Below are 71,158 nucleotides of genomic sequence, written 5' to 3' on the forward strand. Positions count from 1 at the left end.
CACTGAAACGTGAAGTTTGTGAACTTTTTGCTTTAACAAAATTGAGTTTTTACCCTCTATCTGTGCTTGCTCTTTGTTTGAGCCCCTTCTATCGCTCTGATCATAAATTACATCCTGAAATGATAATAATATTGCTTAATATTACTTCACGAGAAAAGTGAAGACACGCGCTTTAGTGGCTCAGAGCGTCGTTAACAGCGCGTTTCTCTCTGTGCCCCGCCCGGGTATCCCTCCACCACCTCCTCCTCCTCCTTTTCCACCTTCCTCCCTCCCACCAGAGAGCCTCCCCGGTTGACCACCGCTTCCCGTGACGCCGCGACCCAAAACATACGCGCACCGGTCACATGCGCTCGCACATCGCGCAAACACCCGCTGGAGTACAGCAGCTGCAGTGGAGTTATTTTACGCACAAGTGTCCCCGCAGATGGGAGCTTCGGCGTCTCTTTATTCCAGTAAAGTGAACGGCTCGAGCTGAACGGGCGCCCCGGTATCAGGAGGCTGGAAACGCGCCTCCGGACGCACCGGGAGAACACCATGAAGTTGTCCGTCCTCCCCTTCCTCCTGTCGGTGTCCTACCCGCTGCTGCTGCCCAGCATCGCCGGTGAGAAAACTACACGTTTTTCCCCAATTTCTCTCGTATCAAGACCGTATTGTGTCTTTTTGTGAACCAAATCTACCAGATTAAGAGAGAACATCCGATGATTTATATTAACTTATGTTACAACCTCTGTTGGCCTCGTCAAACAAAAAGTACCATCTGCTTGATGTGGTCGCTCCCCATCGTTGATTTCTTTTGTTGTCATTTCTCTGTTTCATTAATCTAAATCAAAGTAAGAATATCTTAGACTATGGTGGCACTTTTCTAGGATGTAACGCTCCACTGCATTATCCAGATGAGTTTTTAAGCTCCAATCCCACAGTAATGTGATGGCCCCAGCTCATTTTTCTGTGAAAGTTGATTGGTCATCAAACAAACAGGAACACAGGAGTCAGGTATCAGAGTCCAGCTCTATTCATCTGTCCTTGAAAATACAGTCGCAGCTCACAGGACTAAAAAAGGCTCTGCAATGTGGGTTTGTATGTTTGCTCAGGGGAAGCTTTGCATTTATTTACTCAGATGATGCGAGACAGATGTGAAGCCAGAAGAGAAACCTGCTGCAAGTGACATGTGGTCACTCTTGCTCCTTTCCCATCATCAAGCACATGTGGTCTACCACCTGGTGTCCCCTGTGTCTGCTATCATGGCTGACTCTTATTAATACAGCAGTTTCTGTCACCTTCGGAGAATACATACAACTTCAGGCAAACCGATATGCCGGCTGCCCAACCACTGAACACAGCTGTATTCTCCAAAATCCTCACTCCATTTGATGCCCAAAACATTGCTGTATTGCTCACTTCTCATTCTGTCCTTGAGGGTGATGTACCATCACCATCTGTCTCTGTGTATAGTTACTGCTGTGGTTCATCATAGGAAAGATATATTACATCCCTTAATATAGACTGCACATAATCTATATGCTGCATGTAACTTTTATGTGACTATAAAATGTCACAGTTTGTGATGAAATGTAGTGATGATATCCAAAATAAGTGAGGCATTATTGAGAGCAAATTGGGAAAATCCCCTCTTCATTATTACCCTCATGATTAGAATAGCATGGATATGTATTTTGAGATTGTGAGCAACAATCACAGCAGAATGACAGTTGTTAATCTACTTCATGCTTCTTTTTCTTTTACCAGCTCCAAATCAGTTTGTGTCTTTGGCCGAAATGGAGGACGCCTTGCTCAAGAACCTCTTTCAAGGTTACCAGCGCTGGGTCAGGCCCATCCAGCGCGCCAACGACACTGTTAGAGTACGCTTTGGACTGAAGATCTCCCAGCTGGTTGATGTGGTTAGTTTACACCTCCACAGTAAAACATATTGATAACATTTGACCACAACAGCTTAGCTTTTACTTTTTGTTTAACTTTAGAATATTCTTTAGCAAGTGTTACAAAAAAAAGGTTTCAGACATATCAAAACTATTATTTATGGCAGATGTGTACATAAATGTGGGACAGAGATGCAAATATTATTGCTTCCATCTCATATACACACACATTTCATTGTTTAGCAGAATCCTTCAACATGATGTCAAAGCTCATTATGGGGTTTTGTTTTATTCTAAAGCCAATTACTACTCACTTTTGCCTCTGATTCTTTTTTAAATTATGTTTTCTTTGCTAAGGGTTACCTACTGTATAGCACATAAAAGAAGAACAGCAATTAAAAAAAAAAGGTGCATTATATTCTATACAAAGTCTGGGATCCAATCATCTGTCGTACTATATCACTTTATTCAACTGAGCTGATTTTAAAGTCATCAATCACCTCAAATGCATGTTTTGGACTGTGGGCAGAAACCCGAGTACCTGGAGAAAACCTACACATGCACAGGTACAACATGAAAACTCAATACAGAAATTGCCATAAACCCAGACTTGAACCTAGAAGATTATTATTGTGAGGCCAAAATGCAAATTTCTAAACCACCTTGATGTTTTTGTAACTTTCCCTGAAGAGAGTAGAGGACATGGGGCAGAAAGTCACAGACAAACACATAAACATCGATTATAAGTTCCTTTGCTGTTGTTCACATATTTACTGCTACTCATTAATTGGGTCAACGAGCCCACATAGACCCAGAGTATTTGCGAGATGAAGCCATACAACTACTCAAAGGAAAACTGAAGAAGTGCTGAAAAACAACAAGAGCAAGGGCCCTTTTTTATAATCAAAACCGAAGTTACATGTTTATGCCTTTGTTTCAGCAGTGTCGCTGTCCGTGGTGCTGAAACTAAACAGGCCACAGTCAGGCAGCGGCACTGCGAGGAGTTTTCCATTGTCCTGAAATAGATCTGGAACACTCTCTTCATATCTACAACTACACGGACTCTCTCTGGAGTGTCCCTTTCAATATTTCAGAGGTTGGCTGTGATAGGTTGAGATGGTTTGGGTGTTCAAGATGGGAAAACTGAGAATGCTAATGGAGGTGAACCACTTCTCTTGGCTTGAAATATTCATTTCATCCAGTTTAGATTTACCTTTTCATCCTTCCTCCTTCCACCAAACACAACCAAGAATGAATTAAACAACACTCCTTTAGGTTGGCGCCCAGCAGGGAGGTTGAGCTGTTGGATTGTGGAAAAGAAGAAGGGGGTGAGAGATGTAACCATAACACGGCAGCTTGGCTTTGCTGTGCACATCCCCTGAGTCTCTCTGGGCTGCTGCATGGCTCTGTATTAGATTATGGTTCACCTCTGGTCTATGTGATCATCAAAACATCCAACTGGCTCTGACAGCTGAGGCCTGGGCTGGATACATTGAACAGCTTTGAATATGTCTCTTTCACTTTTTCCAGCATTTACATCTGTGTAAAATATTTTCTTCTTCAGTGTTTCTTCTCCATCTTAAACATGCCTCCAGCGATGTGGAAATAAGTTAACTGCTCTCCATCTCTCTATTCCTGTCTTCTTCTATTTACCTCCTGATGTATTTATATTGCTTCAGCTTGGTACACTTCACCCACCATCCTATGTTTCTTTTTTTATGCAAAGGAAATGGCAGAGACAGTCACAAACAAATGTGTCTGACACCACTGGATTATTAGGTTTACCTTCAGCCAGCCTCCTCATGATAGACTGCACAAACAGCACCATGTAAGAGGAGAATCATCTGCGTAAAAGAACTGATAGTGATGACTGGCTTAACTTAATTGTCTTCACATATGGGCATGTTGCATACATGCTTTATTATTCAATAGCTGTTAATGCATATCTGTGAGGCTAAGAGTAAACAGCAACTGAAAGCAAACAAACACTCTCATATGTCTGTTTTTGACTGTGCTTTTGATTTGCACAGATTAAACTTGTCAGCAAACATGCACAACGTTTTTACACACAAGCAAACAACAAGAGAACATGTTTTTTTTAAGGTTTGTGTGATTAATGTACATAAAAAAGTAGCATTTTGGGATAATTCGATGAACTCCTAATAAACACTATTGTGACATAATGGTTTAGTTTCTGTCTTCTTAAATATTAATGGTCCCTTTTTTTTTGTAGGATGAGAAGAACCAGCTCATGACCACTAATGTCTGGCTCTGTCAGGTAAGACATAAACATGAGCTGAAACTGCACACTGACATCTAATTTACAAATAATGCATTTTTTTAAATATATTTATTTAGCATTTGTTTCTGAGACAGGCTATTTCTGATTTAATTATGAATTTTGATTCTGATTTTATCATTATATATTTTGAAGCAGGGAAAAGATAGGTAGTAGAATGTAGAATACATTTCATTATTTACGGCAACTATACTTTTTGTGGTTCGTTTCCTGAAACGCAAATGCAAAGCCAATGATTTTGTATCACGTGATATTTTGTGTTTATTTTGCTCAGGAGTGGATTGATTATAAACTGCGATGGAACCCAGATAAATACGGTGGTATCACATCCATCAGGGTTCCCTCAGAAAATATCTGGCTTCCTGATATCGTCCTGTATGAAAAGTGGGTAATTTTCACCAGTCAGCGATTTCATGTGAAATGCAAGACACTCTCAGTATGAAAAGAGAACCAACACAAAGAAAATATAGTTCATAAATTATGAATCATTATGTGTCTACTTTAATGTCAAAGGTATGCCTGAAGTGTATTGGTCTTATATAACACACTATTATAAAGATTACGAAACAGTGGGGTAATTAAATAGTGTACCATCACATAGTTTAACAGCCTTTACTTATTCAACTGATATTAAAGTACAGTAATGTTCCCATGACTGTATGTTAGTTGTATTAAATGTTTCACATTAAAAAAAAATTGCAGCAAAACGCTGAAGCTGCATTGAAAATAAACTTTAGGACAGAAGTAGTCACGATAAATCGGAAAGGTTTGTTACTGCAAATGTGATATACATTTTGTTTTGACTGTTGCTTCAAATCTCCTCAGCGCTGATGGGAGATTTGAGGGTTCCCTGATGACCAAAGCCATCGTGAAGTACAATGGTGCCATCACCTGGACACCGCCTGCCAGTTACAAATCGGCCTGCACCATGGACGTCACCTTTTTTCCATTCGACCGCCAAAACTGCACCATGAAGTTCGGCTCCTGGACCTACGACGGTCACATGGTGGATCTAGTCCTGATGGACCACCAGGTTGATCGGAAAGACTTCTTTGACAATGGGGAGTGGGAGATTCTCAGTGCCACTGGTGCCAGAGGGAACAGGAAGGATGGCTTGTATTCCTACCCCTTCATCACATATTCCTTCATCCTGAAGAGGCTGCCATTGTTCTACACGCTCTTCCTCATCATCCCGTGTTTGGGTTTGTCCTTTCTGACTGTCCTGGTGTTCTACCTCCCATCCGATGAAGGAGAAAAGTTGTCACTCTCTACCTCCGTCCTCGTGTCGCTCACTGTGTTCCTCCTGGTCATAGAAGAAATCATCCCGTCCTCCTCCAAGGTCATCCCCCTCATTGGCGAGTACCTTCTCTTCATCATGATCTTCGTCACCCTCTCCATCATTGTCACAGTTTTTGTCATCAACGTGCACCACCGCTCCTCGGCCACCTACCACCCCATGTCGCCATGGGTTCGAAATCTCTTCCTGCAAAAGCTTCCCAGATTGCTCTGCATGCGAGGACACACCGACCGCTACCACTACCCGGAGCTGGCTCCTGAAAGCCCCGAGTTGAAGTCTCGCTCTGCTGGTCGGAGAGGTGGCCAGAGGACGAGCGGTGGAGCCCACGGACAGACGGCACCCGATGGGAAGGAAGACGAGGTCTGGGCCACCATGTTGGAGAAAGCGATCTATTCAGTGCGCTACATCAGCAGACATATTCGCAAGGAGCATTTCATCCGGGAGGTGCGTATAGCATTAACTCAGAAAGAACTCCAGGTAAATAACCATCATGGATTAACGATTGGATTTGTGTGGGATTTCTGCTTTTTTCACAGGTGGTTCAAGACTGGAAGTTTGTTGCGCAGGTGTTAGACCGAATCTTTCTGTGGGCCTTCCTCACGGTTTCAATTCTGGGAACCATCTTGATCTTCACACCAGCTCTGCAGATGTTCATGAAAGTCCCTCCTCCAACTCCAACTGAGGATCCACCTTCACACTAATAATGACCCAGCTGTTTTGCAGACAACAGATGAGCTGCTTGTAGCAACCTCTGAAACCTGTTACCAGTACGAGGAAACCACAAAGAGTTCAACACAGGGGAACTCGGATTTCCTTTGTATAGAATCTTTGTGTCATTAAAACAGCCAGCCGGTTGGTACGTGTATATTTTTGTATAGATCAGGTTTCAAACCATAATGACGGCATTTTTTTTTACATAGTTAAGACAATCACACATAGTTGGTGCCACCTGTGTTGCTTTTTAGTCGCCAAAGGGAGAAAGTCCAACAATCTGCAGTCACTGTATAATTAGACTATAAATTAAATCTTGATTTTATTTTTTTTAGTTATGCAAGTAGTTGACCTCTCCATTTTTGCTTTAAATGTTCATGCTCATCCCCTTTAATCTAATGCACAATCACCCTGATACAGTACAGTACAGTGCAGTACTGTTGTCACTTAACTGAAGCACAGAATACAACTCGCTGGAGCTACTTTTAACAAGCATATTGTATTAAAGCCAATAACCGACCACCAACAACCTTTAAACTACCTTCTACACTCAACAGAGCTGCCACCAAATGTTAACTCACGTTTGCAGAATCATTGCAGATGTTATGTACATGAGGGGAATAAAGGTTTGAGAGGATGGATGAATACTCAGATTACAGATATTTAATCTGAACAATTTTGTTTTGTGATGAATAATCATTCCTTGGCTGCTTTATTGTCCTGAAATCAGAACTGTGGTTCATGTTTTGTTGCTTCAGAGCAAATAATTCAACTAATATAAAATAGTGAGTCAATAAAAAGTTTTTACTTCACACAGTCTTCAAAGGTAATGCATTTATACCGTTCAGATTTACTGTACTTTATTAAAACTGGCTTTACTCATTGAGGCTTTATTCCTTTTCGAGTCGGTAAAAAAAGTTTTGGGATTAAAAATTTTGAGGAGTTAATATCCATCCATCCATCCATCCATCCATCCATTCTAGTGCTAAGATAAATAATCTTTATCCAAGGACGCCACCAAGTGGCAAGACTGTTTAAAATAAATAACTTAAAATAAGACCTGTTATTTTACTATTATTTTTTTTTTCTTTAATTCCGCCTTCTGATCCAATAAAATGTAATTAGCTCCCTGAGATTCATTCCATCAAAAGCTTTCATAAAAAAGTCGTGTAAACTAAGTTTAAGCTTGTTTTGTTTTTATAATTTATTCACACCAATGGCCAAATATAGAGTCTCTCAAACCCATCTTTCTTGACTGTGGGAGGAAACTGGAGTACCGGGAGAAAACCCCTTTACTCTCAAAGCCTCGTTAGATTTGTTAACACAAATAATTTTTTATTAAAATGTATATTTTCAATGTGTGCCACATTCAACAAAGGCATCACTGGGAGAATGAAGCACTCCAAAGTCGAAGCTCAGGATATTATTTCATGTAATATATAATATTTAGTGTATTCCAGGTTATTCTATAACCCACATCACATTTTTGTCCACGTTTTGATGTCACTGCAGCCTCTTGTCAATTGTCTATCCGTGGCGCCCGGTCTGGCTGTCCAGGTGAGCTCGTGCATTGCGTAACATCTCCATATAGAGCCGGTTGTTTTCACTGCAACAACACGAGTGACATTAAAAACACAAAAAACTAATTACAGCTTCTATTTTAAAAGTGTGGTATTTATTATACTGCAAGAAAGGCATTCATACAAGTCAGTGCATTTTTTCCAAGTGGGACAATAGTTGCAATAATAATTATGAAAATATCAGATGTACTAAGTTATGAATGTTACGCATGTCGTCATATTTCGTTGTAGTACTGGGATACGTCTAAAAAAGTACAATACTGAAACTTGATTAGTGAAGCATCATGTAAAACAAAGTTTAATAGTACTCACTTGGCCACAGACTGGTCGAACATCATGTTGCCCATGTCCATGTAATACTGAGCATCGGTTCGAATTGCAGTCCAGTACTCATTAGCCTGAGGAAGAAAAAAACACAGATTTTGTGAGTATGCTCATCTTTAGATATCTTGTGCATTCACACAGCACGGCGAGGTGTTACCTGCTCCTGAATGGTGTAACCCCACTGGTTCTGAGAGTGGTTTGGGTCCCAGTAGCCCACCTGCCTCTTCAGTCGGATGAATCGTTTTGCCTGATCCTCCTTCACGAAAGGAGCAGCAAAAACTCCTGAGCACAACGTTAATGACAGAAAAATGCAGTTTAAAAAAAGAGGAAAAGAAATGACAGATTGCAATGAAAACATTTGTATATCGTGTGAATGAATACTGTATATAACTGTGAACTGACAGTATTGATGGAGGAAAAGCAAAATTAGTTGAGAAGATGATGAAATAAATTCAGGTTTCATCGATATAGATTTGATTGTACCTCAGTTAAAACAACGACTTACCACTCAAAACAGCCAAGACGATCACACACTTCATGTCTGTGGGACCAGAAAGCATCACACCAGTTCAGGAGATACTGAAACACAATCCATGTGCTTTTCACTCAAAATTAAAGTTTCTCATAAAATAAATACATTACAAAGATATTTAAGAAATCGTGAAAAATCAGACTTGCCTGCAGTGTGAGCTGTGAGCCGAGTGTGTGAGAGTCCTCGGAGCTAAGAATCTCTCTTCCACATGTAAAAACTGAACAAGAGTTTCTTTCACACAGTTTCCACCAGGAGCCAGCGAGGAATGAAAGGACTCAAGCATCAGGCAGGGCAGGTTGCTCAAAGTAAACCACCTATCCCACTGCCAAGACTTCAGCAGACCGTCTGAACACACAGACATTCACAGTGTGGAGCAACAAGCCTGGTTGTGAGTTTCAGCATCGAGATGGTGCCGTGTGGACTAACAGTCAGTCAACAAACTCAGTGCAAACATCCTGGCTGGAGCAAAATCTACGTTTTTTCTTTCTTTTCTTTTTTACCTAACTTCCACAACTTTCATATTGTGTATCATTTTACTTTATGATGGATGTTAATGTTCCAGTTTTATCACCTTTGTTAGTCAAAAAGTGTTCTTGAATATGGTAGAGCAGCAAATTATAAATGTTCATCCTGTTTTAATCCTGAGTGCAGGTGTGTGTGTGTGTGTGTGTGTGTGTGTGTGTGTGTGTGTGTGTGTGTGTGTGTGTGTGTGTGTACACGTCAATCCGTGTAACGTTATGATCTACTTTGCATCAATCAACGGTATTAATGTACCTCTGCATGTCCTCCACACGGTGGCGCTGTGTACACAGTGACTGAAGTAAAACTGGCGGATAGTCACTGTTTCTTCAACAGGCTTTTTGGTTTTCAGAATACAACACAAATTTTTTTTAAGATCTTATAGGAACAGTTCCCCCTGTTTTGTGAACCACCAGTTATAACATGTTCAAAAATAAAATTACAACAAACAAGATCAACTCGAACTCATTAAGAACCAGTAGATTATGAACAAAACCAGGAAGAGATTTGAGAAAATGATATATTGATCTAATGAAAGCTGAAGTAAACACACACACACACTCTCTCTAATGAGTGTGATTCAAAGCTCACCAAGACTTCAGATATTTCAAAGTGTGTCCCAGGGGTTTTCATTCTGAGGTCTACTTGTTGAGGTGCTGCATTAACCCTCTCATCTTCGAGATTAAAAGGAGGAATATTTCTGGCATTCTCTCCGTGTGATGTAATATTTACGCCCCTGCTGATGAAGCCACATGGAAATGATCACATGAAGGTGAAGATGAGGGTGAGAGTTAACTGACATAAGGAACATAAGAACTAAAAGAACATCAATAATTTAAAACGCTCATAAATATTTCTAAGCATGTGAATATTGTGTTGGACAGTGTTTGTGAAAATGTCTCAGGAGAGTTTTAACTTTTGTTCTTACATCACCTCAAACGACGCATATCTCACTTCACTTTCCAGATTTTTTTGACTCTGTGTCTCCATTTCCTCCATGCTGACCTTTTCCCCAGGAAACTCCTATGTGTGTGTGAGAGCTCTGCCCTTTTTTGTGGCATCCTATAATAAACCTGTACAGACACAAAAATGCAAGCTGGCTGCAAGACAATGCAGGAGGAATAGGTTCAAGAATAAGCAGCTGCATTTTAGAACCTGGACTTAATAATCACACATATGTGCAAACATTATACATCATCAAATTGTAATAATAAAAAAAAAAAAAAAAAAAGATAATACCATCATTTATAAATTAAAAACCTGTGGAAACGTGCACAAATTTGCATGGAAGTATACAGGTGCAACTGCAAAAATGGAGTAAATTCATATACTCAGACACACACGTACACACACCCCTGTCTCTCAGACATCAAAGGCAGCAGATCAGGAAAAAAAAAAACCCCAAACTAAAACTCTTCTGACCCCATTCTATCACAGACATGCACACAGGCAACCTACTGGGACAGAAGAGTATTTCAAATATTTAATTTAGAAACAGGAAAAAGAGGTGAGATAAATGTTGAGCAAAAAAACCCCCAAAAAACAACGTGAGGTTTGACAGTTTCATACACGCTGTGTCACGTTTGAAAAGGTGTCAGCTGAGATAAGAACACGTCCTCCATTAATATTACCAACCTCATCGTGTTTTTGTTTCTACTCTGGCGCTCACATGCATCCTCATAGTAGCGGAATAACACAGCTCTGATTCTGTTGTCGGCAATTACGTGTGCTCCGCTTGGTTCAAGTAGTAGGAAAATACATCCAGGGTGTGGAGATTAAAAAATAAAAAAAGACATTGAGAAGAAGGACATAGGCAGAGGTAACGCCACAACATTAAGCCCATTACCGGGACACTTCTCATGTATAAATGATGGAGAATTAACCGCTCTCGCTGGTCTTTTCTCTTCTTCTTAACCTTTTCTTCTTTACCAGTATCTTTCAGTGGATTGGATCCATTTACAAAGTCAGACAATAAGGGAGCTTTAGTGGCAGAAGCTTCAGAACGTGCTGAAATGGCTGAAAATCTACAAGTACTGACCTTTGATTGAGATTTAACATCTCAATAGTTTCAGGACAATGTGTTTCCTTTCTTTGGACGGCGGCGGTTGTCGGGAGTGTTTTAAAGAGAATCGATTGCTTGGGGTTTGAGTCAGTCATGCAAATAATAATAAAAAATCCAAGCACTTATCTTTTTAATGTTGGAATCTCGAATCAAGCAATAGTGATACTAAAGGCAGAAAGTTCAAAAATTTGATGAACTTTAATGGTTAAAAATGCAGGGGGGAAAGTGCATTTCTGTCATTTGTATGTGTAAACGGCTGCACAGTGTGACAACATGTGTTTGTAAATCATTTTCCCCAAGGGGAAAAATTATGTACAGGACAGAGAAACACATCTATAGTCCAAATGCACACAAAGCTGTTTGGACACTGTAGGCATGCTCATTTTAACACACCAGGGAAATTATAATCTAATGGAGCAACACTGTAATCCACCTTGAGACAATGCCAGGAAGCCGTAAAACATCACGCTGTCACATTGTAGTTCAAAGTCTTTTTGTTCCCCACTTCTGAAGTAGATTTGACGTGATTTATCTTGTCATGCATCTCATTTTGTCATACACGCCAAACAAATCTGATCACGGTTAACAAAGAACAAGCTGTGTGTCGTTCATCCATGTGAGTGGAAAGAAACCAGATCAAAGCCTGACAAGTGACTGAATCGTGTGTGAAAGAGAAAAGGCTTCCAATGTCTGAAAAACAACTGCGAACAAAATGATCTTAAAGCATTCCCAATCAAGATAATATAATTGAGTTACACACATTGGAGGTATGTGGAGGCATGACAGCAAAGGTAAGCCACTATAATTTATTATGTTTACTCTAAGTTAAATGGTTAACAGCAAAAAAAGATTAAAACACTGTTGTGTGGAGCGACTGTGGCAGGGAGAGAGGTAGCAATTTATTCAAGTTCAGACTGCACTATATTCATGGTTATATTAATCCGTGTTGTGTCTTTTTCCTTTATCTTGAGCAAATAAAGTTTAGGCTTCAAAATCAATGATAGAAACATGAGAGCAAAGGTTTACTATGAGTTTGAAAGTTGAAACCATTTCATATGTGTTGTCGTATTATTTTATTTTCCTTCTTTTGAGGAGGTGGCAGTCAGCCTATGCATTAATCTACAAAAGAATGTAAACGATGATCCTACTGCCCGATTCTGAAAGTATGTTTATCTTAATCTTTGGTTCTGAGCCACAAAAGTATTCATTTTTCCCCTTTGCATATTCATTCCCAATCCCCAGTTCAATTGCTGGCTTGACGGCCTTTCTGTGCGAGGTTTGCATGTTCTTCCCCACATGTACAGCTTGTATTTGAGCGTATGCCAGGGAGTGTAATTTGGATAACAACACTCATATGGTTATGTGTTTTCTTGAATGTTGACTTCATTACTCAGTCATGTGGCACGTCTTTGACAGATCAGTAATATCAATACCATAGATAGTCTGTTTTCATTTGAGATTTTATTTAAGATCTGCTGGTAAAAGGAATGCGAGTTGTTCAACATGAAGGGCTGGTCTCTCCCTCCGTATAGTTCATGATGGTTATTATAAAAAACCTTTAACATTTGGCAGCAGAATTTAAGTTTGCTATGCGAGAGCATGAGGGAGACTGAAAGATGCGATCAGAGGTTTCATGAAGCTCACTGTGGCTGTCAGTCCAGCTTAAAGCCAGAACCGATGCGTCGTGTTGTCCCAAATCAGATCTAACAACATGAATCCAGTCTGATGTTGATCAATAAGACACACATGGGGTGTGAAAAATAACAAAAAAGTGGTCTGTTACTACTGGCACAAAACTGGTTCTCGGATAATGCAGCTTTGCTCCATTGAGAGGAGAGAACATTTGGAAAGTATGCAGTGTTCCCCCTCATTGCCTGTCGAGTCCTATTCCCAACTGAAATTATTTATGGAATGGAAGAAATAGGTCATTTGATTAGGAGCCAGTCTGGCATAAAAACGAGACAAATGCTACAAAACTTCAGTTGATGAACCTCTTTGTAACACCAGGGTTTAGAAAATTGCTGTGCGACACAGCACAGGCCCGTGAATGGTCATTTACAGCAGTGGGGCAAAGAAAGGTTGACTAAGCTGACTGTACCTACCTTATGAAATGCAATCTTCAATCCTGTCCAGCAGAGAAAACCCATTCTGCCACCAGCTCCATACCCTCAATACCTCATTGTGGATTTTCCATTTTCAACTTATTTTACCTGTGATTTGTCTCTGCTCTGTCTGTGAATGTCTGTCCCAGAACACACTGAGCTGTTCAGTTCCACCTCCATTCCTATTGTCTGGTCTATCGTTCCATCACCGCTGACATTAAAACTTGCAACATAATTAATTGAATTGATACGACTGCAGTTTTTCTATATCCTATGATTTTTTTGTGGGATCATTAATGCAGACCAAGTCCGGAAAATTACTCAAACAAGTTGTGTATTCAGGTAGCTCAGCTGAATGAGCAGACGCTTCAAGAGACAATACAGTCCAACAGGATGTGGGCATCTTTGTCTTCACTTTCTCCAATTTTGACCGTCATACATGTCTTTTATATATATATATATATATATATATATATATATATATATATATATATATATATATATATATATATATATATATATATATATATATATATGCAATGGCTACAACAAAAAGTAATTCAGACCACAGGCATTACAGAAGGTGTCTGTTTTAACTTGTGGTTCAATTCCCATTCAACTCGTGACTTTCTTTATTTGTCAGGTCCCCTGTAAAACACATAAGAAAAAAAAATGTTCCCAACATGCTTTCAGAGCAGCTCTTAAAGCATATGAAGGTTGAATTCCTCTTTATTCTGCAGGTCCTTTACACGAAGTAAACAAATCACATAGCTCTCACATTCCTCTATGGTTGCTCTGTGTGATGCAATAGTTGAAATGACTCACTGTCAGTTGTGAGGAACGCTGGAGGAATCCTCATTTAAGGTTTCTTACCTGTATGACCAAGGTCCGCAGAGACAATATAACTGATAGAAAATGCTCAAAATAACTCAATCCTGATTTTGTTTTATTAAGATGATCTGGCCTCAGGGGTTAAAAAGTGGCTTTTATTCAAGACCACAATATCTGCAACATCTGTAATAAACCTCTAATTAATCCCGAGCAACGGCATGATGTTTCAGTCATGACTCACTGAGGTTTTATTAAAAACAAGCCTGAAGTTTGTATTTTTGTATCGTAGTGTTCTTTGTTTCCTCACTACTTCCCACAAGTCAAACAGGAATATTGCTGTGTGCAAATCGATCATAAGTCTATTTGCCCTGTGACGGACCGTCAAGCTGTTCGGGGTGTCCCTCACCTTTTGCCCAATGTCACCTGAGATTGGCTGCAGCCAATCACAAGCTAAAGTTAAATAAAGCAGTTATCGCGGAGCCCGGAGTCGAACCCAGGATTTCTGAATGCGCAAAAATAAGACGTATGACGATAGCATATGATGAGTTCATTTTGGGACGATGTCATGAATAATGTGAAAGACAAGCACGCAGTGGCCCATTTAGTCGCATTAACTTTTTTTTTTGTCGTTAAGCGTCGCAGCGCAGCATAGAGTGTGTGCGCAACGCGCCAATCTGAACTCCGCACTCTACGCACTGACTCTGACATCTTTTTTTTTTTTTTTTTTTAAATACCCCACACACCGTTCCCCCTCCTCCTCCTCCTCCTCCTCTCAGTCTGCATCCTGCCTCCTGCTCCTTCCACCGCCACACCGGAGCAGAGCCCCCCCCCCCCCCCCGTGCAGCCGACACAGAGCGCACTGCCGGGCACCGGCAGAGTTCACTGAGCGGTGCCAGGATGCGGTGCCACAAGTTCTGGGGACCATGTTCGGTTGGATTTTACGTGTGGACAGCAATCCTTTTCAAAGGTAAGCTCGGAGAAACATTAGTTGACACTTTGCTTGTTTTTTCCCCAGAGTGTAGATGAATTTGCAGGAGTGATGGAGCTGATATTCTTTACAGTAAAATAAGGTTAATGAGCTGAACTGTGGAATTTGCAGAAGGCGAATGGAACTATTCACATTAATGAGAATCTTTATAGATCTATACGGCTTTGTTTTATTTAAATCATAATAAACAACGCAGAGTTGCCATCCTGTAAAAATTCTTATTTTTACATAGTAAATGTCAAACAGAAGTACTGACTCAAAGTAATTGTAATGCCATTGAACAAAATTGGCTACTGAATCCATACAATTCTATCGTGAATCAGTTAAAATGTTCTGTGTACACCTGTGTACTTTTGTCAGTTTGTCCCCTAAATAGTTTGTTTTTAAAAACTGTGTACATGTGTTTATGCCTCTTAGTGCATGTCGAGTGTGTGTGCCTGAACGTCTGCTCATTCGTGTGCACTGAGATGCATGCATGACTCTATAATTATCTCCTATAAGCCGCATCCCATCATCAACATCAGCAGCATCTGTAACATCTGGGGTGCATACTCAACAGTTACTGACATGGCGACTTTGCTCCAGCTATTTGCTTTCAGACCGTGTGTGTGTGTGTGTGTGTGTGTGTGTGTGTGTGTGTGTGTGTGTGTGTGTGTGTGTGTGTGTGTGTGTGCGTGTGTGTACGTGCACGCACTTTTCAGTTGGTCACCTTCCACTCTCCTCACTTCATCTGCTGATCCAGTCACTTGTCACCTTGTGGGGAGGAGAGAAGCCATTAGTGACTGAAGCAGAGACTAAAACGAGTGAACAGGATGTACAACATAACAAGCCATGATTGAATCTCAGTTTTTATTTTTTTCATGAGCTTTATTACTGTTTAATGACAAGAGAATGTTAATATGCAGCAGTTACCTTGTGAACTCTCTGGAGACTGTCCAAAAGACAGATACGGTTTTTCAGTTTGCAGATAAGGACGAAATGGCAAAGTGTACAAAGGGTGAAGACTTACCCACCGCCACTTTAACAATTAAGTTTTTCCACTTTAATCTAGATCTTAAAATGTAATCATGTTGAAAATGAAGTAGCTTTCCCATCGTGAGATGGGATTGGCTCCAGCGCCCTCAGTTGAATGAAGCAATATAAAAGATGGATGGATATAAATCAAAGTAGTGAAAATCATGGTACTGTGCACATCAACGCTTGGATTTTTTTACCCACCGACTCCAAATGAAAGAATTATCACAGATATCTTCACAATAAAGAACAGTGATATCTCAGCATCTCCTCATATTGGAATGTCAGGATGTGACCGTCAGTGGCTGGAGAGCAGCTCGCTTGGCTTTGAGTTTGGAGATTAAAGAGTCTGCTAGCCGCTTGTAAGCCCAAGAGTCGGCACATTCACTGTGGTTTGATAAGCAGCTTTAGTCTGTCAAGGGAAACACTAGACAGTATCCCAAACAGAAGACGGAGGACACGTCCTTTTCTTTGCAGCTGAAGGATGAGTTTTCAGCAACCTGTGTTGGTTCCGTGCACAGAATGGACACACAGTCGAGGGATCGACTCTGATAAGGATGTTCAACATCTACTTGTGGAGGTGATTAATTCTCAAAACAGTGAAGACAGAAATGAGGAAAACAGTTACAGCGATTCAACAAGTCATTCAACCTCTCTCTAACTCTCACTCTCTATAAGAACGTCAATCTCATGGGAGTGAGACTGACCGGCAAAGACTCAGTAATAATATGATGGTTGACTTCAGTGCAGCATCTCACTCAGTGTTTAAGCATCGTTTTCTCATGCTGTCTTGCGCAGAGTGTCCTCCTCCTGGTTTCTCCATAATCAGCAATAAAATGGCAAGAGCTGAAGTATATGCCGGTAAACCTCTGAACACACGTTGTCTGTGACAGTTCTTGATTTAGCTCCAGAAAACAGTAGGTCTGTGGTCATCAGGAGTGAGATGTATTAGCCATGCACTCAGTGTTGCACCACAGCACAGGTCTTAGCCCCCCGGATTAGGATTAAACATCCACGGGTCTTAGGACACTGAGCCCTTAACCATAGATTATAAACCTCTCCTATATGAATTCATCCGTCCAAAACTCCATCAACTCACAACAGCATATATTCTGATCCCCGCTTACCACTGCGGCCAGTCAGATGATGCTGGGAGTGATGTGTTAATGGATGAATCTGTGACTCCTCTCTTGGGTTCAACGTCCCACTTGTTCCAAATGATCAATGGCAATTTTGGAAAACCATTTTAGTTTCGAAGTAAATGTAGTGAGATAAATTCTTTAGTCGACTAATCTTTTCTTTTATTCCCAAAATCTCATTTACTTCTCTTCTACTCCTTGTTCATGTGCCTCCGTTTCTACACTCTCCAATCCTTTTACTTTGAGTGACAGACGTGCTTTCGGATCCACTTCAGTGTGTGAACTTTAATTCTAGTGATACACTCGTACAAGTACAACCTTTTTTCATCGCAGAGCTTTGACTTTGTTGAAGACACCGCTACATGACACTTAAGCATAAAATGAAAGCTTTCAGAGCATAGCCAAGCATTAAATATGAAATCGCACAGGATAATTATATGTCAAGTCGCTTTTTGTAATATGAGGAACACGTGACTCTCATGTTTGATTTTTCTTTTTTTTTAGTTGTATTACAATTTCTCTTCTGTTCATGACTTAAACACACTATGTTCCTCCACCTCAACTCAAATGGACCTATTTCTTTGGCCCGTGTCTTATCTCCACCTCACATTACTCCTCTGACATCTGCAGTTCCAGACAGACTGGGTAATAGGCGAGCCGCCGGGGTCAAGATGTAGGTTTGAAGCCTGTGAACATCTGGATGTTTCACTCCTGACCTCCCTCGGCTGGTTCATTCCCCCGGCCAAATGATTGATGATGAAATAATGAGGTGCCAGACCTCTGCCTGTTTAGATGTGACCTTAATTAAGTCAGTGCACACGTAGAGAGACGGTGTGTATTCAGAGCTACTTAATAAATGCTGTCAGACCTGAAAGGGCTGTCTGCGGTCGTGTATCGTCACTTTTTTGTTGCCGTTTGTTGTTTTCATAAAGTTGTTCTACCTTAAGTTCTGCATGGCAGCTATAAATTGCCTGATCAATTTCACCCTCCAATGACTGATAAACTCAAACAGACTAACTGAATTTATACAGGAGTACACGTGGAAAGTACACTAAAATAACATCACAAAATACAAGAAAGTGTACATTTTGATGGCCACTCGAAGGCGTCATCATGTTCTATGCGTCAGTTTATTGACTTTATTGATAATAACTCAGAGAGCTGATGAGGGTCGAGGGTTTTCCTCAGGGACCCACAGCTGGGGGTTCGTACCTCGGAACTTCCAATCGTCCGATCCCAAGTCCACTTTTCAAACTTCTAGACTGACACTGAAGCACGTGATCACGATCCAGTTACTGTTTTACTGTTTGCCATTTCCCCATTTCTCTTTTAAGAATCCATCTTTTAAACCAGATTTACAGTGGTTACTTACTTCAATTATTCTGACAAACAAACTACATCAAATGTAAGACTGTTTTATATTTATGACCTTGATGGATGTGTAAATTATGTTCAACAATTGTAATATAATTTAGACATAGTTTACTGGGTTTGGCGTCAGTCACAAGGTCTCCATCTGGATCACCATTTAATCGTGCAGATATGTAGCATTTATGATGGTTTCAAGTCTCCAAGCCCTCAGGGAGTTACAGTCTGTCAACACTTCCTTTGTGCAGCACTGTCCCCCTCCTCCTTCCCAGGTTCACAACTCGGGTCCCTCTTTCTCAATGCATTCTGGGATCACGGCCCTTTTATGCCTCTCTTTTATAACCGAATAATAAATGTGTTCTTTTGTGTCAAGTTCTTGAGCGAGTATGATGTATGTGAAACATTTCGTCCTAAGCACTGATAAATCTTCCTTTCTGCGGTGTTGCGTGATTTTATGTTTGTGCTTTATGTCCTTTTTTTTTTTAAGAGACAAGTCTCCATTAAAAGAACTTGCTGGCTGCGTTTAAATCACTATTCAACTAAATTGATGTGAAAATAAGTGAATTTTTTATCTATTTCTTTTTAAAGCTTTCCAAATCTGTTCTCGTCCCCTTCGTCGGTCACCAGAACGTTGCAGTGTCCTTACTGTTTATTCATCAGGACTCATGTTACATCACTTCGAAGCTCAGGGGCCCCGGCTGCGCTGGAGGCCCTGTGTTAACCCCAGTCTGCCTCGCAGCAAGATCACTGGTGTGAACTACAGTCGGTTACACTTCAGCTGCAGACAAACATGGCTGCAGCAGTGGTCAGGTCACTCAGACTTTGGAACATTTCAAGAACATGTTTAAAAGTAACCACCATCCTGACCAGGGTGGAACCCGCCTTCCAGCTGGGACAGGGCCGATCCTCCTGTAAGCCACCACAGGGTAAAACAGTTGTGACGTGCGGTGGATTTCTCTTGTCTGGGCAGCAGTAGAGACGATTCCTCCCTTAAGAGTCTTTAGAGATAACCATTTGAATATGTCAGGCAGCTTAAACCTTGTGGGTCATAAATCGAGAAAACTGCTTTTTGTCAAAAAAAATATATGAAACCACTTTATTTCTTATATGGATATCTTTTGGTAGTGAACATTAAAAACTGCTATATTTTATATTTTTTATCATCTTAGTAAGGTCAGTGTCATCTTTAGAAATCTGATGTCATCGCTTTTGCCCCCCCCCCCAAAAAAAGCCTTAGAGTACTAAAATCCTGTTTAATATTATAGTAGATTACCTAATGTACATCAGTATAGGAGATTACCTTGGCAGAAAAAGACTGAAGAACAAAAACCACAATTGTGCTCAATTTGTATGCGCTTTGCGGCGCTGCTCAGCCAGGATGGGTTTAGTTGGGCGATTCAGAAGCATTAAAACACCCTGATGTAATTGTGGTCATTTCGTGCTCTGCCTAAAATAACCTTATCTGAGAGAGAGAGAGAGAGAGCGAGAGCGAGAGCGAGAGCGAGAGCGAGAGAGACTGTCTGATGAGTATGCTTGGAAGCCTCATCTGAATGCATTGAACCAGTAAAAATATTAAATGGGGCAATATTGCGCAGCTCAATTTCTCAGTATATGATCATGTGTGACAAAAAGAGGGAGTGACACTGTGCTGCTTTGATGCCATCCCAAACAAACATATTTGTTAATTCACAGTTGGAACAGATCAGTTTACACTGGTCACCTTCTACCTGTCTGTTCAGCCCCATTTGCCCTCTGCCTGAAATGACCCTGTCGTACAGGACGGTGGCTCGCCTCTGAAGGTGACATTATCGATTATCATGCTGCTTTTTTGTCGTCAGTTTAGTTTCTTTTGAACCTGATCGGCTCTATTATGCACTCATTCAGCTGAAACAAGCAAAGGAGTAATTAAAGAAAGACTGGACTGATACAAATAGTTTGGAGATGGATGAGGGAGAGAGGTGCCGTTAACACGGAGAAGAATGAAGAAATTACAGGAAAATAGCAAATGTGGGTGGGATGAAGGAGGTGGGAAAAACTGAGAAGAGAAGGGTATCATATGTATTTCTGGTTTCACCTTAGATTTGTTCATGTCATCCAAAACCGCTTCTAATCACAGTAATCTGTGCACCACTTCTTATAACAAGAATTCTACTGAGGGTCATGGGTTGAGAAATCACTCCGGACACATCATCATCAGCTCGTCTCCTGCTGTGCTTGTTCATATTCTGAGAAACCTAAATAAACCTTGCTACTTTTTGTTTTTGTTTTTTTTAAATACCTCACTCAACACGGTGAATGTTGAGTTAATTCACCAAATCTCACATTTCTGACTGTCACTGATTTAAAGTTTGATCGTTTTCGTCCCTTTCGCATACGTTTGATCTGAATACATTCTAAACAAAATGATCCTGTGAATATTTTCCTTTAGTTTTATCACTCACTTTCTGACCGTTCCCATTCTAGAAGAGGTTTGCCTTTTGTTGTCAGTATCAATTTCGAAGCCTGTCCTCACTGTTTGTTCTGATGGTTGGATTCATTCCAAAGCGAATCCCATCTCACAACTCCCAGGTCAATGTTTCTATATCAAACTGTCATATTCTGACAACCGAAGCTGGATTTCTTTCCCAGTACAGGCAGATTTAAGGTCATTGCGACAAATTTGTGGACAGTCCGTCTCATCACCTCAGAGTAAAAGGCATGAAATATATATATACATATATATACGTGGACCAAAATTATAATTTTTCTTCATTTTCCATTCACAACAATCAGTGCGATAGCAGTCACAGCCAATTTTCTTCAAATAAATGTTGACGTCAAGGTATTGCGCATTTAAATTGGTTTGGTCTCAAAGGACACATCGTGAAATGTATTTATTTTCATCCTCCAGTGTGGGCATGACTTCAGAGACGCTGTGGTGCCAAGAGATCAGCCTCTTTTTGCATTTTCCGTAAAGTCAGACTGATATTATTCTGTCTGCCAGTAACTCAAGATTGACAGCAGAGGAGGTTCAATCTGAAACATTTAACAGGCAAGTATTGTTGTTGTGGTAAAATTGGGAATGGTCTGTGGAGGAGAAAGTTGGGATGACTGTGGCAGCTGTCAGCAGGCCAACATTTAAATGCAAAGATGAGAATTTTTGTGACATATTAGAATAGTTAATAATTCTGAGAGGCATTTTAGCCTCTGGAATAGTTTGATTAAGATTTCTGTTGAGGGCTTTTTGATATCTTTTTTAAATGAATGCAACATTTACTTCAGCATCAATTAACATCATCAAACACAATTTCTGTGTAAAACTGATTTAATATTTTACAATTGATTGTTTAAAAAAAATCTCTTAAAGGGATACAAATGTCTCTAAATTATTATTTATTTTTTTATATTTGAAGATAAGTGCCCGAAAATGTGTTATTGTCTAGAAAGTGATGTGTTCTATTATTCATCAACTTATAATAGTTTTGAAGGAACAATATCAATGGGTGTGTCTGTGGGAAACAGAACTAAACTTCCTTTTGCTGCTTCTTCTTCTTACCTCCAGTCAATGTTTCTTGATGGAGGCAAAAGTAAAGCTCCATCCCTTAGCGGGCGAGTACATATCCTCACTGAAGGCGTTTGTAGTGGACACAGTGGATCCTGAATCCACTCTGCAGCTCCGTTCCTCTTTTATGTTGTTGTGCAGAGCTGCACAGATGCACATCTATCAGAGGCTGTTGTATTTTTTAGGGTTCTCTCTCTTCTAGTTGTCTTGGAAGGTGAATCAGCAGTCATCAGTGCCTCAGCGTTGTGACGTTGATAAAGACTCTAACACACACTTCAGGGGAAACAGGTGGTCAGACCCAGAGGAAGAACCTAATAGAAGTTATCTGGAAAGAGATAAAACACACATCCTCAGTGGGTTGCTGTCTGCTTGACAGTCGGAGATCCTACAACCCAACTAGCCATCCTGTTTGCTGTGTATATTGTTGAATAAGTTATAGGCTTGTCAGGGGCAAAAAATATTTTTTCTTGAATATATCCACTAGACTGCTGCTCTCTCATTAAATACACCTATATAATTTAATATGACCCGGTACAGCTGCTCTCCTGTATAACTTCTATTTCTATGACTATTGCAGTTGCTTGCTCACTTCTTGTTGTTATGGTCAGAAAGGTGAGAAACATTTGATTTTCAATATTGAGATTCCATTTGTTTGTGGTGTTAAAGACAAGTGGATAGGAAATATCTTATATTCCACTCCTGTAATTGGTTAACAGTGGCCCTAACCCTACCGCTTTTTTTGTTTGTTTGTTTTTTCACCAATGCTGCAACATGAAATGAGCCTTTAGGTCAGGAGGGGAAAGGATTATTTTTCCAGTAACGGTGTTATTTGTTGCTGTGCAGCTACACAGCACTATGTAGCATATTGAAACTGTCCCAACAAGATGCAGGAGAAACTTTTGTGACAGAAGCAGAAAGTACCAAAGACACGACCAAGCTGCAGAAAGTTCCCCAGACTAGAGCGATTATTTCTTGACCTTCTCTGTGTCCAGTGATAATGCAGTGCCTTTAATAGTTTTGACCTTAACATAACTCCGTGATTGATTTACACGGTTTCTGTTGTACTCCGTCTCGATAATCACTAATTTGGACAAATCTTCAAACATTTAACCTTTTCATAGACTTGATATGGACAAATGTTGACATTTTTAGTCATGAACTCAGGGAGGATTGTGTTTGCTGTTGTTGTTTAGAAACGTTTTGATATTAGCGTGTAATCAGACAACTTGTATGTCTGAGGGCTCGAGGAGCACAGTAAAGTATGGAGAAGGTTTCGGGTTTGGCTCAAGAGAGGACTCAAGACGCAAACACCACCGAATAAAAAAAATTTTAATAAAAAAAAAGGCAATAAAAATATCACAAGAGCAAACAAAGATTCACTGGAGACAAAGACAGCCACAGGAGTGTTATTCACAAGGAGCACAGACGGACTGGCAACCAGAACACACAGCTAACACCCCACATATACTGAAGCCACCAGGTGAAGACAATCACACACTCAGGCACAGGTGAAACTCATCAGGACAGCAATCAGAAGCCAGAAACGAGAGACAGAGTTAGAATCTCACAAAAGCACGTGGACCATGACAGAAAGATTTTTTTAAAAGTCTAAATTGAAAAAAGAAAAAAAAATAGATATTGGTATGACCAAGAACAGCTACAATAACTTCAGTCACACAACCGGACACACTTGAATGAGTCATTTTTGATTGAACGTTAGATTTTTAAATTTTTTTTATCCAGGCATCATAAGCAACCAAAGGTAATTATCTGGATAGCCTTTATGAACTGTAAGTAGTCTGCAACTGACATTATTGTTACACTAGTGGTTCTATTTTAAACATTATACCGTTTTTATATATTGACTACACCTTCAATGAATTCAGTTTAAATAAATTTTTTTATTTTCTTATTTTTTACCTTTTAAATTTTTGACTTTTTAAATTTTAAAATTTTTGTCTTTTTAAATTTTTAAATTTAAATTTTTTTTATTTTTTTATTAAAAATTTTTTTATTTTTAAATTTAAAATTTTTGATTTTTTTAAATTTTTTAATTTTTTTTTTTACATTTTTAAACATAAAATAGATTACAGATTAAGCCATAACTAAGAAAAAGGCTTTCCCCCGACCCCGAGACATTTTATGCTGGTGCCCTCATCCTATTTTTTCTTTCTGGTGATTCAGTGTTGACAACTCACCGTTAAGGATTGTAGGCTAAAGGCTCTACAATCCTCGAAGGTTAAGCTTGAAATTTTCACACAGACTTTGGTATTTAAATGTCAGGATCAATTGAAAACAAATCATGTCCTCAATTTAAGGATAAAGTTGGACGGAATATGAGTTTGTAGAGTCTGCTTGACAATTGACATTTCAATGACCATTCTTTGTTGATGTGCTGCTCAACATTTTGTAGGCGTTCCTCAATAAAACATGTCAAGTTTAGGTTGCTGTTTGAGAGGCATTTCAAGATTTATTAATGTTTTGTTGTTATTTGCTGAATGTAATTTTCATGTTATGTTGGTAGATGTGCATATTGTGTGCCGCACTACTTTCGTTAGTTGAGTACAAGTGTTGTTGCCCTGAGTGGGAGTAAAAGGTGCTTCATCAAAGAAAAGGGGCAAAACACAACACAGCTTATTTTACTAGGAGGAATGTTTTGACAAAATTTTGCTAATTTGAAATCCTTCACAAGCCACACCAACTTTATTGCTTCAAATAATTTCTTACTCATGTAAATTCTCAAACAGGAAGAATTGCAAATGCAAAGCTCGGAGTAAAACAGAGGAGCCATCGACTCTGCTCCTGTTACCTCCCTCTCTCAATTCCCGCTGCTGGAGATTTATGACTGTGCCTCTTACTGTGTTTGGAAAACTGATGTCTTCATTCCAGCATCTCATATCAGCTTCATTAATGAGACGATCTGATCTGTCATCCCCTTGTGTGTTATGTTTGCTCACAAATTAAAGTTGGCGGGTTGGTTTGTTTTGTTTGATTATTTAATTCTGTGTAAATACGGTTTTATGAGACAAGCAAGCAGCTACTGAGCCGGCGCTTTCAATTCTCCTCCACTGAGTTTATTAGTTTAGCTATGTTTGTTTGGCCCTCACGCCACATTCCACTGTAATAAAAGAGGAGGAAAGCAGCTGCGGGGCTGCGTCGGGATGCAGCTGTATTGGAATTTCTGCGCGCACGTCTATGCAAATTTGATTGTGCGTGTACGAGCAGACACTTTGTAGTTCTGCTTGTTGATTTATTGAGGCTGTATTTTTGAGAGGAAAAACAACCTTTGGAGCGTTTGCCTTGTCGTCCTGTCAAAACATGTTTACGGAGAGAACAAAAGATAATAGCGTGGCTTGAAAAAGTGTCGACAACCATTACAGTGACTACGCATGTGTCTGTGGATCAATCCAACTTATACAGAAGAAAGTTGATGTGGGTGGCGGGCATACATGGGTGTGCTGTGTTAAGCCAAGTCTGCGTGGCTCCATAGAAGCCATGAAAAGGATTTCTCTGTGCAGAGCAGCTTCTTGTTGCTTCTTTGTGTCTGACCTCAGGCTGGGTCCTGCCATAACTCTCCTCATTATAGCTTCAGTGGGCTAATCAGCACCACGCCAGCAAAAGCTGTACTCCTCTTCATATGATCACAGGGCTCTCGTCCTCTTTCACATGCACATTGTGTGGATGTCTGGTTTTCTGTTTTGTTCTGTTTTACTTCCATCTCAGTACCTGCATGTATGTACAGAATGAATACATATTGTATCCGCTCATCAGTGGCAGTGTGTGTGTATATATATATATGTATACATTTCCCCATTAAATACCCATTAAAAACACATTTACATATATTCTACAAATTTCTCCACATGCGAGATAAATAAAGGGATATCTTATCTTATCTTATCTTATCTTATCTTATCTTATCTTATTTTCTACATTACAGTGTTGAGGTGACATTTTTATGTGCAATTACCATGTGTACTTCAAATGTAGTACATACAGTGGCTTGAAAGTATTCATACACCTTGAACTTTTCCACATTTTGACACATTACAACCACAAATGTGAATGTATTTTATTAGGATTTTTTACGGGGTGTTGGAAAGTATTTACACTGGCGCTCTCCTATTCTATACCAGATAAGCAAAGTACAATAAATGATAGAGACTCAACAGATTATGAGAATAAGGGTTTATCAGAAGCCCAACGTCAAGTCTAGTCAAGTCAAATAAATGTATTCATCCCCTAGGAGCAATTCAAAACACACTGAGTAGTTTATATAAAAGCATCGAAAAACCCATAAAACTTCAAAATACCATAAAAGAATCAAAACACCATAAACCACATCATAAACACCGATCAGGAGCGAGTCGACTGACAAAGGGCTGATAAATCAACACAAACCAATTCATAGTTAAATGGATAACGTCAAGGTCATTGTCAGCTGAGTATGGACGTGTGTGTGTGTCTATTTTGGGACAGTGTTCAGTGTATATGGAAAGTGAGGTGAGGAGGATCAATATTGGTGATGAGAGTCAGACCAACAGGCGCATCATCCCAATCACCTCAGATTGTAAAACTTCACCAACTCTCAGCACTGACAGTGCGTGCGTGTTTCATACACATACATACAGTCTTTATTGTACGCCATCTATGGGATGTATTGTAAGAATCAGAAACCGGCCGGCAGAGTGACAACGCAGTGAGCAGATACTGTCTGAGGCAGCGTGCTTTAACCTCTACAAGGTAAATTATTATCTGACTGCATGCTGGTGCCAACAAAGGAAGGACGAACGGTTAGGAAGACCATTAGCGGTACTCTCTGGATTAAAATTCAGTCTCAGTACACAAGAAAGGGGATAAAAGAAGCCAAAAATACTGATGGAAAGAAAAGTCGTTCTCATCTGTATTCCAGTGCTTGTGAAGAAGTAAAAATACATAACACTGCGCACAGAGACATAAATTGAGAATTGACCTTCAGAAATAGTCCAGACTCGAGGGCTCGATATTTATTCGAGCCATATGTCCTCACTGTTGGTGTTTTTAAAGTTTTCTCGACCTGTGCAGGTATTGATGCACAAACTTGTTTATTATGTTTTCTAATATCAAGGATTTGTTTGTGATGCAACAGGTCATGCCTTGTATTTAGGGTGATCCTCACACGCACTGTCTTTTCTCCTGCTTCTGCCCTCCAGGATCTTTGCAGGGCGAATACCAGCGGAGGCTGTACAAGGAGCTGCTGGCGAACTACAACCGATTAGAGAGACCTGTGGTCAATGACTCAGCCGCCATCCTGGTGGAGCTGGGCCTCACACTGCTGCAGATCATAGATGTGGTGAGTATTCATTTATATTGGGTTTTTTTTTGTAGCATGTAAAAAAATTGTAGAATAATATGAAACTTGCAAAGTGACATTAATTGAAAAAGAATTTGTAGACTATGTATTGATTAACTTCACCAGGAGACTCTGTGATAATATCAATGGCCCGGATCAGTAGCAGCAGACAAACAAGTACAACAGCTGTCACAGCACAACCAGTTATAATATTGTAAATATGTCTCCTAAACTATAACTATAACATGAAAATGAAATACCAGAACTAACCATGAAGTACAACCATTACAACCAAGTACGTTTGACTCTCATGCCTAACTTCAACTAGCTCAGGTTCTCGTACCACAATCATCCCACTTAATCAGAAACGAGAACAGCAAAGACAAAGATGTTCAGCCATTTCCATTAAGTAAATAACGAGAGGCAGGAGGCAACTTTTCAATTATTTTATATTCACACTAAATTTGTAAGTTACACATGAAGTAAAAGACCCTCGGTTGTCATGGGTTGTAAATTATGTCAGCCATTATTTGAATTTGCGGAAAATACATAAAACTCACACAACAAGCTTGGGAGTACCTTTAATATGTTTCTTGATTTTAGTTTGAGGATTTTTCTGGATGTTTTTTAATGGAGAATATTGAAAAAAAGTCACACTGTGTGTTAACGCAGGGTGCTATAATGGTGTTGTTTTTGTTTTGCACCACTGAAGGTGTTTAGAATTCTACAGAGTAGCTTCATAAGTACTTGAAGAAACCTGTTTGAAGCTATACATCTCACTGGAATAAGTGACACCCAGTATTAACTTTTTTTTTTCATTTTTTTTATCATAGCAGAAGTAATCCGCTTCTCCCGTTAAAACGTCTATTACATAAAGTAATAGTGTACCGGGAGTGTACTGTAATTCACACTGTCACTCTTATGTTATCACTCACACACATACTGAGGATTTGAAGTTAATCTGAGGATTTGAAGTTGAGTCGTCTCTCTCTACCTTTGTCTGCGACCTTCGATAACTGACGGCTTGAAGGTCCTGATTCCCTCCTCTGTGAAGCAGCATTGTTTTGGTATGAATTCAGATTGTAATGCGTCCATGTCGCTGTGCTGCTCCACTGAGGCACTTTGACATGAAATAATCAGCTGCTCATGGAGCCTTTTTTCCCCTTTCATTCTGTACATAGTGTGTAAGACTGTACGTTCCAGATGACAACCCTTTCAATAAAATCAGCTGTCGAGGTTTTTGTGCTCCCCACTTACCAAAATCAGCGTGTCTTGAGAGTTTTATCCCTAAGGTATTTTTGAAGTATATCTCTATACTTTAAAGGGGTTTTTTTAATCAGCAAAGAAACATCAATACATATAAATTCTACAATCAAATGCAACGTCGCATAAAACTGGCCAACATCATATGTACGTTCATATTTCTCATAAAACTCCCTGAAAGAGGGGCTTTTTGTCTCTTTAGATATTTCTCATACATTTATTAGTAATAATATAGTACAATACATTGTGTTATCTACAAGGGAAATACACTAAATATGACCCACTGGATGTGTTGGGAGGATTTAAAATTTGATACTGTCATTTGATTTAGATATTTCACATGATTGAAGACAGTCTTTCACATCTTTTTACATTTTTTGAGGAGAAATGCATCAATCAGATGTACTTACTGGAAATAGGAGATGGTAGTTTTTTTAGGTAATGCTACAAAAATGACACCAATCTCAAGAATGAGCACATTTTTTCCCCTATCTGCCCTTTAACTCATCATTGTCAGTTTGTTGAGAAATAAACAAACTGACAGCATTAATAAGTATGATCACTTATTGGCCGAAGGGTTAACGTCCCAACACATTCCTCAAGGACATCTTCCTCTGTCCTCCACACCACGACCCAGAACGCCATTCAAGTCAGCTGATGTCTTTTCAAAATGTAAATATCGCTCACATAGCAGCACGGGGGGGGGGGGGGGGTATTCCAATTAATGCCCGACTCATTAAGCTCCAGACACAAGCCTCTAAACTTTAGACATGTGACATGCATGATATGTATTTATCAGCGCGTAGGCAGAGACAAGTCAGCTCATGAAGGTGCTTTTGTGTTGAATGTGCTGATACCAGCCAGATGTCTGCTCTCATTTGCCAGGACAGACAGATACAACAGTATGTGTGTGTGTGTGTGTGTGTGTGTGTGTGTGGTGTGTGTGCATGGGAGTGTGTTCTACCCACAGGGACTTCATGCTTTTCACTCGGCTGTCTGTCTGTGTCCTGACAGTTGTTTTGGCCTCATCCGTCTCAGAGCCGAGGAGCGGCACATGTTTCACTGAGATTATCAGGGAGCTGCTAACAGATCCATTTTGACAAGTAACATCATCGTGAAACTGTGTTCATGTGCTCGTTAGACTGTGAGACGATGGGGCTGAGGGCATTTCTGTATTATCTCAGTGTTTGGAAAATATTTTGAGAGGTAAAATTCAAGAATTTCACAGTTTTTTTTGCTGACACTTTGAGAAATGCACTAAAGCTTGTTTACAGATTCAGTCAAGGCAGCAGTTTGGATGCTTACATAAGGTAAACTGGATATTTGGGGGGGGGGGGGGGGGGGGGGTTGTGGAGCACAGCAAGATGCTCATTTAACCTTGCCAGAAGGACTCAGTTTCACTTAAAAATGCATCTTTTAATTCAGGTGAAATATCTGAGCTCATCTGCAAATCTTCCCTGAAATCTCTGGAATAATTTGCTTTCCAAACAAAATGAAATAATAATGAAAATATATTTGTATTATAATACTTTGTGTCAGTGAATAGGATGACTTTTGACAGTATGTATGCATGTTTCTCCACTGTGGTTTTTACTGTCTTGTTTTTTGTTTTGTTTTTTCATTGAAACTCCAAAGTTTACTGAGCTCAATTAGATTTAGAGTAAACAATCATGCATGCACAAAAATTATTTATTAGCAAAAACAAAATGGTTGAAAGTGTGTATATCAAAGAAAAGCAGCAAGAACAATTATGGACATTGCACACTACAGGATTAAATACTCGATTCACTTTTATAAATATAAAAAAATCAGTCAGCATATTTCATTTGGTAACAACCGACCAAATTACCAGCAACTGGGACTGTTTCTAATCCAGGTAACTGACATAGCCCTTCCCTCCTTTGCTCAGATTAATCTCTTCTTTCAAGTGTTGAACTGGTGCCATGACCGCTTGTTCATACTGCATAAACCTAACAATGTCAGCATACTTGAGTGCTGCCTTCACTTGCCTCACTGCGTCGTCTGGACTGTATTTCTGCAGCAGCCAGTGCAGTTGCCTGCATGACCTGAACACTTAACCCAGAGACTCATCAGAATCCAGCCTTAATGCACAAGCTTCTGTCTCTCCAGTGCTGCTTTACTGTATAAGCAGATGATGGTTGGACGTCTTGGCCGTCGCTAAACGACGTCTTTCCAAATGCAGTGATGATTTAGGAATCCATTTACTTTACGCCCTGAACATCTGATCAACCTTTCTCGCAGAGCTTGAACTCACATTAACCAGTTTGACTTACTCCAGAGACTTAACAACCTCTTCCAGGTTGACCTTCTTTTTTTTCCCCTGAAGGATGGAAATGAAGCAAACGTTTTCATGAAGTCTGAAATTGATAGTCACATCTAAATAAATCAGTCCATTTCCCAATCTACAGTGCAGCAGTCCCACGATATCAGGGGAGTGAGTGACTATTAAATATTGTATTTCAGTTAGATTTGGAAAAGTGAAGTTACTACATTGTGTATAAGTCCCCCGGTGCACAAACTGCTGCAGGCATTCTGACCATGGACAGTCCAGTCAGGTTCATATTATCTTTATGTACATTTATTATGTCCCACAGCCCTATATTTATCTTTTCAGTGAATTGCTCACACACACACACACACGCACACACACACACACACACACACACACACACACACACACACACACACACACACACACACACACACACACACACACACACACACACACACACACACCACGAACCACAAGGGAATTTGAAATCTCTGCAGAGACGTGCATCATTTCCAATCATTACTTTCAGCTGCAAGATCATCTGGGTCATCCTCTATCTGAGAGACATTATGGAACAATATAACATAGAAAAATGACAAAGAGTGAGATATACAGGAAACTGGAGAGACAGTTGCTTCGTGTTGATTTACAGACATTCTTTTGATCCCATTCAACCCTCCTGTGCTTTTAATTTAAGATTCCTCACTGACCTCTCCTGACATTCTTCTTCGCACTGGGAGCACAAAAATTTGATGCTTGCAAAAATTGTACTTTTACCTTGAAGCTAGAATATGAGCAAGACAATTTCACCGCTTCATGAATATTTCGAAAACATTTTATAAATTTTGTATCTTTTAAAGAAACTCAAAGCGTCCAATCAGGCCTGTGGTGGACAAAGATGGTAAAGATTGTTTGACTGGTATATCCATTATTATCATATATTTACATTGCACAAATTTAACAAGTGTATGCGTGTTTGTTGAACAAACAAAATCAAGAGAATTTTGAATAAAAAGCACTACTGGGAAGATAGTTTATCATGTTTCTTTCTTAATTTGGTTGATCTCTCGGAAATCAATAAACAAACCCAGATTAAGTTGCAATGTGCAAATGTGGTCGTTGTTTGTTGGTCATTAAATGGGTAAAAAAAACAACAACAGTGGATGTCCACCTTTTGTGACTTGAGTATATTACAAAGAGGAACATGACGCAGGCAACCACCAAATGACCAAAATGTAAAAATTTGACTTCGCTATAAGAAACAAGTTATACTATATCAGGTGTACATGAAGTCAACATGAGAGTTTATGACTAAAGGTGGTTTTACACTGTGAAACCCGGGAAATCCTGTTGATATATCTAACTGTGGTTCAAAATCTGTGGCGTTATGTAGCACAGAGTGACAGTGGCAATAAGTTCAGGATTTCCATTTCACTTTGTTCCTCTATTTCTATACCAAGCTATTATTCATTTATTCAGCCTTTTATTGTTTTTTTTATTCCATTCAACCTTCTTTTTGTCAGGTTTCACCACAGTGCAAATTGCCCTGTCAACTTGGGACATGTGAGGATGATTTCTGAACGCAAGTCGTTCTTCCTCAAGGTCACGACTTTGCCCAACAGGGGCAACAAACATAACTCAGGATTAAACACTGTGGGTGTGACACTTCTGTTAAACTGACTGAAAAATACAATTTTGCTTCAAAAGGATGGTTCATGTTAAATAGTCTCGGTGTGACGGTGTTTTTAAAAAAGAGCTGTTGATTACAACTTGAAAAAAACAACACTGATTTGCTGACGATGAGTTCCTTTTCCACCTTATTAAATATGAACTGGCTTGCGTGTCTTATCACATGCAAAAGACTGAGCTTCTCCATCTTCTTTCTGTTTTTCTTCTCAGGATGAGAAGAACCAAGTGCTGATGACCAACGCCTGGCTGCAGCTGGTGAGTCAAAGTCTGAGAGGGAAATACTATCACCAAGCTAATCTGCTTTAATCGTACTTTCATTACACAATTATCTTCCAAGGACTTAAATGTGTTGTTTTTTTTTAAATTGCTGTTGCCCCATTATGAAACGCATGTTAAAATTGAGTGTTTTAACTGTGCACATTAAGAGGAACATGCAATTTTTGTTATAATTATTTAACGTTCATTATTGTATTCCAATTTTTTTTTTAACGGTTAATTCAACCACCTAAAAAATTCAAATGATCCGGAAAAGTTAGTTAGAACAGTATCGCCACTGCTGGAACTGCAAAAATGCATAGAAATGAGAGTGAGCAGATGGCCGTTACAGTGCATACCATGAACAAAAAAGTCGCGGGGTTAAATCCCGACTGGACGAGTGCCGCACTCCATTGCAACGTTCTCTTCCCACACATTTCCCATTTCTTGACTGCAAATCCTCAAAAAGGCAAAATGCCAGAAAACGAGAGAGAGAGAGAGAGAGAGAGAGAGAGAGAGAGAGAGAGAGAGAGAATGATTCTGTGCTGGCATCAGCAAACTGAAGATTGCATCCCTGCTGGCAGATTATCAAGCAGAAAGTGAGACAAGGACAGGAGGAGAAAAAAAGGAAGTAAAAGTGGAGCACGTTTAAGTAACTGTTGACATGTATTTTTTTTTTTTTGTCTCGATTTAAATTGTTTCATGTATCAGGCGGAGGTTTGTCAAAAAGTTACACAGTTTGTTTTGTTTGCAGTTGAACCACTGGGACTTTCAGGAAACTCTAAATAAACAGACAAACTTTGAAGAGGACACCTGTTGAGAGCTTTACTGTCCTGGCTTTAGATGTAAGCACATGAGATAAACAGCAGTGATTTTTACCTTTCATGCAGCTTAGTCACTGAAAATGACTGACGCAAAAGCTTTTGTCGTCGGGGCGACTGTGATTTATAAATGACTTAAAATAGATTTGCAGTTCTTGCAGGGTACATGTAAGTTAACACACCCTGTACAAAATAAAATGGGGCTCATTTTCACTGTGTTTCAGTATTGGACGGACGTCTATCTGAGCTGGAATCCTGACAATTACCCTGGTGTGCAGAACCTCCGATTCCCCTCAGATCAGGTCTGGACGCCTGACATCCTCCTTTACAACAGGTCAGAGCTGCTTTGTTGTACATAAAATGAAAAGATTATCTCCCCTACAGATTTCTGCTGGAATGTTTTCTTTGCTATTTCTTTTTAATAGTTACACGTAAACACACGTGTCAAAAACACCTTTCCTAGAAATATCTAGAATCTGAAAGAGAAAGAGAAACTGTGTTAAGCAAAAATCTTTTTACACTGGGTGGAACAATCTCAGAAGGACAGACACACACACACACACACACACACATATTCTCACATATGTGCAATTTAGAGACACGAAATGACCTCAAACTCATATTTCTGGGCTGTGTGAGAAAACTGTAGAAAACCTATCCACACACAGAAAGAACGAGTAAACCTATACATAGAAACGCTCCTATGGACTCAAACTGGGTGTTTTCATGCCGTGAAGAGAGAGTACGAACCACTGTACCACAGTGCGACCTGTATACCTCTTGCTATGGGGAATCATTTGTGGACAAAAGCCATTAACATTTTATGAATTTTACATCACATTTGAAGTATTTACTGTTAATAAAAGTGCTAAACATACAGTGAGATCTGTGGCCGACGTCCCCGTCTTCTGTGCGTGAGTGAGCGTTTTTATTTAGGTCAAGCTGGTGATGTTTGTGCATCAACTTATTTTCATGTTTTTCTTGCGAGACTGTCTCAAGTCAATTAAAGATGTAGGCCAGATATTTTCCTCTAAAACCACTAATTGCTCTGCGTTCGCATGCTTGAGTCAATGGATATTCGTGTCTAAGACTGAGGGGGAAAAAATTATCAAATGAATCAATTAATGCAATTTTTTTTTTTTTGCAAGACCAGAGTCGTAAACATGTAATCTGAACTCGAAAGGAGAACATTAGGAAGTTGGTTATTGAGGGTATGTGGAGAGGAGCCTCGCTTATTCCTCTTCACTTCTACCAGAGAACAAACTGCACCAAAGGACAACACAGACACATCACAGGGAACATGAGGACAAAACAAAGGTTTGCCAGTATTAACCTAAATTTTAAAAGCTCAGCTTTCAGACCTGCCGGGATTACCCATTCTAATCTCTGTGCGTTCACCCCTCTCGTTCGCCCGCCTCTCTACCTTTTCCCTTTTGCCTCCACTCCTCCCTCTCGTCTCACCGCTTTACTCTCTCTTTTTTTATCTCGTTCTATTTGTGTCTGCCGCCACCTCTTTCATAACTCACTGTCTCACTATAATTCTCTCTATTCAATCACTCTTCTCTCCATATTTTATCGGTCCCAGCTCTCACAGACTCCTCTTTATAAATCTTCCTATATCTGTCCGTCAAGGTGTCAGCGTGCTGCCTTCACTGTCTACCTGTCTCTTAGACTGACTTCCCTTGCTCTGTGCTTGTGCATTGCACTGAATCGCCAAACTCACTTACGATTCTGAAATGAAAACTAACATAATTTTTCCGCCCCTTAGTTTAGACTGTTGTTGTGTTTTGATATGGCTAAAGATCAGTAACCTGCAGCCACGCTTTAAAAGGTTCGCAGGAGGACACGGCAGTGACTTTGTCGAAAGATGATGTCAGCATGCAAAAAAAAAAAAAGGTTCGCGGTGCCAACGTTAAAACGCTGATATCCAGCAGGTGTTGTTTTACTGAACATTTGAGCATAAGCAGAAGAAAGTCATTGGTAAGTAAAGATTTAGTGACTGCACATGTCTGCAATAAATTTAGCATCAGTGCATTTTGTTGAGGCGGCGGCCTGAGTCACCAACGAGGAGTTGAAAGCAAAGCGAGGCCGGGTCGTGAATGCAGCACTTCTCAAGTACAAAGCCATTTATTTAAAGAACACATATATCACCTTAATACACTGTAATTAGTTTTTCCAATGTTTAACCAGGATCTTAAAGACTTAAGTATATATTTACCCTTCATATATGGCATTCTTTGACCAAACTTAAGAGTGGTATCTAAGAATATTTCCATACTTCCGTCCATGTGTTGTTTCAACATTTCAAGCCTAAACACTCTCTAAATTGGATATGAATAAATTTCTTCCAGCATTCGATGAAAAATTGGATACATGCTCGTGAGCACTCGTGAGGATTTGTCTTTACATAATACAACAATAAGCATCGTCCATATCTTTGAAGTCTCGCTCCAGTGTTATATATGTAATGCTTTGCTCGGACACGCTTTTTCACAGTTTATGATATTTTCAATGCATCAATCCGTAGAGGTGAAAGATGGTCTGCCGGAGCCAAATATACCAGCAGCAACACCTATCTCGGTGTTTTGCATCGCAGTTTAATCTTGTAATATATTATTGTCATCAATGTACAATCGTCAGGATGGCAAAACAGGGAAACGCGCAGAAATGACCAAATATGGTCGCTGGCTTGATAAACATGAAGTGAAATATGCTTGCAAATAGTAAATGCAACAGTACATGCTTAATACATGGAGGCAAGCTGTGTCTGAAAACGTATTTAATTTCCATAATTCTGAGTGTTATGGAAATTAAATACGTTTTAAGACACAGCTTGCCTCCATGTATTAAGCATGTACTGTTGCATTTACTATTTGCAAGCAACTGATTGATTATTTGGTAAAAGACAGTGGAAGACAACCCCACTTTACAGCTGAGGCCAAAAGGTTTACTTCTCTATGAAATATTGTAGTTTTTAACAATAATATGGATCGTCTCTAGAAACACGCCTAACTCACTAATTACACACTTCCAAGCTCTCTTCACTGTAAATATCTTGACATAAACATGCACACAGGTTGCAAACTGAAGAATTGAAGCAGAACTATCCATGCCTTACCGCCATTACTGCCAGTAATTGAGCAACACACACCATTACACAGGGGCCATCCGGCCGCAGCCAATAACACGCTTCTCCTACTGTGTTGAATAACAGATGTTTTCACTTGTTTTCATGCTGCTCGGAGTTTAATAGAAATCTGATAATTAAATATGGGGTTAATGATATTTATGAATACTGAGGTCAGAAGGCATCTCGAATAAGGAGATACAGTACGTTTATTTTCAATGGAAGAATTCTGTTTGTTAATAAAGGGGTTGTAACTCTTCTCATCACAGTGTGAAACGTGCACACTGACTCACACCATCTCCCACTGCCCTTTCATGCGCGACGAACCCATAATGTGAGTCATGGATCACATCTGGAATCTAGTTTGTGATACAATGCCTGAGGAAAATACTTTGTTATTCACCATCCTGGCAAAAATCTTCCTTGATTAACAAATTACATCTTGTGGTTCATTACCATGTGACTAAAGGCTATGAGCTTGGCTCCGACTAATAAGTAAATCTTAAAACCTTTGCTTAATGTGCTCACAAACACCAACCCATTTGCTCATTTAGAGAAGAGGCTATAAGGATACTTAAGAACTATCACCATCAGAGGACAATTTACGCTCTTCCCTCGTCAACACAGCCTGATATGTCGGCTCCAGCCTCATAATAATGTGGATAAGTGCATGGTGACACGTTCACATGGCTGTTTTTGTGTGTTTGTGCTTATTTTAGGCAACCACAGTCTTGGTATATAACACATACAGCTCTGAAACAGCTCTACAAGCTGATGAGCTCCTGTGCCATTAGAGGGAAAAGTCAATGGTCTCACTTGACTGCCGATCGATGAGGCACATAAAGGACGTCCACCTCAGCACAGACTGAATCCTAATTCCAGCAGCACAGGAAGTTAGATGTACCACACACACTGACCACTGTGACAGGCCTGAACCGACGGGAGGATTAATCTAATAAATGGATATAGATTCAAGGTTTTGAGGACTGAAGTGGGATTTTGATGACTTAGCTGTGATCTTTTCGTCGAAGAAACCTTTTGGCAACAAAAGAAAACATTCAAACACATTTGGAATGACGTGCTGTTTCCAAAGAGTGTGTGAGGTTTCTTTTTTGTTTTTGCTTTAATAGAAGAAACAGACATGAGAGAATGTTCCTCAATTGAATGAATGAACACGATTGTTTCAGCAGCTAGTAGGTGACAGCTTGTGTAACACCCATCCATCCTTATGTATAGAATTAAAAACACACTCTTACATTTAATATGCAACATATTATCATCATGAGGTTTCCAGCCTCCCTTTTCCCATTTTATTAATAACTTTGTTATTTGATAATACGTTGATAATAAGTTATTGATTGATATCGTATTCAGTTGTGTCTGTTTTCCAGTAATAACTATAGTGATGTAAGGTGACCTAAATTGAAAATATGTTGTATTTCTTACATGCAGTGATGCATATCGTCAACCTCCCGGGGGTTTTATATATAATCTATTTGAATACAGCTGTTCTGTGAAGACCTCACTAGAGAGCATTCATGAGAACAAATGGCATCATGAAAACCAAGTAACACACCAGATAGGTTAGGGAGAACGTTGTGGAGAAGTTTAAAGCAGGGTTAAGTTCTAAAAAAAAAAAAAAAAAAAAAGTCTGGCTCAACTACAAACCTATCAAAGACATGGCCGTCCATCTAAACTGACAAGACAAGGAGAGCAGCGATCAGCGAAGCAGCCAAGGTGGTAACTCTGAAGGAGCTGCGGAGATCCACAGCTCAGGTAGGACAGCCTGCCTACTGGGTAACTGTCACTCCACAAATCAAGCCTTTATGGAAGAGGGACCAGAAGACACCGATGTTGAACTAAAGCCACGACAAGTTCTGTTTGCAGTTTGAAAGAAATCATATTAGGGACACAGAAAACATGTGGAGGCACGTCACCCTGAACACTGTGAAACAAGGTGGTGGCAGCATCGAGCCTCGAGTTTGCTTTTCTTCAGGAGGGACAGGAAAGATGGCGGGTCCCCTAAATTTGAATAATCTGTGTGTGCGTGCGTGCGTGCGTGCGTGCGTGCGTGCGTGCGTGCGTGCGTGCGTGCGTGCGTGCGTGCGTGCGTGCGTGCGTGCGTGCGTGTGTGTGTGTGTGCGTGCGTGCATGGTGTGTGTGTGTGTTGAGTGAGTGAGAGGAAAGCTCGGTGACTCATGTCCCCTGGTACACCGACCAGTCAGTGCCATCATTGTCTGGGTTTCTCTCTTGCCTCCCTCTGAAATGTCTGCAGCGCTCTCTCTCTCTCCTTCTGTGTACGACAGTGTGTTGTTCAGACTCATTCCCGTTTTCTCAGGGATATCACCTGTCCAGTCATGTGCATTTTTATTGCCTTATCATCCAAAGGCCGCAGAAAACTTCACAAACTATATATTTCTGCTGACATGACTGTACATCTGAAAATGTTATTATTAAATGAGACGGCTGTTATAAGCATTAGTTTCCAAACTGTTTATTTCACAATACAGCCCTGCCTTCTTGGTGACACTGCGAGACGTCCAAACTCTATTAAACAAACTAACAGATTGTGGCAGTGGTATAGACCAATAACTCTTTTATTCTACCAGGTGAAATGATTGTTTTTGTTAACAGCGCCGTTTTCCAATCGGAAATCACAGACTAATGACAAAGTAGAACAGTGAAAATCTTAAATTAGCCTTTCTTTTATGTGCTGGAAAGACAAACTGTTACTGTCAATATGATTAGCCTGCTTCTCTAAACTGAAAATGTGTTGATCCACATCTACTGTAGGTTGTGCGCTGCTCCACCCACACACCCTCCCATACCCCCCCCAAAACAAAAAACAAAACTAACATAACCCGTGTATTTACCCCAGACAAGCTAAAGAGGCGGCAAAAGAGCTGAAATAAAATATTACCAAAACACTTTGAAGGAACAATGTGTGCTTTCCGAGACACACACGTATATACAGTAATTGCAGGAATGGGCGCACGTTCAGAAAAAGTCGGGCTCAAGCTTGAATAATTCATTGCATGACTCCACCTCAGCCAACCCATACATCCCCCCCCCCCCCCCCCCCCCCCCCCAGCACCCGGAGCCCCAGCTGATAGCAACACACAGTGGAGAAATGAATTACAACACTCAGCCCTCCGGTAAAAAGGTAAATCACTCAGTCTGAAAAGGGAGGGGAGAGAGAAAAAAAAAAAGAGATGCATACTGTGTTCTTTTATCAGGGCTGAATGAGGCTCCAGGATGTTTCTGACACACTGATGGTGTGTGTGTGCAGTGTGTGTATGAAAGGCTTTTTAGGCTGCACACACACTATGAAAACTCGACTCTCTCACACACTGCAACACTAAATTGTAATACACACATACAGCGCCTTATAATTGCCCCGTCATACTTTCATACAGTAATACTTCCTTTGACATGACAATGATAACCTCTCACATAAATTATACTTTCAAATGTTTTTCTGAGAGAAGCTCATAGCTTCTGTAAGAAGGCATATTTAAGTATATGCAGGTTAGAATAAGTGTATGTGGAAGAGAACTACAATATACAGTATGTGATGAATACAGAAATGTATTAATTCAATTGTTTAACTAGAGAATCTTAGACAGACCCCATGCAAGAGGATAATACCTCACTTAATCCCATTCCCTACTTCACATTTATAGTTTAGTATTCTATGTATCAGTGTATTTTCAGTTATTTTTTGTATAACATTTATAAAGTTAGTACGTTTTTGTCAAAACTTTATTGGTTAAAAATATCCTGACAAGAAATTCGAAAATTGTAAATTTTAAAGTCACAATAAATTCCCAAGATTGCTGCCAAATACACTATTGAACTTTCCTGCATAGCTGCTTAGAACAAACCCTAAATATAATTTTTTTGGATTAATTAAAAAAAAGTCTTTAAATGGATTTCAGCTCCTCTTGAACATTACTATACGTCCTCATACTATAATATAGCCATAATACCGTGGTGCCTTACGCTGTGTTTTTTACAAATACACTAAGCACTGTGATGTTTATGCTATTATAAGAAATAGTACAAAATAATAAATGTCTTCATAATAATTACTCCTATGTTTCTTATACTGTAGTATAATTTGCCAAATTGTGCTGATGTAACTATGTATTTACTTCAATGTATTACTTCTCTTTGTTCTCTATGTGGAGAAACACACAAACATTAAGCGAAGCTGTATTGTCCTGTTTTACATGTGATCAGTACAGCGGTGAATCACTTTGTATTATAACTTTGCTCGTATACTATAAATTCAACAAAAGTTCACACTTCCCCCTCAGGCACATTAACAAGGAGTTTCCACTTCTCTTTAATACTTAATCAGAGTTCAAATTGAGTACCGATGCTGAAGTGGATCTTGGGTTCTGTATCCTAACTGCATCGGCCCTTCGGGGCTTTTAAACAATGGAAGTTCTTTGTTTAAATATTTTGCAGGGTATTTACATGTCATTTCATTTTAGTTTCTAATAACTCAACAAAAAGTATTAAAGGAGCCCAGCACACACACACACACACACACACACACACACACACACACACACACACACACACACACACACACACACACACACACACACACACACACACACACACACACACACACACACACACGCACACACACACACGCCTGGTCCTCTCTGTTTCATGTTCAATCATCTGTTCAGTTCAGTGCTGAAATCATGATAGACATAAGCACATTATTCATTGAATTAATGACATTTCTCCAAACACTGTTTTCATCTCATTTTTAAAACCAAACTGCTTTAATTCAAAGTGAGCAACCAATTGTGTGAAAATCTTACATTTTCTCTCAAGCTTGCTTTATGAGCCTCTTCCTCTACAAGTACAAGTGCCAAAGCCATTTAGTTTTTTCATAATTGCCAGCCCGTAGAACTTGTGCATAATTTCAAATACAGTTAAGAAGTCAATACAATGAAGTCAGCGAAAAAGAGCCTCAGCTCACAATGCATTTTAAGATGCACTCACATATTCCTCTACTGTTACTCTCTCCCCAGTGCGGATGAACGGTTCGATGCCACCTTCCACACTAATGTACTGGTGAACGCGTCGGGTTACTGCCAGTACATCCCCCCGGGCATCTTAAAGAGCACCTGTTACATCGACGTGCGCTGGTTCCCCTTCGATGTGCAGAAGTGTGACCTGAAGTTTGGCTCGTGGACCCACAACGGCTGGCTTCTGGACCTGCAGATGCTCGATGTCGACACATCCACTTACATACCTAATGGGGAGTGGGACCTCGTGGGTAAGAGAGCATCTGTGTCTTTTACTACAGGCATAACTATAAAGACACATTGCTCCACAAGTTTCACTCTGTGATTCATGTGTGGCCATGTGTAACTGTGTGATACATTCAAATCTATCTATCTATCTATCTATCTATCTATCTATCTATCTATCTATCTATCTATCTATCTATCTATCTATCTATCTATCTATCTATCTATCTATCTATCTATCTATCTATCTATCTATCTATCTATCTATCTATCTATCTATCTATCTATCTATCTATCTATCTATCTATCTATCTATCTATCTATCTATCTATCTATCTATCTATCTATCTATCTATCTATCGTTGCTATTAATTTATTAATAATGTGACTTTAAAAAACATCATACATAACAAATTAAAATTAAATTGAAAAACTATGAGAAAACATCTCTAGTACTGCTTGGTTGACTATATTGAAAATGGAGGTATTGCAAAATAGTTTAAAACAACCATATATTCATTAATTACTGACCACGGAGATGCCTTACAGGCTGCAATGTAAAACATTCATGACCACATAAACTATTGGTACATGGTCACAAGGCTTTGCCCTTGTCCTGCGAACAAAGTGGAGTAAAATGAAATCCTGTTTTATAAATATGTTTCTTTTTTTTATAATCATTACTACTGTGGGACCACATTTGGATGGATGTAGCTGGATGAACTGGAAAAGGGGAGACTTTCTGGAAGACCTCCCATGCAGGGTGTTTCCAGCTGGGACAGTAGAAAAAAAGGGGACCCCGGGGTGATGGTTAGCTGGAAATGGGTGTCAGACAGGACCAGATGGCATGCAATAAGAGTATTTGACACTCTCGCAGGCGTGCGGCCAGGCCATATGCGAGTGCAGCAAACCACATCCCCAGAGCTAGAGTTGAAGGTGAGAAAGTTTCTCTGTCAGGAATTAAACAATCGAACAACTTTTAAACTCATTTATGTCTTCGGAAACGTTCAACTAAAAAGATCGATTAAAAGCAGAGTAAATGCTGAATATTTCATGTGAATCAATTCTTCAATGTAGTCGACCATTCATATAGATAGACAATGCTGATAGGAACCTTAATCTTTACATTGATCAGGTGATAAATGCTATAATGTGTCTGTGTGTGCTTCTTTCTTAGGTGTGCCAGCCAAGCGTAATGAGCTGTACTATGATTGCTGTAAGGAGCCCTACCCTGACGTGACGTTTACAGTCACTATGCGCCGCAGGACTCTCTATTATGGATTAAATCTGCTCATCCCCTGTGTGCTGATCTCAGGCTTGGCTCTGCTGGTCTTCCTTTTACCAGCAGACTCTGGAGAAAAAATCTCTTTAGGTGAGGACAAGATTCTGAACATACATGTCATGTTAATTTGCAACATCATGTATTATGTTTATGTTGTAACACGGGATAATCTATACTATTGTAAAGCACTTTGATTAGAAAGATTTATAAGCCTTAAACTTTTAAAGGGTTGAAGATGCCTCGGTTTATGCAGTTGAATTCATAAATATCCATGAGCGCATACGCTCAAGAATGTGTGCTTACATGTTTGAGCAGGCATGTATTTCTACAAAAGCATGCAGATAAATCATATACCTAGGTATGAAAACATGCATCATGAATCACAGTGACAAAAAGGAATTCGACAATAAGAGACCTGCTACTAAACTCATTCAGTCAGTGCAGTCACTTGATGAAGAGCCATCTGTCTACGAGTGTGGAGCTTGAACCTCCTGTACCTTGGACATGTCACAAGAGCTGCCGGCTGATAAGTAGTTGGAGTCATGAGAACATAACTGACTGCATACATAAGTGATTACAGGAATAATTTAATTTGTCAGTGGCCCTGATCACATCGTTATGATCTCTCCCTGTGCCTCTCTCAATCTCTGTCCCAAGGCATCACTGTGCTGCTTTCGCTGACTGTCTTCATGCTTCTGGTGGCAGAGATCATGCCCGCCACGTCCGACTCTGTTCCTCTCATTGGTGAGTTAAACTCCTGCGTCCATGTGCATGTAACATTGTGAAGTCCATGTCAGAGGGAGCAGATTACTAAAACAAGTTTTGTTTAGTTTTTTCTGCTTTATGATATGTTTTTCCAAAAATAGGACATTGAGCTGAGCTCCTCTAGTGGTCAAGCACAGAGGTGCAGAATGCATCAAAAATACCTTCATATACTAGTCGAGACGTTACAGTAAAGCCAATACTTTAAGCCAATGAGATGCTCCATCCGGATTACCTGAGTGCTACTTGTTATTGTGTTCATTAAATGAAAGACATTTCAACAGTTTGTCTATTTAATCCCATCCAGAGGTGACAGTATGCACTAAATGTAAACCTTATTTCAATACAATTCAGATTGGTACCCAACTTCTGCAGGCAAAAACTGATGAAATCTTACCTACTGAGTATGCTGTGACAGCTATTTAGCAGTGGATAAATTAACTGGCACTCCTACACGTAACAAAACACAGTGATGAAAATCATGTAGTCATTCATTCATTACTAATGCATTAGGATGTCAGTAATACTCAATAATGTCTGTGATGATCATTTTACCTCTGCCCTCTTCGAACTGGTTACCTTTTGCAGCGATACACCTCAGTGTTGATAGTCATTAATGTCAAGCACCTCAACACTTTTATGTTGAACTTTACTATTATGAAGAGAAATAAATTGCATGGAATCAGACCTAACAAAGTTGAGCTTTTTTCTACCAAATCTTTATTTCTATGTTTAATGCATTTGATCAGCGGGCAAGAAAAAGTTTCCTCATAAGGAATACAAAATACTATGAAAAGCGTATATATATTTAAAATGTCCACACATTTGTGCTTTCAATCATGTCTTTCAGCAGCACAACCTCAGTTTGAAATGTATATGAAACCTTGAATTAAAATAAAATATTTGTTCTGGCTGGACCTTGCAAGCTCAAGGAAGTACATACATAATTTTGAATAACTGATAGCTGCTTTGAGTTGGATTTTTTGTGGCCATAACTAATGCTGTCAACGTCATTAATAGGCTGTGAAAAGTCTGATTCTCCGCTGCAGAGGAATGAAAGGATGTAGAGGACAGCAATAGAAGTAATGAAGGGAGAATGAGGCTGTGGGTTATAGGAGGCGATGGCTAAGCTTTGGTACAAAAAAAAAAAAAACCTTCCCAGGGAGCCACTTCAGAGGCTTTGAGGGGGTAATGAGGAGAAGCAAAGAAGCAGACATATTGCAGGGGTTAACACTCCTCATTTAGCTGTCATCTCTCAGTATATATTTGGACACAGAAAGAAGGTGTGTGAGTGTGTGGTTAGCGCTTCACTTTTAGATTTCTGTCAGAGTGACACAATTTAAGCGAGCGGAGCGGAGCGGTCAATCGCGTCGTGGTTCGGAGGGTCACATGCAGCCCTGATCACAGGCTCGCCAAACCAGTTAAAAAAGAAACAAAAAAACATTATTATGTATGAATTATGACTTCCTCAAATGTTTTTTATTTCAAATAAATAAATAAATAAATAAATAAATAAGACCCGAACACAATTTTATGGAACATATTTTGAGTCTTGTTTAGATTAATATGGTTGTTAGTTGTTATTGAAGGGGCCCACACTTAACGCTGCACTTTTATCAACTTGTCTGAGAAAACCCATATATTTGTTTCATTTTAGTTCATTCTGTGGGACCTCTCTTATCTCGTTCGAGACCACTTGGTTCAGTTCATTTTAATCCTGTTCCCTAATGCATTATGCATTTTGTTACTTCAGCCGTGACTGACAATGCAAGTTTGTGACTGAAGGTCTGGCAGTTATGTTTTAAAAGATTATGCATCATATATTTCCACGGTCTTTTCCTGACTCAATTTCCCTGAAGAAAACCTAAATGTTAAGTGATTGATCATCATAGAATAAGCATTTTGATCAATTTCATTCCTCTATGCTGTTTTTAACATGTTAGTTTTGCTTTCATTTGCTTTATCTTTGGCGTTCTCATGCATAAATAAGCCTGACAAGTAATTTCAGCCGCCCCGGCTCATCTTTGTTGTTCACCATAACAGTGAAAATATTCCTTCTCAACCAGACCATGTATATATCTCACACCCTCTCCCTTTTTTTCCCCTCATTTTACGACTTTAATTTACCCTCTTTGAGTTCAAATGTGCATCTTGTGCCAGTGGCAATGTAACTTATTCCAATTTGAGCAGGCAGGCTTTTGCTGTCATGCCAGACTGTGAAATCAACCAATTTTTCAGTCCTAACTTAATATCAAAACTTTACCTGTAAGTACATGCTCATTATATATGACCCCGAGGTTGTTAAAAGAAGACTAAAAATAATCAACTAGTCAAATATTAAAATGTCTGACCTCAGTTTTAACTCTGATCATGTGGATGTGTTTGTGCCTCTCACAGCTCAATACTTTGCCAGCACCATGATGATTGTGGGGATGTCTGTGGTGGTGACAGTGATAGTGCTGCAGTTTCATCATCATGACCCTCACGGAGGCAAGATGCCCAAATGGGTGAGTGACAAATTCTGAGCTTAAGGTAGTCGTCGCCAGTTCAAATGTTTGTATATGTCACAGTGGCAGGAAGCAGAACTGTGATACCAATAAATGAAAAGCAGCCTTAATTAGAAGATACAATCAAATTCCAAAGTCTATATAACTAAAACCAGCACCAGGTTTTGATTAATGAGCCAGAAGCAAGCACTATTGCCATCAACGTCTTGATAATACAACTGAGGCGCCAAACTTCCATCCGTCCGTCTTTATTACCACTTTATCAGTGGGTGCTGGAGCTGATCCCAGTTGACCTTGGGTAAAGGTAGGGTACAATCTAGACAGTTTACCAGTCAATGACGGTTCAAACGCAGACAAACAACCACCTTGTCTCACATTCACACCTGCAGGCAATTTTAGAATCACCAGTTACCTTCAAAAGCATGTTTTTGGACCTTGAGAGGAAACTAAATAGACGTACGCACGGGGAGGATATTCATACTCAGCGAAGAAAGGCAGCCAAGCCCAACCCGAGCTCAAACCAGGGTCATTCTCACTATGAGTGCTGAGCAATACACTAATGTGTGACCCTCATGAACTGAACAGACAACCAGAAACCATCATTAAAAAAACCCACTTAAAAGCAAACCTTGTCAGGACGATTGAAACCTCGCATTAACCACATGTGTGTTTCTATCTCCTCACTTCTTAGGTTCGGGTGGTTCTGTTGAACTGGTGCGCCTGGTTTCTCCGTATGAAACAACCTGGCGATGAGCGCAAGCGGCGCGGGTATAAGTATCGTCACGCCACCCAGCATCACTCCAGCACCAGCTCCATAGAGTTGGGCACGGTCCCAAGCCTCACTGCCCCCCTGTCACAGACATCATGCCCACCTTGCCCCACGGGCACTTCCAACGGGTCCATGAGTCTCTACTTTGGAAATTACCATCCCATCGAAAGCCCGCACTGCCCGCCTTCCAGCGACTCCGGGGTCGCTCTAGGCGGACGTGCGCACGGCTCCCTCAGTGACGAAGCCGAGCCCCCTGGAGGGGTCAGCAGTGGGATTGGAGGTCTGGGGATGGGAGTAGGACCTGGGATTGCGTGCATTCCTCCACCGGAGATTCAGCGAATCTTAGAGGAGGTGTCGTATATCGCCCAGAGGTTTCGGGACCAGGATGAAGCTGAAGCCATCTGCAGCGAGTGGAAGTTTGCAGCGGCGGTGGTGGATCGGCTGTGCCTGGTGGCCTTCTCTCTCTTCTCCATCATTTGCACCTTCACCATCCTCATGTCAGCACCCAACTTCATCGAGGCTGTTTCCAAGGACTTCACATAACTGGCTACAGCAAGACGAAGGCGGGTGTGGCGAGGTATGAAGAGACAGTGGACAGTTGGGCGAGCTAACCCCAAATCAACAAACTGGGCGACCATTTCCATACAGCATTGAGTTCACAGTGTTTCAAGAGAAAAATAAATCATTGCAAGAAAAAAGAAAAATAGAACTCCTGCGTCAGTTTGAAGGAATAAAACAAGACAATTGGCAACTGTGACAACTATGTGACATCAATACTTTCTAAATGATAAAGAGGCACCCAATTGTAATTTCCCGCAATGTTTAATTGTTCCAACCTTGACCTATAGAGGAGACAACAAAGACACTGGAAATACTCTAGATCGGCAGCAAAGTCGCAGAGGACACTATAAAAAATTTTTTACAATAAGGTATCAGTAATGGGGGAACATGTTGATACTGCTGAATGTCTCCATCCAGAAAGCATTGTATATATGCCATTGTTTTATCTATTCATTTGAAAACAGTCCTGTATGTGCAAGTCCACATACTGTATGTGTACAAACACAATGTCTGAGCTCACACACCAAGCGTTTACCTTTTGAACTCTTAAAATGGAGATCACAAACTGTTTCAGATAATATATCATCCTAGTAATGTTAGAGTAGATACTAAAATGAGATGTGTCACTGTGAATCTATTTTAAATTTTTTTTGCCTTCACTTTGATCAAGAAAGCTTTGCTTTGACGCAAGTGTGGCATATGTTTGTTTAGACACTTTAATAAGGATCCTTAAGGTTCCTTCTCTGGATCTTTTTTCATTTTGTCCTCCTTGTTCATTTTAATGACTCACTAGTTTAACATGCAGAGTTCAATCATTGTATTATAACAATAATAAGATATCAAATTTGACATGAAGGAGCATTGGCCCCTTCATTTGCTGTATAGCTTCATGAAAGGTCCTTGTACTGTATGTCTGAGTTTTGTGGAAGCAGTCAAATCACTGAAACTTGTAAATATGTTTACTTCACTTCCACCTCCCGGCAGTCAGTCACATTTTTGTTGTAGCTCGAGTCATCGCTCTCTTTATCGCCGTCAGTCTAAGTGTGAGTTTTTTTGACTCTCTGTGTTAATAAAAAGTCTATTTATTCTCCGTATGACAGGTTGAGCATAAATCTGTGGTTATAAAATGTGGAAGGATGAAATGACTTGTTTCAGTTTAGTTCAAACCAAAGTCATGTGGAAAATTATATATGATGGAGTATAAAGTAGGAGAGCGGCCAACTCCAGTGTGTGTAATGTGGGGGGACGAGTGCAAATTAAAGCAAGTTTTACTGTCTCATTGTTTGGATTTACTTCTCCAGTTTCAACAGATCAGTTAACCTGTAATTTGGGCTTGAGTGGCCAGGAACAGCTGACCCACATTTAACCATTGCAGATAAAGTTAGTTCACATAAACAATAGGTGTGTGGGTGGAAGATTACTTGTGCCATTGTTAAATTTGGGATATCCACTTTTTGTGTATTATTCTAACTAAACAATAGCTCAAAATGCCTTAGGGTGCATTTCAACATGTGAGAAATGTACCAGACTTTAGTGTAGCTCACAAAACAAAACCCCCGTTAAAACTTTTACGTCTATTAAACTCAATTTACAAGTTCAATCAGCGTGCATGCAGCTTTTCTGCAAGCTGCCAAATTGGAAAAAAACAGATTAACCAGATGTTTTCTGCACAAAATCTAACTGTTGTGTTAACAAGGACAATATGAAATAAGGAATTTAAATGGGATAAGATAAGCGCATCAAGACACACAATGTCTCCATCTGTCCCTGCTCATAATCAGCAGCGTTGATCTAGAAATTGCATTTTGCTTTTGATGCAACTTTATATTAAACGGATATACAATCATGTCATATGTCATAAACACTGTGTCTGCATGGCTTGCCAATGAATGTGTGTGTCTCTGAGCTGGCTCTGGAGTTACTGAACACGGTGATGCTGAGTTTATTAAAGCAGCATATTGTGTGGATGGATGCGAGTTAGAAATGGAGACAATAGAATCTCAGTTGGACCAAACAAGAACAAACATTCTCCAGTTTCCACAAGAATTTGTCCGGCAGTGTCTGTTCCAAGCTCGAGGGTTAGTGTTGAAAAAATATATTTTGGCTCGCTTGAAGAGGGGAAAACAAAGCCGGAATTGAAGAGGAAATAAAATACAAATCACATCTTTAAAAAAAAAAAAAAAAACAATGCAAGAATGTTGGTCATGTTTTTCTTCAGTGATTTGGAAAATATGCTCTGATTTCTTTTTTTGTGAGGCCAACAAAGACGTCCTCTCCTCTTGCAGCTCTTTGATGTTTTGTGGATGAAGTCCAATCAGTGAGACCGGGCCCAGATTTTAGGCTGGCTGGCTGGCACAATTGTTATTCTCTAAAAGATAAAGTTTTAGTTGAGTAAGTATGCAGGCTGTTGGACTGTTAAATAAAAAATACAAGTTTTGAAGCCAAAGTGGCGTTCTGTCTTTCAAATGGCATCACTGATACCATTTTCTTGAACGCTTTACTTTGACTGTAAGACTTTGGCATGAGAAGAGGTAAGAAAGTATCTTAAAAGCAATTACTCCAACAAAACAAGAGTTTTATTGGTGCATAAATTGCTGGGATTTAATATACCTAAAACGTTACTGAGAAATAGTCATTTATAAGGAGTGATTATTAGCAGCTGTTGGGAATGTGGTGCCCAGGACAATTCTTCGGAGAGGTTATCATCACCATAGAAAAACTCCAGGGATCCTCACCCTGTTATGTTTTAGGATCTTGTATTTTTGTAAGTACAGCACTGTGATCGTGCATTACGTTTTGTGTGTGTGTGTGTGTGTGTGTGCACACTACAGTGCCTATACCGAAATACTCCTGCACCATGTCGGTATTCTAATCATTTACTAAGGGGGCACGGAAATAAAAAAGGAGTGAAACAGTCTATGACATAATAAGACAGATGAAAGCTCCAGCAGCTCCTGCACAGCACTTTGAACAAGCTTTAAGAAAGAAAAAAAAAAAAGATTCAAGTGAAAGTTTTGAATCCAACCACAGAAATGTGAAGCATACTCTTTATAATCAGACATTAGTTATCACACTGTAAAGCAGCTGCCGTAGATATGCGACTGTGGCCTAATACAATTGCACGGTTAAGCTGGGATGGTACATTGAATTTAGAAGTGCAATAACGAGACTGTATTAAACCTTCTGCGGTTTCATGACCCATGAGTGCTGCTTCTTTGATCTATGCACACTGAGGTATGTGCTCTACAATGTGTGCCCTACTTATAAAGCTTACGAGGTTACATAATGCCGTATTTCAATGAGGACATGTCAAATTATGAATCTGTACGAGATCTTAAAATCTGCAGTGAATTATAATGAAAAGGCTGAACGTAGAAAAACATTTCTAAGAGAATAAAAAAAACTGCAAAATGAAGGAGCAAAGAAGTTTTCCCAGCACCAAATCCAATTTTCTGATTCATTTCTATTTCATTTGAATGATGAGTGCAAGAGAAAAATATAATATTTTGGATATTTTTTCTATGTGATTGAAATGGTGTGCTTGAAAGGGAGGAAAGTGAGGGAGAGATTACACTTCCGGGTATCAAACAGTCAGTGGGCCACTCAAAAGTATATTACATAACTGAGGATAATAGGGGATTCCTGCAACAAGTATCAGTTACTCTTGGACATGGTATAGGACATTAGTATGTGTTAATGTAAAGCCGAAGCTCTAATGTGTCATATGTTCAGAGGCTCTAATATACCATATGTTGATGTATGTGTGAATGTGCATTTTTCCTGGAGGCTTTCAAGGTTATCATGCATAAAGTTAATCTTCCTCCTGTTTTGTTTCTGCAAGAGAGGCCCGAAGAGTCAGTAAGGATGTAGAGTAAGTCAAAAATCATATCAAAGAGAAATACAGGTTTTAGACCGAGAAATACGGTTTAATGTTCCTGGTAGGCAGCAACAAACAATCCTCTGGTACAAAGGTATAAATATACTGGACCACAGCAAAACACCCAACTCAGAGCAAGATAAATATATAAGCTGTGCCATCAAATTACAAGCAGTTATATTTATAATTCTAACTTTAATACATCATTTTATGATCACTTAATCTTAGAAGGAAATAAGAAAGAGGTGAGACATTTTTCAAGTAAATGCATTTTTTTGGTTTGTGCCTGATTTTAGAAAAGAGAGTTAAAGACACCGTGGTTCCTCCGTCATACTGCCAAAGTTACTCCCTTGTGCCTTATGGCCAAATCGTCTTGTGCATTTGTCAGACATTCAAGTTTCACGTTCTTCTGTGTCTGACCACATTTTTCTGATCCCATTCTGTCGAGTCCTCGGATCTTTGCCAGATTCGGTGGACTCAACACATTTTCTGCCTCCCTGCTGCCGCGTTTCTGAGTCCAACCTGTCTGACACGTTCTGACAATACCGATCAGAACATGGTGGTATTTGTCTTCTGGGAAAACGGTGCTCTTCAAAATCAGCGTTACCCTCAAAATTATTCAGGGATTTTGGGGGTTACAAAGAAGTCACTCATTGGTTTTGCATTTTAATTAGAAATCTGTTTGTTCTTATCGAGGTAAGAATTTCAACAAGGATCTCAGCACAGCGGCAGTGTGAAGATTGTGGCTCAGTAACCGAAGAGAAATAATCTCATAAAGCTTACAGATTTGATCTAAAAAGTGATTGGGTTGTGATTGCAATTGATATTTTTGAGTTCTACCAAAAGGCAGATGTTGTGACATATAGTGAAATCCTGGAGGGGAAACTGTGTTTAGTCATTAGAGCATCATCTATTCTGCACACAACACATTAAGTAACAGTCCCAGGAAAACAATCAATTACAGCAGAGGCCTGCACCCGAATCTAATCAACACCGGCTGGTACACTCAGTAAACCCCCGGTGAGCATGATCAGATCATCTGCTGCTAAAATTGAAGTGTTAGAAAAAGTCAGCCAGTCCGTCACATCTAGATGACAACGTCTAAACGTGTGTCATTGTTGTAAACAATACTCTAGTTGTCCTGCATCAACGTAGCATTAACTTTTGGATGTCCACTCACATGCCTGCACACCATCAACATGAACACAAGCTGAGCACAGCGGGACCTTTAATTGACCAGACTGGATGTTTGCAGAGTGTCAGACTGCTGAGCTCAGCATCCAACTGATGTTTACCTCACAGGGAGTCAAGAACTTATGAAACTAAATATGTATTTTCTTTTTTTTTTTTTTTTCCATCCCTACAAATAAAATACTTAAAGGTTAATAATGTAACAACAGACTGTGATTTTTCTGTAATCGTTTTATTTAGAAAACCAATCCACCGACAGGTGAGAAAGCCGCAGGAAAAAGAGAGATAAGGGCAAGAAAGTGATGAAATCCATAAAACAGTTATGGGATGAGGCTCAATCTTATTACCATCCAATATGGCAGTGACCTCTGCCTGCTGCAGTGCTAGCCCAGCATTATTGTTTATAGGAAGAAAGACGCCCTCGCTGCATGTTTGCGTGTGTGGCAGGTGGATTATGGGTGGGTGAAATTGGGTTTACGGTCGGTGGGCGGGACTTGGAAGTCGAATCTTATTGTCTCCTCAACACATCAACTTCAAGGCAGAAACGCTGGGCATCACCCAGATACATGACTGCCTCAAAATGTGTCGCAAATCCATCAATGCAACGCTCCCACCATCTGATATGATGTCAACTGATCAGTTTGCCAGTGCTAGATTAAAACCACTAAGAAATAGCAAAGATGTTTTGAATTTTTTTCTAATTTTCTCAGCTTCTTTGAAGAATTTTTAATTTTTTTTTCCCCCAACAAGTAAAGGATTAATTTTCATGACATATAGAAGAATTTCCACGGACCCCAAAGCATGAATATCCTCTTCCACTGCATGTTAACGCCATCAGGTTGAATGTCATGCTTCTATGTGACATCCAGCAGTATGAAGGAAAGGCTCGATCATTAATGGAGTAGAAATGAGATAAATGTACTCCCAACAGCAAAGAAAAATAAGACAAAAATAGAACTTATATGTTATATACCGGGACACTGTTACTTTATATTCCAATAACTTTAAAGATAAAATAATTACAGCAAGCTTTTGGGCACATTCTCAAATTAGCACTTGGTGAGATTTCTTCTTGGCAGTGTGAACACGCTTCACAGCCAAATAAGAGTCTTTCTGTTATTGACTGAATATTTTTCACGGCATCATCTTTGATGTTCTGATATATTTTTAGGGCATCTTACGTGCTCAGTATACGTAAGATCAGCTGAAGTTTATTTTCATTAAAAACCTGTTTGTTGGTTGTCAGTTTTAAAGCTTCAGCTTCTATTTCCATCACTCATGGCGGATGTTTGGGGTTAGTTGGACCATCATTGACACAACAGGATTCTGTTCCTTCAGTTCACGCTCCTGAAGATTCTTCTTCTTCCAGCAGCACTTTCTACCTGTTCCTAAATGTCCTGGTAAAGTCTTGACTGTGAAAGTTGCATTGCCCCCCCAGCAGCACCTGCAGTGGAGCGGGTGCAGCTGACCATACCAAGGTTTAATATTGTCTGAAGAAATGAGACTGTGGCAGAGACCAACCAACTAATGGGCCTTCAGTTGGACTTAATGAGCGACTCTGTCGTTAGACTGACCCACACAGTGCTGACAGCTCAGCGAACTGCGTCACAGTCGTGAGGATAGTTAAAGTGACTCCATCTAGTCTCAACAGTCCTCATGGAGTTCTGTCTGTTTTGTGATCACTACTCCACATCTAATGCTCTTTTCTGGAGTCAATCCACTCTGCTTCAGGTGCTTTACAATTCAAAAAAGATGTTTCATTCCATGTTTCTCCACAACCAGTTTGGTTAATGATTCAGTTAATTCCTCCTTAAAGGGATCATATTATGCAAAATGTACTACTGTAATGGGTTTCCAATGGTAACATGCATCCCCATACCTAGAACCCCAGAAGTGAAGAAAATGTGTCCTCTTTCTCTCTGGCTTGATTCAATTTTTTAAAAAGTGTGTTGCTCCAACGAGCCAATCAGAAATCAAACCCTATATAGTGTCATCAGGGGTTTAGCCAATCCCAATCAAGGTAGGCCCTCCTTTTGACTCCTCGCACAATTAGGCAGCTCTGCTCTGGCACATGGCACCGGGAGACGAAGTACTTCCTCCTCTTCCCACGATGGGCATGTGTGGGCGGAGACAGTCCAGCTCCAATATTCAAATGACTAAAAATCAAGGAAAAGCTGGATTTGGGGCAATAAACTTTTAATACAATGTTTTTGGACCGACGAGACTCATATGAAAGTGTTGAAACGCTATTTAATATGACCCCTTTAAGCCATGAACCACTCTATTAGACTCTATCAGGGTCCAGACTCCCACGGTCCTCCTCTCTTATTTATCTATTTTCCAGACAGAGTAAAAAATGTTGTAGCCTAAGTATTGATAACTGCTGACATGACAAGTTTTATATGCGAGATGGTAGCCCACTTTCACCGATATAGCACTTTGCCACTGCTTTAGCAGCCCCCAAAGCACTTTATGTTGTTAATCGTTTTCACCTATTCACAACAGATCAGTGGTGACAGCCGCCATTCAAGACACTCAGTCTGTCCATTGGGAGCGATTTGATGGTGCTCAAGGACACTTTCACACATAGTGGGGAGTGGAGGGGTGGGGGTGGGGGGGATACAGCCTTCTGCATGAAAGACACAAACGCTCTACCAACGAAGCCACAGCCACCGCATGCACATGTGTAAATCCACTCGTGAAGAGACATAAAGTTAATTAAACACAATTATGCCACACACAAATGAACACACTATTTGCAAGTAGGCACAAGAAGATCTGCCAAGTGACGTGCTTGCCAAGTCTGAAGGACAACCTCAGAGAAACAAATCTCTGAAACAGTTATCAGGAGTATTACAGGCTTGATTCTACCATAATCTGAGGCCCAAACAGTGTGAAAACAGGAAAAAAAACAAAAAAAACCCCAATCAGATTGTCGACTTTGATCTTTCAGCCATGAAATATGCCAAAACTGCATCGCACACATCGCAGCGAATAAACAATCTTCCATTTAATATTGAAGCTCTTTGTTCCAGTGTGTTCAGAAGCTCAGAGGACACGCTGCATGTCACACTTCTGACGGCTGTCCTGAAGGAGCCGAAAATGTATTTTTTTATCAGGAAGGAGACGGGGAGCGACCTCTGAACGATACGAATGCTGCGAAGGAGGACATCACAAACACCAAACCTCACATGCATTAAAAGCAGTCAAAAAAGAGACGCCTGATGGCCGTAATCTGCTGGCATGAAGTAATCTGAGTGAATGTGCATTTGGATTACCAGCCTGCGTGATCTAATCTGATACACTTTCCTGTTAGACAGCCTGAGGGGTCATGGAAGAGCTTCAAGCCTGAGGCGGGGGCAAAGGAATCCGACGTCATGACGACTGGTGGCAGCAGACAGTTCTGCCCAACCAGCAAGTTCAGATGACTTCAGTCTGCAGCTTCAGCTGAGATTTCCCAGCAGCAAGGGGAGTTTACCTCCACTGGCGGCAACTATGAAACGTGTGCCTATCCTCAGTGGCTCATTGACTGCTATTTAAAGTTCCCTTTGGCTGCTGCCTTTTATCATCATGATGCATTCAGTGACAGCACCTATGACAGCTCCACTGGCTCCCCTCGCAGAGTTTGGATTTATTTTTCTGTTGTATCTCTCATCCTGCTTCATGCTTTGTGGCAGACTACTAAATTTACTCGTTCGTTTATTAGATTGTGAATAATTTTTCTGGTGAAACTGACTTAGGAGCTCTACATGCAATGAGGCATGCTATTCTTACACTTCTGAGCTGATGAAGAATATCAACAAAATATTATGAAAAAATGATTTGACCAAAAATTACCTCTTAAGAACCGCCTATTTGGAAATTCTTGGATTGCACATACCCAAATGCTCAAGCCCATTGTCTACAGAGCTTATCGCTTATATCCTCGTGCTACACATGAAACTAAAGCACAGATCTTCTAGTTTCCGGTGATGTGTAGAGGAAGGGTGTGAGTAAAGCTTAACAAGGAATAATATGACAATTCTCATGGGGTTAAATGAGTTTTGCTTGCTTTTTGCTTTTCTTTGTAAAGCCCAAAGTAATATGCAAACATTCACCTCTAATGCATTTTAAGAAATCAAATTCCTCAAAAACAAACCAAAAAATTACAGCAGTTTTTCTAAAAGCAGATTGAGGAATGATGTAAGTAAATAAGATGTTACTTTTTAGGCCATAGTCCTCGCTGTTTAGTTGCTGTGTGATGAGATGTGATATTAAATCAAAGTCTGTACTGATTAGAGAGCCAGATAAGGAGCAATTTATTTAGCCGTTACATGTGAAATTCCATCGAACCAAATGAAGGCAAATGGCCCCAGCTGCAGAGGCTATTAGTAGCCTTATTCAGTGCTCACACATACACACAGAGGCACACACACACTGCTGGAGAAAATACGTGCATATGGCGATTTCCACACATCCGTGCTCCGAGACAGTCTTAACAGCAAGTGACACGTTCTCAACAAGAGCGATAATGGTCTCATCCTCGCGTCTTTCTGCTCGCTAATGTCCCATATGTGCTCGCTCGGGTTGAATTCAGCCCCGCTGCCGGTCTTCATTCTTCTCAATGAGCCACAAAATGCAAGCGCGTCCCCTTGTGTGTAAATAGTGCAGGAAAAGCTCTTAAAATGTTCTCAAAAATCATGTCTGTAAAAGTGACTGATTGTATTATGTGATTTTATTTTGTTAACTGTAATCGCCTTTTTACCATAACGATCATCATGTCAAAAAGGGAAGGCAGTCGAAATGAGGAATGTTGAGGTGATAGGACTGTAAGTGAACTGTCACTGCTCTCTTTCTATCAATTGCAGCTGCAATAGAAGCAACATTAAAATGACAAGTTGTCAATGCATGACTAAATGTTCCTCTAAACAACTGGAAACCGCGAAATCAAATAACAAAAATAGCTGGAAAGTGCCACAAGATCGCCATCTGTTCCAGCTTTCCATAGTGTGTAATCACAATACGGGTGGAATTCAGGCTGTGAATGTTCCTGCTTCTTCCTCTATCCTTTCACAAACTGTTTCGGTCGTCCAAGGCTTGTGCCTTAGTCCTCAAGTGAGATGCGTCGCTGAAGATTTCATTTACATGCAAATTGTGAATATATTATTAGCACAGTGCGATGAGACCTCAACAAACAGGGTAAGTTAAACACACAGTTTGAAGCATGAAAAACCTCCTGAAATATTCATATTAGTTAATTTGTCACACTTTATTAAATTTTTTGGCCTCCTTCCCCTCTGAAAGTAGGACTTCACTTAAGGACGACTCCTCACGAATACACAATGGGGCGTTAAACATGAAAAGCAACTTTGTTCATAAGTAACAGTTTCCTTCCTCTTTGGTCTGCATGGGGGGATGTTATATAAAGGCTTTAGAACTTACAAAAAAGTAAAAGAATAAGAATTGGGCAGAGGAATCCCAGGTCATTAAAAGTGAGCATATATTTCTCCAATGGCTCACATATCTTCTTGTTTTACCAGCCTCCGAAGCTGTAAACTTACAGTCACTTTGACACAAACACACATTGATGGAGGGACCTGCCGTACAGATCCTACTGATCACTGCTGACACTTCCCATCCACTTACATGCAGCCTTCTTTACTGCTGCTCGCCTTCAGTCTTTTCCTTTTGCTACTAACAATACAGCTGATTGCTGTTATGAAGTTAATGACACAGTTAGAATCACTAGAGTCATTACTTTCCCCTTGGATGACAAGAGTTGCAGAGCTGCTGTCTCTCTCCATACAGAGCAGGCATCCGTTGACAATATTAAAACTATAGGGAATCTTTTACTACAATTTTAATACAATCTCAAGGTTTGAGAAACTGTCCGCTTTTTTGGAAAATCAAAACATGGTTACCATAGGTGCACACCATTAGGAAGTTCTAAATAGGCGAGACGGTTACAATTAACGCACAGGGTCGTTTTCATTTTCATATAACCCACGTAGTTTGCAAGCTCCTCTACTTGTTAATGAAGTGGCTGTTCTGAAATACTGAATGGAATGATTTGTTCACTCAGTTACAAAATGTAAGACAAAACACATCAAATCAACACTTCATATAATTAAGAAAATCCCAAAGCCGTTGTAGACAAACGATATGAGGGTCTCACCTCATTAAACAAAGAATCTGTTAATAAAAAGCAGAGCTGAGAAAAAGATATTAACATATTGATAGAAGAAGAGTGACAATAGGTTTGGCCGGCTCAGTGTTTCGCCACTGGAGAGATTTTTGTTGGAGAATTTGATTTTTTTTTTGTTTGTTTTATAACTCCCAAACCAAAAATCCAAAATAAATGGTTCCAGTGTTTTTGCTGGGGGGTGAATCGGCTTCAGCGGACCATGCCCATAATTTTTGGGCCACAAATTCAGTCTTTCTGAAAGGGAGTGGGAAACTTCAGGCCTGAAACTAGAATTTTCTTTTACCTTCCTCTGTCTCGGTAGAATCCCCAGCGACCTCTGTAAAGGAGACAGTTACCTCCTGAAGCTCTGTATGGCCACGAGCAAGTTAGCTATAATAAAGTGTTCTTGTTTTGTTTTTTCTGTGTTTCTCTGGTTCCATTAGACTTTCTAAATGACGTCTTCTTTGTTTTCTCGCTCGTCCTTCCATTTAACAAGTCTGTGCTCTGACTTGTTTTAGTACCATCCAGAGAATAAAGACATGTGCAAAGCTTCCCCGACTTATTGGTTCTTTCATCAAAGCACAGGCTGCGATAGAAAAGTGTTAAATTCCTCTTACCCTTGTTTTCATGTGGGCAGCGTCCAGAAACTGTTCTATGTTGTGTCCTTCATTTCTATTCAAAGCAGTTCCATTTTATTCTAATATATACAACAAGACAGATTGGGTGCTGCAGGACAGCTGAACACTATAAATGAGCCTCGTCTGAAGCCTTTAACAGTGATGGGAGGCATGAGGGTCTTAAGGTTGGTGCCTAATGCAGACGGATTCTTTATCAGGAGCAGGACAGGATGAGCCCATTAACAACTTTAACTTGGTTTTAACTAAGAGTGTCATGTTCTGTCAGAGGAATTAAATGTGAGCGAGTGTAACCCTTTTAAATTTCCCCACTGCACAGTGTGAATGACTTTCAGATTGTCACGGTGGTGAGGGACAATTTATGACTCTTTGAACCGACAGACACTCAGCAGAGCTCCGTTCACGAGCCGTCGCCAAAAAAATTCAAGAGAGCAAAGTAGTTTAAAAAAAAAAAAAAAAAAAAAGCACAAGACATTCATCACTCACACATCAAAGCAGGTCTTCTGGTGACGCCCGGGGTCGTGTTCGACTCAAGTCACTTTAGATGAGAGAAAATAAACTTTGTGAGAAAATGTTCAGCACAAAGCAATGAGATCACGAACACATGATTATATCGAACTAGATTTGTTTTTTTTAAAGCAAAAAAAAAAAAAAAAAAGTCGCTTGACTTTTATTATGGATTATTCTTTTGAGGAATTGAAAGTCTTGAAAATCAAAATCAATTTTCACTTTCAACTGGATTACACAGTGCAAAGTCAGATATCTCAGTACTGTTTAACATTTTCCTCCACTGGTAGTAATCCCACGGTTGCATGTGGATGTGGTGCCACCTAGCGGTGATACACAGTTTGTAGTCAAGCGGGTTTTTTTTAAATTTAGAAGCTATTCCAACACAAAGTAGTTATAGTTGGTGCTTTTATGTGATTCTACACAGAACGTAAGTTTATATCTACGAACATTTAAAAAAACAAAACCAAAACTAATGATCAAACCTCTTATTAACCAATTATAATAGAAAAGAGTATTTTCTTTGACACTGGATAGTTTCTTATCCAATACGGTCACACATTAGAGACCTGATTAGAATCATTTATAAGTTATAAAGATAAATATTCAAGCCTTCTATTTAGAATAGAGACAGGGAATAACCACAAATACCAAAACCAATTGTTTTTTTTTTATTTCGTTATAAAACAATTCAAAGGCTGCATTTGTTAAATTGTCACCCGGACCGGTGAAGCAGAAAGTTGCCACAAACGTCAAGCACATCTCTGTGAACAGTGGGACGAAACCAGAGAGCATAAGGAGAAATAAAAAATAACCGCACACACAGCACAACTTGCAAATTTCTCACAGTAGCGTCCCCAAAGCACCCCGGTGGCTCCCACACTATGTCCATCATTGTCCAATGAAAGCTCATATCGTCCAGCAGCTAAGATCAAATAATGAAATAAAATAATAAAAGAAAGCACATTAAAAAAAAAAATAAAAAATGGATCGACTCACATAGCTACAAACATCCAATCTCAGCTTTCGCACTCCCCGTGTGTGTTCAGGTTCTGCGAATCCCATAATGCATTTCATTTCACCAAACACAAAAAGAAAAATCTAAAACTGAACATTTCATCAGTGTTCCACAGGATCTCTGAGCCGACAGTCTTCCCTCTAACATCCCCTTTTAACTTGCATCTCCCGCTTTCTTCTTGCTCTTGTCTCGTGGCATACGGCCCATATTGTAAAATTCGACATTTGGTCTCATGTCCGTGAGGTGGGCGAGCCGGTTGGACATGGCGAAGAAAGCGGCGATGGCGGCGATGTCCCAAGCGTCCTCGCGATCAAAGCCAACTTCCTCCAAGGACTCAAAGTGCCGCTCGGTGACGGTGTCGCTGCGACACACGGCCATCGCAAAGTCCAGCATGGCGACCTCCCGGGGAGTCAGAGCGGCATTCTTATAGTTAACAACGACCTGCGCGAGGGGCAGTGAGAGCAAAGAAGGTGGGAGAAGTTCAGTCAACTATTAGTTCTTCGAACAGGAAACAAAACTAAAAACACAAACTGTGTATAAACGGGTCATTTCAGAGTTCTTCCGGGTTAGTTTTAGGGAACTGGGTTTGATTCACTTTGCATCACTCCTATGTCATCGTCATATTAAAAATATATTAGTTTAAAAAAAATAAAAATAAATGCTCCCTTGTTTTAAACTTGATCCTTGTAATTAAATACTACGAACTCAGCAAAATAACAAGCAAATGTTATAAATCCTTCTTTATATTGTTATAAATCAGGTTTAAGTTGATTCACGTCGCGGTTTCAAAAAAATAAAGATATTTTTTCAACAAAAAGGAAAGTACATGAAATAAAATACGCAACATCGGGATTAACAGAATTAGAGAGTGGGGAGTCTGATATGAGCAACACGTGGGCAGCAAGAACGGGTGTATTCAGCCATTTCCACCTACAAATCGCCTCGCCGCTTCCTACACGGTGGTAGAAAGGAGGGAACTGCAGGTGGAGAGACTTCTGGTCAGGTTTTCGAAGAAAAATTGTGGGAATTAAAGAATAATAATATGTCTTACTTATTAGTGAAGTGACGTCCCAATACCTGAAAGTGCTGTTCCATACAGATTTGGTGTGACCTGCCGGTGTCTCTCGATGGTAAATAATAACGCAGAGGTGAGTAATGAAAACACAAAAGACTACCTGATCAGCGAGAGTGGGATTCTTGGAGTAGATGCGGTGCAGTGCACTGTGGGATACCACGCAGTAAAGGCACTTGTTGTGGATGCTGGTTGCCACGACAATCAGCTCGCGATCTGCCTTTGTTAGTCCGCCTGGAAGACGAAAGGCCAATCAATATTAAATCTGAATTTGAAAAGAAACGCACACGAACACTTTGGAACAAAACGTTTGCAGAATGTCGAGCTGATATACCGATATCGTACATATCGTTATTTAAAAAGCAATGTGTTGAATATGCCGACAAGTTTTTTTTTTAGTCACCTGTTAAGAGTCCGGAGTAGAATCTGTCAATAAGTTATAAGCCATACAGATAAAACACTAAGCCTTCTTTTCAGAATGAAAACAGGAAATGACCACAATACCTAAGGAGACGGTTTTTAATGTGTTTCATTTTAACAGCAACCAGTGAAGCAGGAAGCGGCCTCTCCGGAGCCTGATCGTTCACAGATTTATTCTTATTCCACTATCACTTATGCTTGCTCCTTTGGGATTGTTTCTCTCTGTAGAATTGAGATGGCCGTGGTGGAATTGGTATATAATAATATAAATCAAAAACGAATTGAGCAGATCTTTATAGTAAATGTGATTTTTTTTTTTTTTTGACTCTCAGCTATACAATGGCGACGACACAGAGAGCATCCAGTCAACGCAGAGACAAACACGTGTTGTTTATGCTGAAACGAACAACCATTTCCTTATTTATTTTTGTTTCCCAACTTGTAATTTACCCATTTTTGCTCATTAACAACAGGAATCACAGCTTCTACGTCACACACCGTCCACCATCTTCGCTCCTATGGGTCACCTGAGTGCCACGGTCACAACCGAAATGTTGGACCGACGCAGAAAAAACGAGTAAATATCCAAGACTGACCTTTGGCCTTGTTATTGTGCACTGAGATCTTACTATAGTCGGTGTAGGATTTAACTTTACATTCTGTATACCTTTTTTTAAATTTTACATTTATTATAAATGGTTTCTCAAATTTCAAACATTATTATTTATTTATTTATTATCTCTTAGTGTTTGCCCTGCGATGGACTGACACCCTGTCCAGGGGGTTTCTTGCTTTCAGCCATCGACCGGTCCGACGGCCCACAACTTGGATAAAGTGTTAAAGAAGAAGCACGGGAGGAAACCAGACTGACTGACAGACTTGATAAATGATTAAATGACTTACTTTGGACCTCCAAACAGTTGTTTTAGTTTACCATAACTAATGTGTTGGTGTGTATATCGCCCACCACTAAACACAGCATGTAAAGACGAAGACAGTGTGTGTACCTGTCTCCTTGTTCATGAGCTCATTGTAATAAGAGAAGAAGGCTCTGAACTCCCCTGGCCTGTGGGACAGGGCTCTGAAGACGTTGGGCAAAAAGCCTCCCTGTAAGGAAAACACGAGGATCAGCGGGGAGTAACAATCAGGTGATGAATTAAATGCCTCATGTTTGAAACCTTTTCCTCCACGTCCTCCATAAGCTCCAGCATGTCAAAGGGCAGGTCTTTCTTGTTTGGGATTGGAAAGCGACTGACTTTCTCTGGAGGACTGCCGCTGGAGCACCGTCTGCTCACCGACACAGCCTTCACCCCGGCCCGGAGAGAAGCCTGCAAACAGGACAGGAGAAGAACGTGGAGCAACACAAACACACATAAAGCAAAGGAAAACACTGCAGTACTTACAAGCTGAGCGAATAGAGGAGGACGAAACAACTTCAAGACAAGGTTACTCGCCATGTCTCAGAAATAAACTCAGTCTCCCCCTAAATTATTACCAGGAAGTTTGTCAGAATCACACGAGTTCACAAGTTAAACTCCTCAGTCTTGTAGACATCTATATACACTCATATGCGTCATAACATTCATGCAAGCCTTTACTGAACAAACCTGTGTGGACTTCTTGTTTAACGTTTAGCCAATCAGAGTGCAGCAACCACGTCACGCCTGCAGTCTGGCCGCGCCCCTCAATGTGGCGCAGTAATCCCTCCGCACCACCAGGGGCAGTGTAACATTATCTTATATTTATCTTGACCGAACGTCATCCATTTCTGTTTTATTTTAATATGCAATAAAATACTTTTTTTGTCTACAGAAATTGGATTCCTATACATATTTGCAGGGAGAAAAAAAATTCTATATTCAGTTTCTTGAATGACAAAAGTCAGCGCAGGCAAGCGCCGCCCCGTGACCCCGCTACCCGGAAGTCAGGAGTTTCTCGTTCAATGCGCGAAAACGCTTCGGATAAAATATCAAAGCAATAACAACAAATATCAACGGGACGGACATTTACAACATAAGATGTTTTACCACGTACGTTTTATTGTCTGTATTCGGACCTGATTGCACTTATAGACGGCTAACATTTACCGAGCGTGAAGGCGGCCAATGTGCAGAACGTCTGATTTTACAAGTAGAAAGTTTCTATCTGTGGTCCTTTTTTTCTCCTCATGCTTGATCCACGTAGTTAGTGTTCATAATAAAGTCCTCACATGTTGGAACTGATGGTGTTATTTTTTGCCCACAGATTTCGTTGGAGCATGAAATTCTACTACATCCGAGGTATTTTGGTCCTAACCTCCTCAACACCGTGAAACAGAAGCTGTTCACAGAAGTGGAGGGTACATGTACTGGAAAGTGAGTTGTCAACATTCCTCGATTTAAACATGTTCCTACCTGGAATAGGATCAATTCCGTTTGATTTTAATTCTATAGCGCCAAATGGGACACAGTCACATCAAGGCATTTTTACAGAGACAAATACACATGGACAAGCGTTGCTGAGATGGAAGACAAAGCTCCCTTTTAACAAGAAAGCTTTGCAGAACTTGGCCCAGAGGTGGAGACTTTCTGCTGTTTCAGTTGCACTTATTGGCTAGAAGGAGAGAAAGGGACAGGACAGAGACTAAGCAACCAGACATGAATCCACTCGCTCCACAGAGAGAGAGAGATTACAGGAGAGAGAGACAGAATGTTAATGACATGTATTAAAAAGAAAAGTGTTGTGACTAACCTTAAAAGTAGAGCAGTGTTAGCCTCTATAAGTGAATCTGGGAGCTGGTTCCACATGGGAGAATAAAATAGTAGTCTTTCCATTTATCAATACCACCACTTAATTCAAATTAAGGTTGTTGGGGAGCTGGAGCTCATCCCAGTTCCAAGTCAAGGGTAAAAACTGGACAGGGCAGCATGATGTGTCCACAGTAATCATTTGTTTAATCCTCTCTTTCAGGTATGGCTTCGTCATTGCCGTTACCACCATTGACAACATTGGGGCCGGTGTGATTCAGCCTGGCAGAGGCTTCGTCCTCTATCCTGTAAAGTACAAGGCCATTGTGTTTCGCCCATTTAAAGGTGAAGTGGTTGATGCTGTGGTCACTCAGGTGAACAAGGTGAGCAGGTTACCCGTGAGTACGTTAATCAGCCTGGAACATATTTTCAGTTTCTTATACATCATATACCAATTCCCTCTTTATAGCCAAGAAAACCTTTCCTTTCTGTTTCTTTCCTGAACAATAGTTGATATTTTTTTAAATGTCCCAAATATTATAACTAGTTTTTTAACTGATAAAATTGATACAAATGGTAGTCACCTAGTAAAGTGACTGGCAAAGGTTGATTATAACAATAATGCTCAAATATGGTACTTTTAAAAGTTTTACGTTTTTTTTGAATTCTACAACAGTTCTTTATTGTTAATGCAGGCAGCTTCCAAGTTCATTATTTTCCGATGAGATTTCGATGTTTCCCTGTCTTGCAGGTTGGATTATTCACAGAAATTGGTCCCATGTCTTGCTTCATCTCTCGCCATGTGAGTCAACCTGAAAACTACAGTCGAACTAGATCAATTTTTTTTAATACGCTCCAAAGTTTACTTTTGATGTCCTTTATAATCATATGAGGAATTTGTTGTTGCAGTCAATCCCCTCGGAAATGGAGTTTGATCCCAATTCCAATCCACCCTGTTACAAAACAGTTGATGAGGTACGAATCTTTCTTATTTTATGGTCATTTCTTTTTTCCTTTTTTTTTAGGTCTGGTTAAAAATAATGCTATTACAAAAGAGTATTGGAAAAAAAACTACTTTAAAAAAAAAATAAATAAAAATAGACAATTACATAAACGAAACGTATCCATGATAATAAGCGACGGTAATCTCTAAAGGAAACTTTAGTATAGTATAGAACTCTGTAAAGGCTCTTGCTGTTGTTTTGCTCCTCTTGTTTTTTCAGTAGCGGTTTTGTTTTTTTTGTTTGTTTTTTGCATTTATTAATCGTTTCCCTTTTGTCTTTAAGGACATTGTAATTCAGCAAGATGACGAGATCCGACTGAAGATTGTTGGAACGCGAGTGGACAAGAATGACATTGTAAATGCTTTGTTTTTTAAGTGTAGATACATATATTGCTTAGTCTTGGTAATGTATGATGATATTGGAGCTGTATTTAATTCTGTGTTTGGAAAGAATATAGTTAATTCATTCGTTTAAAAAAATAAGACAAATGTTTTATTACATCTCATCTGTATGATATTTTTGTGACGTGTATATGCCTTTAATTCAAAACAAACTGTCTTTGTTTTTTTTAGTTTGCCATTGGCTCTCTCATGGATGATTATCTGGGTGAGTATTTGATCATGGGTCAGTGTGATTCATGTGGTCACAATTGTTAAAATATTTGACATAACGTACCATTATTCTACACAAAAAGGAGAATCTGAATCATGTTGTAAAAAAATATTTTCTGTGCATATACAACTTTTTATTGGAGTGTCAAACTTGTCTTCTCTTTGTTGTCAGGTCTTGTGAGCTGATCCAGCTCAGCGAAGCACCTTTTTTTTCTTTATTCTTTCTTATGGGACAATTACGCTTTCGCTGTTTTCTTTGGTGGCTTTAGACGACTACTGTTTTAGTATGCTCTACAGTCTCATTTGTTAATTTCTTTTAAAACTGCTAACAGAGATGCTGAGTAATCTTGAGCACCGTTCAGTAGCAGTCCATAAAAGTGAGGTTTATTGTAGAATCCATCATTCCCATTATACTTTTGTATACAAGCTGTAATAAAGTGTTTAATTTGTTCTTACGTTTCTGTCTTTGTTACCTTATCATGCAAGTGTATCGGCTGTATATGTACACATGCAGAGTGGACGTTAGATCGGGTGTTCACAGGTTTGAATCACGCTGCAGACACGTCACTACTTCGGGCCCCTGAAGAAGACCTTTGACCCCCTGTCAGCTCTTCAGAGCCAGAACTCTCCTGCGCACCCGAGAAACAGGATGGATAAATGCAGAAAAATTAACCTCCTCAAGGGGGTTAATATGTTTAGTGTTTAATGTGGACAAATGCTTAGAAGATGCGTTGATAGAAGATGGGGTCCCGTCCATTGGAAAGTCATTCGCGGGCGCGCCTGGTTCAAGCACGCGCACGTCCTCCGAGCGTAAATACGTCACCGGCAGGCGACGTCGCTCTTTCTTTCTCTCGTCCTGAAGATGGCGGCAGGGGTGAGTAAGATGGAGAGATGGCCATGTCCCAGCTTTTTCTGTATTAAGATCCGACAATCGGTCGTAAATCAGCGCCATCTGAGTTCCCACTGAGCAGCTATGCCCACGGACCGGACCCCCTGATTGTCAAGTGTCCGTTTTAGGGCTTATTTGGGAAGAATTTGGTGGAGGGGGGGGCTCACGCTGTGTTAGCTTTCGCTGTCCAGAAGTGACGCTGCTTTTCCTCATGCCACGTTACCTTCCCCACATTCAACATAGTGGCTCACATTTCCTGCACTTTTCGCATGATTTCAGTTTATTATCTGAGTATCCGATCCGTATTTTGATCTATGGTCTCTTAACTTTCAGACGGGCGTTGTATTAGTTGAACATTATGCTGATTAGCGTTTAAAGCTAATCGATAGCCACGTTATCAAAACTCGTATATATTTGCTCGTGCATTTTGAAACTAACTGCGTTAATCACAATTCCTTCATGCCTTTTATGTTCTGTTGCCTTGCTTGGTATTTGTGTATCTGCGGTTTAAATGGCCACATCTGTTCAGTAAAGGGTCATTCATTCGCGCTGGAGCAGCTGTCCACGTTACACATCTCCCGGTATCATGTTTCCGTTTCCACCTCGATGCAGGAGCTTAGATCAGCAGATATAACATTTTGGATAGGGTTTTAGCGTCTGCACACCGTCTTGATTGTGAATTTGTGTCGTTTTCTGTGTTTCCAGACTCTGTACACCTACCCAGAGAACTGGCGGGCCTTCAAGGCCCAGATTGCAGCCCAGTACAGCGGTGCTCGCCTCAAAGTGGCCAGCAACCCCCCTGCCTTCACCTTCGGACAGACGAACCGTACCCCTGGGTTCATCAGCAACTTCCCTCTGGGCAAGGTGACCGCTGCTTCTGCCTTTTGTATTTAAAGTATTGAGTGAAACCTTTTCAACCTGTTTGACTACTCTTCTGCGCACACGTCTTGGTTCTCTGGCTAAGATTAGGGTGTGTTGTCTTTTAGGTTCCAGCCTACCAGGGAGATGACGGCTTCTGTCTGTTTGAGAGTAATGCCATTGCTCACTACCGTAAGTTTTGATGAAACGATTGAAAGCACTTGTCATTTAGTCAATGTGTGAACAGCTTGGTCAGAGGTGCGGTTGAATGCAGGTGATAATACCGGACTACACTGCTTTAAGTGGAAAATCCAAGTCACAAACCCAGGAGTTCCTTCATTATAACATTCCCTGACTTAGTTAAAGTCCCCTTTGTGGGATATGTATATGGTCCCCTGTTAATGGGCAAGGCAGTGTCCTGTCATGGCACGAAGTCTTAATCTAACGGGGGAAGAGAAACTTCAGACCATATATTCATCCCAGCCGTCTCTAGTTCAGTGGGTAAAGGCTGGTTCATGATGTGGTCACATTACAGTACCTACAACATCACTTCCAACATTAATGTGAATTTTAATTGAAGTGAGATGCATTGTTTTTCCATAAATCATATAGCCAGGTCATGCAAATGGATCTCCACATTACCTTCTACGGTGACTTAAACCATTTCCGATCTTTCGCCGACAGTGAGCAATGATGCTCTGCGTGGGGCCACTCCTCAGGCGGCGTCCCAGGTGCTGCAGTGGGTTAGCTTTGCTGATTCAGAGATCATCCCTCCAGCAAGCGCATGGGTCTTCCCTACTCTGGGAATCATGCAGTTCAACAAGCAGGTGTGGTGCGCTGCATTTTCTGTTCCACTGACAACTTAGAAATGAATTGATTACAGGTTTAAAAGCATTGGGTTCCACCCCCCTTTGCGTGGAATGCAAGTAATTTTCCGTCTTTGTCTGTTTAGGCGACAGAACAGGCCAAGGAGGATGTGAAGCGGGTACTCACAGTGTTGAACCAACACCTGAACACCCGCACCTTCCTCGTGGGGGAGAGGATCAGCCTTGCTGACATCTCAGTGGTCTGCTCCATGATCTGGCTTTATAAACAGGTGGGACATGTCGTACAAGCATCACTTTTCATTCTGCTCCACCCTCTACATGATAGCTAGTTGTTTCTCAGCAGGACACCTGGGCTTTTAATGAATCTTTTTCAATGCTTCTATTTGCCGCAGGTCCTTGAGCCTTCCTTCCGTCAGCCTTACACCAATGTAACTCGCTGGTTTGTCACCTGCGTGAACCAGCCTCAGTTCAAGGCTATCCTCGGAGAAGTCAAGCTGTGTGAGAAGATGGCTCAGTTTGATGGTGAGTCCAAAGCAATGACGCCAGAGGCCACGTCAGGTTTTCCTGAAATGGAATCTGGTGCATTTAGTTTAAAAACATGCACACGTTCCTTTCAACAACTATGCATGGCAACATTTTTCACAAACGTCCGCGTCTCGTTGATATGGAATATTTGGCTTTCAGGCATTCTTGAAATGGTCACCACTGTCAGATGGGTCAAACTGCCCTGGCAGATGAGTTTAGGAGGCTCCAATTTGTCAAGCATAAGCTTGTCCTGTTGTTTGCTCGTGGAAATTATCTACTTGTAAGGCTCAAAATCACTTTAAATTGTTCATAATCTAGAAATCATCGCTAAGCCGTGTACAGTATGGGTAAATATTTAACTGAAACTCATTTTCCTTGGACTGTTAAGCCAAGAAATTTGCTGAGATGCAGCCCAAGAAAGAGGCCCCACCTAAGAAAGAGAAGGGCGGTAAAGAGTCAGCCAAGCCCCAGGAGAAGAAGGAAAAGAAGAAAGAGGAGAAGAAGCCTGCTGCCGAGGAAGACGTAGACGACTGTGACGCTGCTTTGGCTGCTGAACCCAAAACCAAGGACCCATATGCACACCTGTCAAAGAGGTAAAAGGATTGCGTTCTCCTTCTGCAAAGGTTTGAATTTTTGGTCTTGAAAATTGGGTCTTAAAAAATTCTGTAAACGTAATTGCTAATAAAGTGTCTAAACTATAATTTTCAGAAGAAG

General features: G+C 40.2%; 6 protein-coding genes across 7 annotated transcripts in view; 4 read left to right on the forward strand and 2 right to left on the reverse strand.

Moving 5' to 3' along the window:
• The first annotated feature begins 289 nt into the window (after positions 1 to 289).
• Positions 290 to 7,065, forward strand: LOC308110719 (neuronal acetylcholine receptor subunit non-alpha-2-like). The gene is made up of 6 exons (XM_080465214.1): positions 290 to 601; positions 1,747 to 1,898; positions 4,111 to 4,155; positions 4,451 to 4,560; positions 5,002 to 5,917; positions 6,010 to 7,065. The coding sequence occupies exons 1-6, from the start codon at positions 535 to 537 to the stop codon at positions 6,172 to 6,174; spliced, it is 1,455 nt and encodes a 484-aa protein (XP_080321340.1). The 5' UTR covers positions 290 to 534; the 3' UTR covers positions 6,175 to 7,065.
• A 511-nt stretch (positions 7,066 to 7,576) lies between these two features.
• Positions 7,577 to 8,648, reverse strand: LOC308111346 (uncharacterized protein C3orf85-like; the record flags this gene model as incomplete). Its single annotated transcript, XM_080466208.1, has 4 exons — positions 7,577 to 7,790; positions 8,077 to 8,162; positions 8,246 to 8,370; positions 8,594 to 8,648. The coding sequence occupies 4 exons, from the start codon at positions 8,646 to 8,648 to the stop codon at positions 7,712 to 7,714; spliced, it is 345 nt and encodes a 114-aa protein (XP_080322334.1). The 3' UTR covers positions 7,577 to 7,711.
• A 6,300-nt stretch (positions 8,649 to 14,948) lies between these two features.
• LOC308110542 (neuronal acetylcholine receptor subunit alpha-7-like) lies at positions 14,949 to 49,966 on the forward strand. The gene is made up of 9 exons (XM_080464906.1): positions 14,949 to 15,101; positions 27,377 to 27,516; positions 32,972 to 33,016; positions 34,062 to 34,171; positions 42,019 to 42,266; positions 43,418 to 43,612; positions 44,180 to 44,266; positions 46,682 to 46,791; positions 47,483 to 49,966. Exons 1-9 carry the CDS (start codon positions 15,032 to 15,034, stop codon positions 48,101 to 48,103), a joined length of 1,626 nt encoding a protein of 541 aa, XP_080321032.1. The 5' UTR covers positions 14,949 to 15,031; the 3' UTR covers positions 48,104 to 49,966.
• Positions 49,967 to 60,327: 10,361 nt separating this feature from the next.
• Positions 60,328 to 64,641, reverse strand: LOC308111261 (uncharacterized protein). Of its 2 annotated transcripts, XM_080466108.1 has the most exons (6): positions 64,612 to 64,641; positions 64,408 to 64,487; positions 64,183 to 64,332; positions 64,012 to 64,111; positions 62,688 to 62,818; positions 60,648 to 61,953 (listed from the first exon to the last, which is right to left on the reverse strand). In XM_080466108.1, exons 2-6 carry the CDS (start codon positions 64,459 to 64,461, stop codon positions 61,666 to 61,668), a joined length of 723 nt encoding a protein of 240 aa, XP_080322234.1. In that variant the 5' UTR covers positions 64,462 to 64,487; positions 64,612 to 64,641; the 3' UTR covers positions 60,648 to 61,665. The 2 variants fall into 2 exon arrangements, with proteins under 2 accessions (XP_080322233.1, XP_080322234.1); XM_080466107.1 differs by having other exon boundaries at positions 60,328 to 61,953; positions 64,408 to 64,630.
• A 101-nt stretch (positions 64,642 to 64,742) lies between these two features.
• On the forward strand, positions 64,743 to 67,800 carry polr2g (RNA polymerase II subunit G). Its single transcript, XM_080465028.1, has 8 exons — positions 64,743 to 65,034; positions 65,249 to 65,358; positions 65,954 to 66,113; positions 66,482 to 66,532; positions 66,640 to 66,705; positions 67,017 to 67,088; positions 67,307 to 67,340; positions 67,518 to 67,800. The coding sequence occupies exons 1-8, from the start codon at positions 64,876 to 64,878 to the stop codon at positions 67,529 to 67,531; spliced, it is 666 nt and encodes a 221-aa protein (XP_080321154.1). The 5' UTR covers positions 64,743 to 64,875; the 3' UTR covers positions 67,532 to 67,800.
• The window catches only part of eef1g (eukaryotic translation elongation factor 1 gamma), a 6,724-nt gene continuing 3,350 nt past the window's right edge, over positions 67,785 to 71,158 (forward strand). The window contains exons 1-7 of the mRNA XM_080465027.1: positions 67,785 to 68,219; positions 68,940 to 69,098; positions 69,221 to 69,284; positions 69,777 to 69,919; positions 70,045 to 70,188; positions 70,312 to 70,441; positions 70,833 to 71,037. Of these exons, the coding sequence (XP_080321153.1) occupies positions 68,208 to 68,219; positions 68,940 to 69,098; positions 69,221 to 69,284; positions 69,777 to 69,919; positions 70,045 to 70,188; positions 70,312 to 70,441; positions 70,833 to 71,037 (857 nt within the window). The 5' untranslated portion in view covers positions 67,785 to 68,207. The remainder of the gene's footprint in view (positions 68,220 to 68,939; positions 69,099 to 69,220; positions 69,285 to 69,776; positions 69,920 to 70,044; positions 70,189 to 70,311; positions 70,442 to 70,832; positions 71,038 to 71,158) is intronic.

This window comes from Lipophrys pholis (genome assembly GCF_963383615.2).
Source record: "Lipophrys pholis genome assembly, chromosome: 6".
Classification (NCBI taxonomy): Eukaryota; Metazoa; Chordata; class Actinopteri; order Blenniiformes; family Blenniidae; genus Lipophrys; species Lipophrys pholis.

Excerpts from the sequence above, each read along its gene's own strand:
- LOC308110719 (XM_080465214.1), top strand. The coding sequence starts at position 535 with ATGAAGTTGTCCGTCCTCCCCTTCCTCCTGTCGGTGTCCTACCCGCTG. Across the intron at positions 602-1,746 it reads GCTGCTGCCCAGCATCGCCG|CTCCAAATCAGTTTGTGTCT; the intron begins GTGAGAAAACTA and ends TTCTTTTACCAG. Across the intron at positions 4,156-4,450 it reads CTAATGTCTGGCTCTGTCAG|GAGTGGATTGATTATAAACT; the intron begins GTAAGACATAAA and ends TATTTTGCTCAG.
- LOC308110542 (XM_080464906.1), top strand. The coding sequence starts at position 15,032 with ATGCGGTGCCACAAGTTCTGGGGACCATGTTCGGTTGGATTTTACGTG. Across the intron at positions 42,267-43,417 it reads TGGGGAGTGGGACCTCGTGG|GTGTGCCAGCCAAGCGTAAT; the intron begins GTAAGAGAGCAT and ends CTTCTTTCTTAG. Across the intron at positions 44,267-46,681 it reads CGACTCTGTTCCTCTCATTG|CTCAATACTTTGCCAGCACC; the intron begins GTGAGTTAAACT and ends TGCCTCTCACAG.
- LOC308111261 (XM_080466107.1), bottom strand. The coding sequence starts at position 64,461 with ATGGCGAGTAACCTTGTCTTGAAGTTGTTTCGTCCTCCTCTATTCGCT. Across the intron at positions 62,819-64,011 it reads GCTCATGAACAAGGAGACAG|GCGGACTAACAAAGGCAGAT; the intron begins GTACACACACTG and ends TTCGTCTTCCAG. Across the intron at positions 61,954-62,687 it reads ATCCCACTCTCGCTGATCAG|GTCGTTGTTAACTATAAGAA; the intron begins GTAGTCTTTTGT and ends CCCCTCGCGCAG.
- polr2g (XM_080465028.1), top strand. The coding sequence starts at position 64,876 with ATGACAAAAGTCAGCGCAGGCAAGCGCCGCCCCGTGACCCCGCTACCC. Across the intron at positions 65,359-65,953 it reads GAGGGTACATGTACTGGAAA|GTATGGCTTCGTCATTGCCG; the intron begins GTGAGTTGTCAA and ends CCTCTCTTTCAG. Across the intron at positions 66,533-66,639 it reads CTTGCTTCATCTCTCGCCAT|TCAATCCCCTCGGAAATGGA; the intron begins GTGAGTCAACCT and ends TTGTTGTTGCAG.